The following is a 71,127-nucleotide window of genomic DNA, read 5'->3' as shown; positions in this document are numbered from 1 at the left end:
CTCCAGACACTTACAGAGGAAAGTACAGAGAGGATCACCCTGACCCTGGAACTGCCTATGCAGAGGAAGTGAATGTGCTGATTCAAGATGCCCAAAGGAAAGGCCATGAGGTTTGTAACCAGGCCGGCAGGTCTTATACACCACAATGTAATAAAGCTGTCACTTGCAGGGTCTTGCGTCAGAAACAAAGATCAGTTTCAAAACAAATCTTTTTTTTTAAAAAAATCGAATGAAGTTAGAAGCTTTCATAAACAAATTTTAAAAACGCAGATGCTGGAAATCTGAACAGAAGCTGAAGTAATGTGAATTGCTGCACACCCATCAGCATCTGAAAGAGAAAGATAGGCAAAGGTTTCAGGCTCAGTGAGAAGGGTTAGGTTCGGAGATCGCAAGTTTTTTGCATAGCAACTGTAGTACCGAGAGGGAATCCATTCCCTTAGAAAGAAGAAAAAAAGTTGTATTTTTATAGCACCTTATCTTAAGATGCTTTACAATAATTACTGTCCAGTTTAGTCTTATTTTTTGGTGGACAAATGTGGCAGTTTTGTTGAGCACAGTTAATGTCCCTCAAACTGTCTTGACCTGAATGTTTAGATTATCTGTAGGATTGTTAGCGAGGACATGAGAAGAAACTCCTTTCAACATTTAGGCGAGCATGCTACACCTGAGCCAAGCCCGGTTTATGTTACATTTACAATTCACAATTTTGATCAATTGAATTAGTTTTATTTTTTTAAATTTCAACCAAGAGTGTGTGAATTAGTTTTTATCCTCGATGAAGATGAGAAAAATTGGTTCTGTTTCCACTGGAACAGGGACATTTAACTGGGGATCCAATAGAGTTCTTCAAAATTGTGAAAGGTTTTGAGAGAATAAATAATGAGAGATTATTTCCACTGGTCAGTGAATGGGTAGTAATAGGACACAGCTCAGAATTGTTACTGAAAGACTTATGGTGAAATCAGGATAGGGTTATTGGAATATGAAACACTTTGATACAAATGCCACAAGTATTGAGGCTGAAGTCACAACATTTAAAATGGATGAACGTTTTGATGAGGAAGAATATAAATGATGCAGAATATTGGGCTTAAATGGTTGACTCCAGTGGAGTTGCTGGAACTGGCAGAGGCTGAATGGGTCTCGTGACAGTAATTGATATGATAAGCATCACAATTCGAATAACAGCTTCAAAAAATACATATTACCTGGTTGGTATACACACACTTAAAGCATCATCAATTATTGCTAATTTTTCTGAGAGGTTTTGGTGGGGAACCGCGATGAAGTTACAGGAATGAGGTTCGGCTGTGTTTAAGTAACAGTTACAGTGTGAAGCAAGACACCCTTTTTTCATCATAGACAGTGTAAAAGGAGGAAAACATTCTCTCTATGCTCCTGCTCAGTTCTGTTTACTCATGCACTGAAATGAGGAAGTTCACACTTGGGTGATAGCAGTGTTTAAAGCTGCTGAAAGTTCACAACACACATTGCAATAAGGGAATCCAAGAATTGGAGTTATGACTATGTAGTCCCCTATATGTCCAGTAAACAGTGTTGAAGAATCTTGGGTGTGATGGTCTGTATGTCTGTGAGTTGAGTGCCCTTTGATGCACGTTTTACAATTAGATTTCCAGTTAACCATACACAAGGGTGTATCTATGCTCTTTCTCTTCTACCCCCACCCCACACCTCAAGAGGAGTCACAGAGTGCTTCCCAATCGCAGGCCATGAGTTCTGCTCCATTTCCTGCAGTCCAGCAAGCTTCCTGTCCCACAGTTGCGCCCATTGCCCAAAGAGAAGCCTGGGGGGAAAAATCACACTGCACGTGGGCATGAGCCTGCGCAAGCTCAGTAGAAACTGGCAGGAATTCTACTCAGAAGGAGATCTTCAAGCATTAGCTGGGCCAGCTACCCCTCTGGTCTGTCGTCTTCTGTTCTCAGCCAACTCCCCCACTTACCTCTCAGATTTGGCCAGCTGTCCCCCCATTCTCCCACCCCCTACCCTACCCTCTCTTGATCTAAATTTGCATGGGGTTACTTCAGGGATAAACCTCGGTCCACGCATTGTCATTAAAGTAACGCAAGTCTGCGGCACTCAGGGCATCATCCCCCTATTGTTTGAGACCTTGGTTTGCATCCCAGAACCTTGGGATGTCCTCCCATTGTGAAAGGCGCTATACAAATATAATTTTGCTGTTGTTGTTGCATTATAAATATAATGCACTTCAGTCCAGTAGTTCAGTGACCTAATCCATTTTTCTTTGGTTCTTTACTATTTTGTCCAGAAAATATACAGTCAATTCACTGTACAGTATATTCTGTGAAGCACTTTGGGACGTCTCAATGACGTGATAAAGCGCTATATCAAATGCAAGGATTATTATTATTATTTACTAATGGATAGTTTTTTTCTTTTTTTTCTCCCTTTTTGTTGGATATCTTTGCAGGTAGCCATGACGTTTGCCAAGCAGAGAGAGTAAAGGCAAGTGGCACATGGGTTCAAGTGGCCCATTCTGTTGTGCTGCAGTGTCTTTGAAGCAACAGCTTGCTCAGTTGCTCTCTAAACCATGTCACCAAAGGCCAGAGATGCAGTGGTTTATTTCTCGGAAGACAATGCCATCCATCTACCATGGAACTCTGATATCCAGGGAGGGTTTAGCCAACATTATGCCTTAGAGATTGATACTGTGCAGGTCTGGGCATAGGACTTGTGAGCCCATACAATTCTGCCAGATCAACAAGTGAAATGTATTGAAGTGGATTTTTCTGATCTGTTAAAACCCCTCAGATGTGGGGGTGTTGCTTTTTTGACTTTTTTTAACAAACAAGCTCTCAAAATTGTTAACAGACTTTCCCTTTGTAGCAACTCATGCAACATCGAGTATGGAAAGCTACCTTGGGACTGGTTTAAGAGAAGCGTTGCATCCTTGAAGAAATACTGGAAGAGTTTCGTCTGAAGGCTGGAGTAAAACTATGGATGTGCTACAGGGACACCAGACGACTGTGCTGACCTTGGAGGGTTTAACGATTGTGTCCTCTAGCTTCCAACTCTAACAGCAATGGTTTACTTCCTTAGCACAGTGTTGGCTGGAGATTTGTGGCATTCATGTCGTCTTCTTTTGTATAGATCGCTGCGTTTATTGCTGAATCCATGCAGAGTTGTGGAGGTCAAATAATCCCACCGCCTGGCTACTTCCAGAAAGTGGCACAGTATGTACACAGCCTTATCTAGCTTCTAAGCTGCTTTTGCTAATATCTTCTCTCTGTTTTTACCCCTTTCTGAAGTAAAAGTACATAAAGCTTCTGTAAAGCGCCAATCTGTATTCTGCAAACATTCTGGCGTAAAAGTAGTGAATAATTTAGGAGCAATTCCATGTTTTCAGATTCCTTTGGAAAGATGTTTCTTATTTTCTCCCATTTTCTCTCCAATTTGTGTCCCATATTGCATCCTGGGGTTTGTCAGTGATTCTAGCAAACCTTTGGTTTTGTGTATGCAATGGCGTTTCCCATGCAGAACAAAAACGTTTGCTGGAATTTGTTAGATCATTCTTGGGCTTTGATTCATCTTGGCTTTTTTTCAGCATGCGCTCTATAAACTCAACACCTAGACTTCTCGATGTAAAACCTGCAGTACCCGGACTAGAAGGTTGAGCTAGCGAGTTTTTGCCAGAGCTACTCCTTTCCCACTGCTGGTAGATGGGAAAAACTTTTCCTTCTCTTTCTTCTTCCTTTCTTGCTGAGCTTTGCTCTGTCTCTGCTCAACCTTTCCCTTTGATATTAGGGTGAGTTTGAGAATGCTGCTTCATCAATGGCAAAGTGACTCCTGAGTGCAAAGCTGAGTGTCTGAAGTTCAGTCGCCAGTGCAGAATGAGCTGATCTTAGTCAGTACAAATTGTGATGTGACATTACCCCTCAGTCCTACCATCACAATCCAGTATCCCAGGGTATCTGGAGCTGGGCCATCGACTGGTATTTTACTGCAGGCACTCATGGATTTGACTGCAAAGAAATGAAGCTTTTGTATTTCATATCCAATTTACTTAAAGTGGGAGGGGTCCACAATGGACTTTAGACCATTTGAAATTTGCCTCTAAAGTCCCAAATGAATTGGAGGTCGCCCATATCCTAGTTCCAAATGCTTCTCCCCAACCCCAAAACAATGGGCTCAGAAGCAGATGGCAGCTTTGTGGTAAAATATTCTTCTTGTCTGAAAGCTGATTTGTTTTCAAACAAGTTCAATGTAAGGAGCAAGGGGCAAAAATACATTTGTATGAAAAGTAACTTGCATGTTGTGTGTATTTGTAAATGTCAGTCACCTGCCTTCTCCTGGGACTCTAAATCCCTTGCTTTCTTAGGCTTAAGACTGTTGTCTTAACTTTAAGATTGTGTCAGTTTTTGGAAAATAATTTTAAATTTGGAAGCCAAGTTTCCAGTTGTGGTGTGCTGGTGCGGGGCTTTCCCGCGGTACTGGATGACTGCTTGTGTTTGCAGGTACGTGCATAATGCAGGGGGAGTGTTTATAGCTGACGAAGTCCAGGTCGGCTTCGGACGGGTCGGGAAATCTTTCTGGGCCTTCCAGTTGCAAGGAGAAGACTTTCTACCAGACATTGTCACCATGGGCAAACCTATCGGGAACGGTCACCCCATGTCCTGTGTGGTCACAACCAGGGAGATTGCAGAAGCATTCCAAGCATTGGGCGTGGAATATTTCAACACTGTAAGTCTCTTCGGTTGTGTGGTGAAAGTTCAGGGTAATGTTTTCCCTCATAACATCTAATGTAGCTAAGGGAAAGGAGTGTGTTCGAATTGCATTCAAAGTCATTTGATTATTTTCTCCCTCTTGCCCTGAAGTTGTTGACGTTTGCTGGGTTATGATTTCATGGTTCCCGCAACCCCAATCCAAGTGACCATTGCTTATGTATGATCTGAGACTGAGAGTGTCAGCAGATCAGATTATTTCAACCATTACACGAGAATCACAGCTAAATCTAATTTGGGCACCTTTTCAGTGTCTGATCCCGTTCAGGAAGACAACAAGAGAAATAAAATTTGGCCCTGGGAACCCTGAGCTAGACAGGGCACCAGTCAGCTAAAGTTTCTGTTCCTGGGGGTTTCTGTCCCATCCCCAGTGTCAGAGGAATGGGCAACAATTAGACAAGTTATAGCTCTTCAGCCTTATTAATTTAAATTAATCTTTGCATTTGATATAGGGCCTTATATCGTTGAGATGTCTCAAAGCGCTTCACAGGATATTACTGTAAAATGTATTGACTGTGTATTTTGTCAGCGAAACACAGCAGCCAATTGCTTACAGCAATGTCCCACAAACAATCGTGGATTCAGTGATTACATTTTTTTTGTTTTTTCTGGAGGGTTTATTACCCCTGGAAAGCGATCTGCCAATTGACGAACAACCAAGTTCCTATTTACTGTTAGGTAAATGAAGAAGTGTGGAGTAAAGAAATTTTCGTATGGTTTCGCCCTGCCCGGGAATCGAACCCGGGTCTCTCACTGTCTCAGTGACATCTTATGATCTCTGCTGCAAAAAAGTATGTGTAAACCTTGAGTGAGGAAAGAATTAGGCAATGCAGTGATGCTCCCTGCAATAGAATAAACTGACAACACTCACTGACTTGGCTCATGCATTCCTTGTGACGCAATCTAGACATTCAGTTTGACCCCCTGCTGTCCTTCCTTCCCCACATCCGGTCCGTCACCAGGGCAGCCTTCCTCCAACTCCGACTCATTACCCATCGCCGACCGTACCTTCCCCCAAATGCAGCTGAAACCCTCATGCATGCGTTTGTCGCCTCCCACTTGGATTACTCCAACGCACTCCTCGCTGGTCTCCCCAACTCCAGTATTCAAAAAATCCATCTCATTCAGATCTCTGCCGCCCACATATTGATCCGGACAAAACACCGTATCCACATCTCACCAATACTGGTCAGGCTCCACTGGCTCCCCATCACCGAACGGATCAACTTCAAAATCCTCACACTTGTGTTCAAATCCACTCCCTGGCACCTCACTACCTCTCTGACCTCCTCACTGCCCAATCTACCACCTGGCACCTCCGCTCAACTGGCACCAGCCTGCTGCTTGTCGTTCACGCCCTCAACTCCACCATCGGAGATCGCCCATTCAGCCACTATGCCCCCAAACTCTAGAACACTCTCTTGTTCAATCCCTCCTCCTTGCCCCCTCTCCCCTTTTTCAAGTCCCACCTGAAAACCTTCCTTTTCGACTGTGCTTCCGGCCACCTCCCCCCAGGCTTGGAGCACGCTAAATAAGTGTAAGTTGTTGGTGTTGAAAGAATAGAATGTGTTTAGGAATTCAATTGGGACTCAAAAGTGTTGAATGAAAAGACACCTCCATAAATTCATCTTAAAGGATTTTAATGGTAAAACTAATCAAGTCATCAGACCCAGCTGGTGTCAGTATCCATGGTGAATAAACTCTAGGCTGTTTTTGAGATATTGTTGAGTTGTTTATTTTAAGTTTCTTATTCTGTAGTTTACGATTCAAGTGCCAGTTTGATTTTTTTTAAGCTTAAGTATTTAGGGTGCTAATCTTTCCTTTACATTTCGCAGTTCGGAGGTAACCCAGTCTCATGTGCCATTGGTCTCGCAGTCCTGGATGTCATTGAAAAGGAGGATCTCTGTGGCAATGCCACAAAAGTTGGAAATTACCTGATAAGCTTGCTGAAAAAACAGCAAGCAAAACACCCACTTATTGGGGATATCAGGTAACTGGCACAAGCACAGCTGCTGTATAACTTTTGTTGGGTCAGCAGCCAGGTGACTGACACATGCGGACTTAAGATATCCAAACCAAACTGAGTTCCATGCATCCCACCTACACATGGAAATTCTCATGTATTGGAATGGAATGCACATTCTCTTCCTGGAGGGATGCATCTTGCTTACCTAATTCTGGAGAGTATTAGGCACAGGCTGGCAAGAGCCAAGGCTTGGAGACCCCAGAGTATGTGTTGGGGTAATGCTGGTATCTAACCAGCTAAAACTACATAGCTTGCCATTGAAAGAACTGTGTGGCAAGCTTTCCTGCTGGTTCCCCAGCTAGAACCTTGGTTTGCAGGGTTAACGGGCGATGAATGAATGGGAAGATTCCCTGTCACTGGTCTGCCCTTCCAAGTCTTACGATGGACCAAGCTGGCTGTGCTGTCATCAGCAGTGCCCTGAAGTACTGCAGGTCCCGCCTGGCTCAGGACACGGACTAATGAGACCACAGAGGGCTGGCTCGATTCTGACATTTCATTGTAAATGTCACCTTGGAGCCAATTCAGCTCTAAGGAGAACCCGCTTACCCCCACCTCCCACCCCCCTCCTCCCCGGAATGGTCATTTGACCATTTGATTATTTGACATCTGACAAGTGCACGTTTGAGTCCTCACTAGGTGGATGACTTATTAAAACTAGTACATTGGTAAAGAATAAAGAACTGGCATTGTATCAATGCTAATGACTCAGAGTGTAAGTGTCAATGTCAAGTTGTTCTTTAAACATGTGTAAGTTATTGTCATTAAGCTACAGTGTTTTTGCAGTCCATTGTTGCTAATTTTAAGACCTACCTTTTCAATCGTCCTTTCCTCCAAAGTTCTCTCCTGTACTCACTTTATCAACTCTCTCCCCCCACCACTCCCTGGCTAAGGCTCCCAGTCAGCTGAGTGAACTTCCTATATGAAAGGCACTATATAAATATAATTGTTGTTGCCGTTGTAATTATTGTAATTACAAGATTTGTTTGGATGAAGGTCCTCCATCTCATCTGATCTCAACCTACCGTGCTCTAAACACAGCATCAAGCTGTTTTGTAAATTAATTCTGACCTCAACCACCCTTCCTGGTAACGCGTTCCAGTCATTAATTACCCTCTGGGTAAAGAAAAAAAATTCTGTCCTGAAATTGCCCTGTGTGACTTTAAACCTGTGTCCTTTGCCATGTTAAAGTGTTCTGTGAATGTAAAGTTTAGTCGCTCCCATTGAAATGTTTCCTGATGCACTGAATATTTCCTTTGCACAGAGGTATGGGCTTGTTTATTGGAGTTGACCTAGTTAAAGATCTCAAGAAGAGGACACCAGCAACTGCTGAGGCACAGCACATCATTTACAGGTAAAGTCTCACTTTATACTGGTGTTTCTTGCTGTGATTTTTTCCAAACATTATGTTGAATAATCACAAAATAATCCACGTATTAAAACTAACAATGATGAATTAGTGATTAAATCCATGGGTGAGGCTCTGAGCCGTAAATTAAATACCCCAGGAGCCAGGCTGCCAAGGTTCTGGGAGTTACTTCCTCAGACAGTGACTCACAACCGCACACAAATAATACTATAAAAGCTATTGGGTAGTCAACATGACAAACCCACATCCGGACTTTGAAGTCACATAGTCTAGGGCAGGCTGACACCCCAGCGCACTGTTGGAGGTGCCATCCTTCAGATGAGATGTAAGAGCAACTCAGCCTGGAACTTTGAATTCACAGTCTAGGCCAGTGCTTACCAAACTATGATTCGCTGACCACCTCCGCCCCTCCTACCCCCCCATACATTCACACTGGTCTAGGTAAACCCTTGAAGTCCTTGCTCGATCAGTCAGTAGTGTGTTTCTAGGTTTCTCTGGATTTAATATTTCTTATTTATGGCATAAATCAAGAAATATTCAATTAAGAAAATGTAGTTTGTTGGCCGTCCATAAGGATTGGCCACCCTGGTCTAGCTGACCCTCCCAACGCAGGGACGAGGGGAGATGTATTGTCGGAGGTGCAGTGTTTCGAATGAGATGCAAAACCAAGGACCCGACTGCTAGTCAGGTGGACGTTAAAGATCCCACTGCCCTATTCGAAAAGAAAAATATCGATGTCAACAATTCCCCAAATAAAATTGGTTATTCACTGAGGTTCTCCAAAAGGCTGTCAATGGCAAGCTACGTTGTTTTAGCTGGTTAGGCTCCAACACACACTCTGGAGTCCCCAAGCCTCATTTCTTGCCAACTTGCCCATAGTATTCTCAGGAATTTAGTAAACACAGTGCACCCTGCCAGGGAGTGTTCTCATTCAATTCCAGAGACAGGGACATTTCCATACCTGCTTGACAGTCTTGTTTGGATACTGTTAAGTTGGTCATGGGTTTTCACAAGTATCAGATATCTGGAATGATTTGGAGTGAGCAATCAGGGAGGTGGGTACAGCCAACACCTGATCAGGGAGGTGGGTACAGCCAGGGAAAGAGACAAAGGCAAAATACGAAAAAAGACTATTTTTTAAAGAGTCCCATCCACTGTGCAGTACCGTGAGTTTCCTAATAAAACCTATCTTTTTGCACTTTCTCTCCCCTAGGCTCAAGGAACGAAATGTGCTGCTCAGTGCAGACGGCCCCAATCGGAACGTTCTGAAGTTCAAGCCACCAATGTGTTTTACTATAGAGGACGCCACGTTTGTGGTGGACAAAATAGATGAGATCCTCACAGGTATATTACTACTGCACAGTGAGAAAATGTAATATTTACCTGGTGTCTCCTGCTCGGTTCCCGTCAACGCCTTCTCACGTCAGTCACTGACTGCATCGATCTACACAGATGCTCACTCCACCTCAGTGTCATGTTTGACCTCCTACTATTCTTCAAACCCTAGATCCAGGCTTTCAGTAGCTGACCTTTCCCTTGTATCCGCAAAATTGCCCACATCTGCTGCTACCTCACCCCCACAGTGCTGAGCCCACTGCCCATATTTTCATCACCTCCAGCCTTGATTGCTCTAAAGCCCTGCTCGCCAGACTCCCCAACTCCTCTGTACACATGCTTCAGATCATCTGGAATTCTCAACCTCAAGCCCATCACCACGATCCTCTCTCAGCTCCACTGGCTCCCCAGACACCAGTCTGCTCCTGGCCCTCCATCAGTGGAAGAGCTTTCAGCCTTTCTGCCTTTCTCTCTGGAACTGTATCCCAGAGTCCCACCACCTTTAAAATGTACCCTAAAATGACAGCAACAAGTTGCATTTATACAACCAATTTCTTTGACACGTAATGTTTCGCTACATTACCCTCTCCCACCTCCCCCCCAACACACCCCTGCTGTGTTGCTGTGCTAGTCTGACGCACTGGTGATAGTAACTCTTTGGAGGCTTTCATATTACAGCACAGATTGAAGCCAGGCAGCGATACCAGCCCAACAAGCTTATGTTGGATCAAGCTCCTCCACTGGAGCTATTGACTCAAATCTGAATACCTAGTGCCTATTTAAATTGGTTGCCACTCCAATTCCCCTTTAAACGCTGCTGTGGTCCTACCTTTAACTGCAACTTGTGGCAAAGCATTCCATGTGCCAGTCACTCTCTTATAAGTGAGGTCTAAACTACTATGAGAAAAAAGCCTATCGTAAAGATTTAGTGAAAAAATCTGTTGTTAGCGATTCAGCAGAAAATAGTAACTAGTGAATCTGTTTAGGACCATGTTTATTAGAGTTCTGATCTACTTGTGCAATCTGACTTGTTCTTGTGAGATTCAAAGACTCAAGCCAAAGAGGCCAAATCTAATTCTGTGGGTGGAAACCTATGATTGATGGAAATTTGCAACCTTTTTACTTGTGTTGCGTGTTTCCAGATCTTGAGAAAGCCACTAGAAGCACCATTCCAAATAAAGAGCCCAGATCAGTGGAAAACGGAGGAGTCAGTGTGAGCAAAAGAAAGGCAAGTATAGTCTTGTGTGAGAACAAGAAAATATTTTGATTTGCATATCAGCTGGGAACTCAATGGCCAGGATAAAATTATAAATTGTTCACCGAAGTGAAAGGATCAGCTTGGTTCAGTTGTTGGTCGCACTCTTATCTCTCGGTCAGAAGGTTGTGGATCCACATTTGAGCTCATATTCCAGGGCTAACAGTAACAGGGCTAACACTGTCGTGTCTGAGAATGCTGCATTGTTGGAGGTGTTATCCTTTTAATGAGATGTTAAACCAAGGTCCTGTTCATTTGAGCATTAAGGAACCCATAGCACTATTTGAAAAGAGAAGAGAGCTTCTCCCAAGCCAGCAATCATTCAGATAAATTGATCATTCACTTCACAACTCCTTTTTGGGACATTGCTGTGCTCTAATTGACTGCCCTGCTTGCCTACAGTAGACCATAGGATGATAGCTTGTCTAAAAGTGCATGATGCAGATGCTATTAAAAGCCTTGGAGATGTTTTAAGACAATGACAAATTACCAGTATTCCAGACAAAGTAACTTAAGGCAATAAGATCATCACAGAAACAGCTTGAACTTTCAATACATAAATGAACAGAACTAACACGCATACCTATTTCAGTGGCTTGACTGCAGATTTCAAACAAACTTTAAAATTTAAAACCATGTTAAGCCGGTGCTCATTACTTCCTCCTTCATTTATTTGAATAGATTCCTCATGGTGGTGCAGTGGAGTTGAGCAATGGCTGTACAAACGGCTTACAAAGTGAAGACCGCCCCGATAGAAACAGCAGCCATTTCAGCAGAACAGCCTGTGGGCAGCAACAGAACTCCTGCCACACTGCCGTGTCCTGCAAAAGGATTAGGACATAAAGACTGCTAAATTGAATGGGATTCCTTTCTTAAAAGGGGCTGTTTCACAAAAAAATTCAACTTTGCCACTGTTAATGGTGGGCAAGGAAGAAGTATTAGCCACGTGCTAGCAATGGTGAAGGGAACTTTTGCTATTAATCATCACCTCAGCCCAACCCTTCCCCCATCCCGACACAAAGCCCTGAGCTGGAGTTTCAGTTCCTTGCACAGTACAACATAGCCCTTTTCCCACCCCACACAAGGCTCTTAGCCAGTGTTTCTGGACCTGCACTGTGCTATCTAGTGGTGCACAGCTGTCCATTTGAGGCATCTTATCCCACTCCTCTCCATCGCACATAACTAACATTATTGTACAAACGCATTGGTGAAAGCTCTTTTCCACTGCAGTTTTTGAGGGCACTGGCCTGCTTCACGTCCCCCGCCCTGCCTGTCCCACCATCGGTGGTTGGGGCTTCACCTTTCCTGCCCCCACCCTTTGGAATTCCATCCCGGATTCCCTTCACTAACTTCCTTCAAGTTTGTCTCAGCATCTTCCTTTTTGACTACAGCTTAAGTCATCTTTCTCCACTCCAATCCCCTTGCCCCTCCCCTCCCAAAACTGACCCCCCATCTTGGGTACAAAACTCGACTATCCAGCTCCTTGGGACATCCTCCTAATGTAAAAGGCTATATAAATGCAATTTGTTGTTATTATTTGTTTGCCCACAAAACGTAGTCACTCAATGCAGTGAAGTGCTTTGGGAAGTCTTGAAAGGCGTTGAACCTTTCATGTAAGGATGTGAAAATGTATGGATTATTAAGGAATATGAGGTAACATAAGAGGTAACTGGACAACCATTTACACTCTCTTCTGGCCTCACTCCCCCACCTCCCCGCGGTGGTGTTAGTGAACAGTCAAGTCAGCTGGACCCTATGCACATTAACAATTGTCAGCATTAGTGTTAAATGTCTCAACTACCTCCTTTAGGATTACTGTAACATCAACTATTAAGATATTGCTGCAGGATGTGGTTTATTCCCTTAACTGTGGGAAATCTAGTCAGAGAAACTTGAAATAATTCAGTTTGTAGAGTGTGGTTTAATTCCAGAGTACTGTACTGTCTTATTGTAATTCAGAACAAAAAGTGCTACACATGAAATAATTTTACATACAGATTGAACTGTTCACCTCAATTCAGATTAGTAGTTTCTCATTGTACTTTTATTTCCGTCTGTTCATTCTTGATGGAAATAACATTTGTTTTCAACTTGGTGTATATTTTCTTGACATGGTGCTATACTATGGTAAAAAATACTTGTAAATTCTTTTCTTTCATCATTTGTACATATAAGCAATAAAACATGAACTTTAAGTTCAGTGACTGGTTACATTCACAGATCTCCCAAAATATCAGCCCTTTCTCTCATCGCACTTCAACTTCAAGAAACAAGTATAAGTTACAGGTAGCGTTAACATCCCATGTGGGAAAAGTTGCAGGTTGGGTTAACCATGTGCAAATGTTACAGGTTGTGTTAACCATTTGCAAACATAGGTAATGAGAGAAATAAAGCTGACCTTAATTGTATGGTGAACAACCAGTGAGCCTGTAATCCTTTTATTGGCTAACTTCATAATTACAGGTATCTGTAATTGCCTCTTTACACATACATTTGCACAACTTGCAAATTAGACTCCAATGTGTCCATTGTACTCGCATGTATCAACTAGATCACCCGATTTTAACTGATCCTATTGTCATGATGGTGCCAGACTCTGAACAATATACATTACATAACTCGAGCCTTTGGCATTTTTGGAACAATTCATTCATACCCTAGCATACAACAAAACAACAACAAAATTACATTTGTAGAGCGCCTTTCACGTCGGGAGGACATCGCAAAGCGCTGGACAGAGTTAGGAACCCAAGCTGAGAATCAGGATGGGAGAGGGCGGGGGGGAATCAGGAAGATCGAAAGCACGGTCGAAGAGGAGGGTCTTGAGGTGGGTCTTGAAGATGGCGAGGGAGGGGGTGAGATGGAGGGACTGCGGGATGGAGTTCCAAAGGGTGAGTACAGAGTGGTAGAAGGCCCGCCTGCCAATAGTGAAGCAGGCTGGAGCCTGCTGAGCGGAGGGAGTGAACAGGGTGGTAAGGGGTTAGGAGGTCGGAGAGGTAGGAGGGAGCAAGACCATGGAGGGCTTTGAAGGTGAGGACCAGGATCTTGAGCTTATCCTCTGTGTGATGGGACGCCAGTGGATTTGGGTAAATCTGGGGGGATAGGGTCGCGGAGCCCAGTGCAGGAGAGGACACGGGCTGCAGACTTCTGGATGATCTGCAGCCTGTGGAGGGAGGAGTTGGTGAGGCCGACAAGCAGTGAGTTTGCATAGTCCAGCCTCGATGTTATGAATGCGTGTATGAGGGTTTCGGTGGCCTGTGGTGTGAGACAGTGTTGGAGCCGGGCAACGTTGCAGAGGTGGGGGAAGGCAGAGCGGATCATGGCGCAGATGTGGGGTAGAAAGGATAGTGAGGGTCAATAAAGACCCCAAGGTTCCAGACTGGCTTAGTAAGGTGAAGTGTGTATCCACGGATGATGATGCTGTCAGCGCCTAAGGTGAGGAGGCGCAGACGTGAGTCAGTCAGTAGAGTCTCGGTCTTGTTGACGTTCAATTGAAGAAAGTTAGCTCGCATCCAGAACTTGATGTCTGACAGACAGGAATTTCAGAATTGAGCCAGATCTCTGTGGTGGTTTCAGTCGTCCGGTTCCTGAGCCAGGCACGTCCACAGTATTCCAGGCACTGCTGATGACAGTACAGCAAGCCTGGTTCATTAGCAGGACTTGGAAGAGCAGACAGTCACTGGGGGCAGGGAGTCATCATATTTAGCTCCTGTTAACCCTGCAAGCCAAAGCCCTAACGTGGAGGATGGTCCTAGCTGGACAAGCAATGGGAAAGTTTGCCAGGCAGTGCTATGAATGGCAAGCTGTGCAGTTTTAGCTGGTTAGACTTCTGGGGTCCCCAAACACTGGCTATTGTCAACCTGCGCCTAATAATTTTCAGAATTAGGTAAGCAGGATATGTCCTTCCAGGGAGAGGGTTGGCATTCCATTCCAACAATCTATCTGGAATTTCCATGGAATTCTGTTTGGTTTGGATATTCTTAAGTTTGGTGATGGGTTTCCGCATGTGTCAGACACCCGACTGAGCAAAAAAAAAAGTTTTAATATCACAGCAAACAGCAATTAACTCTGATTGAACTTCCTCATAGATACCTCACCTATCTGCCCGACCAGAGGAAGGTCAGGGAAATCATTGTGTCCTCCCTGACTGAAACTCTGATTAATGTACTCCTGGCTTCAGGGCTAAGCTCCAGCAATTAATACTTAATCTTATCAATATTCTCTCTTTATTGTGTCTTTCATGCTTCTGTTTGGTGTCAGGGAATAGAGTCTGAGAGGGAAGAGTTCTCAAAACAAGAGAATGTGAGAAAAACAGTGGGGTAAGCAGTCTGCAGGCAGGGAGTGCTGAGTCAGTCTGCTCTGGGAACTGAGACCTCTCCGAGGGTAGCAATCATGTGGAGCCGAAATATCATCACCTCTACCTAGAACTCATGCCAGTCTCTGTATGAAAGATGCTCTGTAAAATCTACCATATGTGTTCTGTTAATTCGGTTAATGTTGATAATGTAATGTAGTGTAATAATGTAGTGTTAATATTGTCCATGCAGGTGCCCGAGCTGAGTAAGACAGTCGGGTAGAACTTGCCCAAACCCAAGGACGGTTTTGTGACAGAAGCTTGAAGCTTTAACTTATCTTTCAAACTGTTGAGAATTTCCAGAATTGTTCAGGTCTGTGATGTTTCTCCCCCTTCAATCATCTCCTCTCTTCTCCTAAAGGTGCTACCTTTGCCCAGGTTGCTGCTCTGCAATGGAGGATTAGTGAGCAGCTGTATCCCTCCAGAGACAGAAGGCATACTCCATTACAGACAGATGGAAATTGTATCCCAGCACTACATTGAGGTATCAGCCTGGAGGTGCTGTGAGTTGAAAGTCCTGACACCAGGGAGATGTATTTAATGTCTCATGCTGCTTGTTTGTTCCATGTGCCTTTCACTCTTTTAATAATATGTTTATTTTTCTCACCACCCACTTCATTTATGTTCTTTTGCAGTGTTCAATGACCAACCAACCAAGCAGGACCTGTGAATTTCTGGTCCACTGGAATTGTCGTACTTTGAAATGGTTTGACGATGTGATAGAGGTCTATATCAAATCCGAGTATTATTATTAAAATCTCTCTCCACCTCCCTCAAAGCGAAGTACTCTGTTCCTGTGCAACATCACTGAGTTCCGCCTTGTTGTTGGAACAGGTGTCATGTACCCAGTAACCTCAGATGAGTCAAAAATATCTGATCCTATCATGATACAAACTCACGCCTCTCAGGGCTGAACAGTGTTACTTTGCAAAACACCCTGAATCCATCTCCAAGGTAATTTGATCCTTAGAGTCAGCAGATGGCAACAGCTGAGGTATCTATGATATGTGATAACATCACTAAGTCTAAGAGATAAAGAGCAGCAGCTTACAGTCAGATACGATTACCATTCCTTCCATCAGCTGGAAATACAATAGTGACAACTTGGCTCATGTGACAGCTTGTGTGACCTTGACTAACAACCAGCAAAGCAATTCGCCCAAGATCAATGCAGTAGCTCATCATTCATGTGTTTGGATGAATAATATGATACTTTGTTTGAAAAAAAAGTCACTGCCAATAAATGGATGTCTTCCCATTTCAGACATCCATCATCGATTCCCAGGTAAGAAACAGTACAGCTAGTGGTAGAGTGAAGCTCCCTCTACTCTGCCCCCAGCAAACCAGGACGGATGTCTTCCAAGTCTAGATTTATTCCATTTATGAGGCATTTTCGAACATCCATAATTTGGCAAATTCCTGAATTCAGTCTTTACTTTGAGAGTGCATTTCTGTTTTTAAGAATTAGACAAATTCTGGATGCACTGAAATGCTTCACAACTAGAGTATATCTAGACCCTGGTGGAATTTCTCTGCAAAATTGCTTGTGTTGCAATTTCTGAACAGAGGTCTTTATACAATACTATAAAATTAACACTTACATTGGGATGATGTCTTAAAGAACTTGACAATGTTGGCTGGACTTCCAAGGTACTAAGCTTCGTGAGCCGATCATCCCCATCCTCACCCGGCTTCACTGGCTCCGTATCCCCCAGAGGAATTGAGTTCAAGAACCTCATTCTCACCTTTAAAGCCCTCCATGGTCTTGCTTCTCATTACCTCTGAGACCTATTAAAACTTCACCAACCTGTCTGTCCCCTCCACTTTATAGACACTGGTCTGCTCCACGTCCCCCGCCTTGCCTGCTCCATTAACGGCGGTCAGTCCTTCAGCCTTTCCGCTCCCATCTCTGGAACTCCATCCTGGAGCCCCTCCACCTTGCCCCCTCCATTGCCTCCTTCAAGGCCTATCTCAAGACCTTCCTTTTCAATCATTCCTTAGGTCATATTCCGTCCTCCACCCCCACTTTCCCTTTAACTCTCTCTGATCCCAACCCACAGCTCGGGTGCAAAGCCCTCATTGTCCAGTACCTTGGAACGTCCTCCCGACATGAAAGGCAGTAGATAAATGCAATTTTTTGTTGTTGTACGTTGATGTCTAAAATATTCTCCAGGACGTTTACCACCTAGAGATGCCTGTAATGCAAACAGTGTTTGCTCCAAAAAACCCTGTAATTGTACTGATAGGACAAATGGCTTGCCAGGTCTGAAACCCTTGTGCTGGACTACATCAATATGGTGAGCTTCACTGAGAACATGGAGGTGGAGTGGGTTTGGCGTAATTCATTTACTTCCTAGAGCTGCACAACACTGAGGTAGCCCAGCACAAGGGCTTCAGAGATGGCAGGGCGTTTTTCCTATCAATATGTGCCTGATTTTGATTTTCAGTGACAGATGTAGGAAGATTTCATTACCACTGCATAGAGTAAATTAAAATGATTTCACTTCTTACCATTGCAAGATTCCTGCTTTCAGCCAGTAATCCCTTCCTGCCAATCCAATGCCACTGACAATTCCCCATATGGCATGTGGAGGCATATGACCTCAGATTGGTCTTCTTTTATTCTTGTTGTATCTTTTGGGGTGAAGTTGGGAGACGAAAAATGAAGAACAGATTCAAATAGCAGCTTCAGGCTTTCCCACTCAAACCAACAAACAGCAGTCGCAACCGCAAGACAAGAAACAGTAACTCTTTGCTAAGAACGTCATGAATTTGGCATCAGCAAGAAAGGACTGATACATGTTACTGTTCAAATAAAAAAAACGTTCCTTTGAAACCAGTGAATAAAAACTTGAGATGAAAAATGCAGAATTTCATAAGATAATTATTTAGAATTTTAAGCCAATTTTCCATAGTTCGTAATAAGAACTGGCTTTCAAATCAAGACTGAATTTAAGGGTATTCCAAAATTCTGCAGAATCTTAGATTTTAAAGAATGATCTTTAAGACTATGATCATAAGAGGTTTTGAGCCTCAGATCTCATCCAGGCTGCTGTTGGGAGATGTATAATTGGCCTCAGCATTCATGAGTGTCGAGGGACAGCAATTGATTACAATTTACATTTATCAGTAAATTCAGTCAGTAAGGCCCAGAGTTTGCCCCATGAGGACACCTTCTCTCTCTTTCTGAATGCAATTCATTCAATGAATTCAATGAATGCAATTCATTCAATGAAAAAATGAACTCTTTCAAGGGTAAGTCACTACTCAAAGCATTATCCATTAATAAAAGCGAGCACTAACAGGAAACATTTATCCACAATATGTTAGCTAATGTGTACGTTTGTGTGTATATTTAATCAAGGAGTTAGTCAAAATACTGTAAGCAAATCATGCGTTCTTATTCGAAGCACTAACCTGAAGTCACTTATTGGGAACATATAATGAGTAAAGCAACTATTGAAATGGTTAAACTGCAGGGGTTGAATGCAGTAATTTGAGAAAATCCAGAGCAAGAAGCAGTGAGTGAGAAGCCTTCTTACCCCAAACTCATGCACAACAATGTGCTAATTCATGCACTCTCCTGGGCGAGGTAAATAGTACTTATTAACAAAGAACCTGACTTTCTGTGAACTCTTCTATGTTAATCTTCTGTTAATCTTTTTCCTGGAATTCCTGGGACTGGGTAGAATCAATTGGGATGTTTCAAAGGAAGATTATGGGATTATGCGATATGGTTTAAAGTGGGAAAATATCCTATGATTGATGGTCTGATTGGCTGGCTCCTGTTCCTACATTCCTACTCACGTACTTTATAAAGCATGGAAAGTTTACAGCACAGAAGGAGGCCGTTCAGCCCATCATGTCTTTGCTCGTGCTGACTGCTCCACTATATTAATATCATAAAAACACTTAATGATCCTTTCATGTTATCTGATGCAAGCCCATGTTTATATGCACTTCATAACACAAAATGCCTGGATTTCTTGACTCCATCAAGTTTGACTGAATTGTTTTTGGAGTCAGAATAGCTGTTCCCTCCAGAATGAGTCAAGACTGAAAACTGAAAGCAATGTGATGCTGCAGATTGCTGATGTCCTTAGTGTGATTGACAAGCTTTGCCTCTACCCTCTTTGAACAGGTTACACTGCCAGGTGAGATGCATTTGTATCCTTAAGTGAAAAGATACTGCCTGAAGAAACAGGTGGAGTGCAATGTTGGAAGGAAATCTCAGGGTGAAAAGCAGCGTAACATATCAAGGTTAAAATGAGTGTCACCCTTGCACTCCACCATCTCTCCTCAGCATCTCTCTCCACTGTCACTCCCACCATTGCCATCACCATCCCTAACTTCAAACGACATGTGTGAAAATCAGTCTAAGAGAAAAATAATTGTCTTCTTTTAGTAACCCTCAATCTATACCTTCTTATTGCTGATCTGGTATGATGTGCTTAAAACAATGACCTGTATAGTGTTAAGTATGAAAGAGAGAGAAAGTGCAGTGTAAGCCTCCTTTGTTTGCATGTGTTCAGTTTATTGTAGAGAGAAAGTTAAGAAAAAATAGCAGTACTATTCCATTGAACCTGGTTCAAGGTTAATAACCATCCAGTTCTGGTGAATCATGTAACCTGCTCCTGTTTGCTTATTTGGTTCAGCTAACAGACATGAAGCTGGAATAACCATGAGGTTATTTTGTAACATAACCCACAGGGTCACCAAGAGCAGTCTCGGCAGCCTGGTGTCCACTCACACATAGCTCACTTGCAATTGGAGAGTGGGTGTTGGTGTTCAGACATCTCAGGAAGAATTGGGGTACAGACCGAAATCCAGCAAAGCTCAATGATCGATGGGAGGTTTACAGCCCTCTTTAAATGCGATTGAGAAACTAGTCAGAGCTATTTCTTTGGATGCACTGATACAGCATTACAGGAGGACACTGGGTCAGGGTTGTAAAAAGGCAATTTCAGGACAGACAATCATCACAAGAAGCATAGCAACAACTTGCATTTATATAGTGCCTTCACACGGGTATCGTCTCAGAGCACTTAATAGTGGCATTGCTTGATGCCGAGCCAGAAAGGAAGGGGTGGTGATCAAAGGCACGGGCAAAGAGGAAAGTCTTCAAGTGTGATTTGAAAATGGGCTTGATCTGCGGAGCAGGGTATGTGCCTGTTGATTGGAGAGAGTGGACAGGTTGGTAGGGTTTAAGAAGGTCACAGAATGTGGTTGTTATGAAAGTATGGATAGGGTCTTGTTGGCCTGAGGGGAAAGATAGTGGCAGAGGCGGACAATGTTGAGGAGTTGGGGAAAGCTGAACAGTTCAGAGCAGGGATATAAAAGACAGTTGAAAGTTGAGCAAGACACTGAGGTTCCCCGCTGGTTCTGTGAGATGGAGTGTGCCTCCACGTTGATTGATTCAAACTCAGCATAGATTGAATCTTTGGCTTTCTTAGTTATCAAGGCTAAATTACACATCAGATAACGTGACCCAGTGTGGATGTCTACTAGTGCACTTGCACAGTGAGCTGTTATGGAGAATACAAAGACAAGCAGGAACAGTCTCTTCCCCCACTGGTGCCCTTCCACCATCATTATTGTATCAACATCCTCCCACAAAGCGAGCCAGAGAAGACGAAATTGGAAAATGTGAGATACTGTGGCACCTGTTTATTTGGTATCACACTGATACTGAGACAAGCAGACCCAGCTTTCATCCCTGCCCAGTTCTGAGTTTGTTAGATGGACAATAATAAAGTGCCTCATTTTAGGCCTCAGCACCTCTGAACTAAGGAATTGGAGGAGAGGAATCAGTCAGTATTCCTGTTACCAATTGCTACCTCATGACTTGTGAAAGTGCATGTGGGTGTAGATATTGGAACAGGACATTAAAGGGAAAGGGAGAGCGAGCACCAGCACAGAGAATGGATTGAATGGCCTCCTTCTATCTTGTAAAGTTATCATTCTGTGATTCCATGATTGCAATATGGGATTTAAAAATAAATCTAAAATTGAAAATGTAGGTATCATTTTAGATCTCATGTACGTAATATGTGGAGTTCAATCCCTCACTAATAAGGCTGTCTGCATTGTAGGACGTGATGTCCCTATAGCCCATTACAAATGGCTCACATGTGACAAGTGAGGTACCGGAGGTCTGATGGTGCCGATGAGGGGAGGGATAAGGAGGGAGAGAATAAAGTGAAGCAGCAAAGAAAAACTCACAAGGAAGCAACAAATGAAGCAAGAAAATAAGAAAAATAAGCTGTTGAAAATATTTTTAGTTGAACACACTGAGCAATTTAGTGATTTACTGCAGCCTCGGTGGAAAAAGTAAGCAACGGCTGATGCTGCTTTTAATCCACTGTGACAAATCACCAGTCTAACTGATTTTACAATTTCCAGGAGGCCACATTATTTATAGCAACATCTTTGCGGATAATGTAATGCAAACCTGGTAGGCTTAAATCCTCCTCAAGTCGCACACTAAACAATCCTGTTTGAATTTTAGAAAGTTTCAATTTCATAAAGAGTTGACGCCAAATGTGGTAAAACAGAGTCTGGAGTGGGATGTTACAAGGCTAGTAAGACACCCGAGGGATTGAGGTGTTGACTTAAATCAGTGGAGCCAGGCTCATGATATCTACTGCCTTGGAATGACTGTATAAAAATAACACTGAACGGGCAAGGGAATTGGATGAGCGAAGGTAGCTGAAGTGGGGGAAGTGAGCACCAGCACAGACAATGGATTGAGTGGCCTCCTGCGCTGTAAACACTTTATCATTTTATGATTCTATAAACGCAATATAGGTTTTTAAAAACAATCTAAGCTTTGAATTGAAGGTATAATTTTAGATCATACCTACAGCATATATATCATTTTAGATCATATTGTGTCTATGTGTGTATATTATGTGTGGAGTTCAATCCATAACTAATAAGGATGTAAGGGCCAGTATGTCTGTTTCCATAAAAAGTCATTCAGTGTTGCTATGCACTGTATTCAGCCTATGTCTTATGATCTATCTTAAAGTCTGCTTATGTTCAGGGAAGCCAAATGAGTCTGTGTAGCATCAGTAATCGCAACAACTACAGTATTCTTTTTCAATGCCCCTTTTCAGCTCTTGGTGCTACGGTCACCTCCTCCCTCTCTCTGGCTCGGTGTCAGGCTCCAGTACTGTTAAATTCTCCGAAATGCTGACCTGGGTGAAGTGCACTGTAATGCAAATTTTGGTTGTTGTTGTTTGGTCTCCCTGTGTTACAAGCTACCTAGCACCTTGAGACCTTATCCTGGATCTCTCAGGGCTGCTCTGAAACAGGTTTTGCCAGAAGCAGGGGGTGAGGTTAGCAATTTCAGGTTTGAACCCCTGCCCTGCTCCAACACACCCATAATTCTGAGTAGTTATTTCATTACGCAGAATGTGATCATTTATTTCTTTTCTTAAAGGATCAGCACATCCAAGGGGAGAAGGAAGGGGAGGAAAGGGAAAAACATCTTCATGTTATTAGGTTTAAGGCGATTATCTTAAAATTTAAGAACCTTTGGCATTTTGGAAAAATCTAAAATTTGGAAGCTGGATTTCCACAGCTGTTAAAAAGACTGCAAATTAAGCCTGCATTTAGAATTAGCCCAAATTACACATGATCCCAAATTGCAAGATAATGGTTTTAGGCCTAAAACCATGAAACATTTTGGGCTTTTTAATTTTAAACACTTTTAAATGTATTTTTAAAACAGTATCTGGCAACCAATCACAATACAATTCAAATTTACATTTGTGGAACCCCTTTCACATTGGGAGGATATCCCCAGGGTGATGGACACTCTAAGGTTTGGACCCGTGCTAAGGGTGGGGAGTAAGGTGGTCGAAAATGCAGTCAAAGAGGAAGATATTGAGGCAGACCTTGAATGAGGTGAGCCTGACCACCAAAGGTGGGGCGGGCAGGGCGGGGAACCAATTCTGATTTGGGTTTGAGGAGAGGGAAAAGCAGATGTGATAAAGAGCTGGAACAATGTAAGTTCTTCCTTCTAACTTTTATCCCCAGATCAAGATGTTTATTGGTGCAATTTGTCGGATCAATAAAGTTTGTCCTTGCACTAAAACATGAGGTCAGGGATCAACAATCTGGACCTTTGGAAAGCCTACTTCCTGGCTTGGGAATGGGAGCTTTATTCTTTCGATGGAATTTTACAGTCGGACACAAAATCAAAAAGCACAAAACATACGTCATACGGGTGCAAGGCTGGGCATGTTTGACATGCTGGAGAGAGTCCATATTGCACAATCTTTCTCCCTTTATCTGATCGAGCTGCAGTTCAGTTCTAGCAAAACCAAACAGCAACTCTTCTATTTCTTTCAAAAATCTTTTCAGACTCTTTTACTCAACGTATTTTATATCTTAGTGCTGTCATGTGCAATACATTGCCAGATTAATTCATTATTGTAGATTACATTTGCATTTCCGATCTATTCCCAGGCCATGGTTCAGTCAAACAAATCTCACGAGCTTAATAAACAAGTACAATCCCTGGCAATATGTATATTCACCTACAGTAGTGATGCTCTTTGAGGCATTTCAATGATGTGATAAGGCACTATAACAAATGAAAGGATTATTATTGTATTAATACAAATTCTAGTACCTTCTGTACCTTCAGAGCCATCACCATCAGGGAAATATTGCAATTGCAAAGTAAAACTGTGGACCACCATGACTCTAAGGGTGTGAAGGTATCACCCTTGGGGTCACTCTTTGCCCTGGGCACCTTGCCTGTGTCCCCTACCCATGGCAGCATAGACAACAACAACAACAAAATTACATTTATAGAGCGCTTTTCATGTCAGGAGGACGTCCCAAGGTCAAGGAGGACGAAGAGACACAGGGAGCTATGGTCACACATGGTCAGGATGTCATTTATGACCTTGACCAGAGCAGTTTCCGTGCTGTGGGCAGCACAGAAACCTGATTGGAGGGATGTGGAGGAAGTGGGAGGAGAGGAAAGAGTGAGACATCTCAAAGTGCTTCACAGTATATAATTATAATAATAATCCTTGCATTTGATGTAGGGCTTTTCACGTCTTCTAGACGTCTCAAAGCGCTTCACAGAATAGATTGTAAAGTGAATTGACTGTCTAAGGTCCTTGAGAATGCCGGTAGCTGGATAGGGATAGCGGGTCAAGGGAAGGTTTCTTCAAGGTGGGGTGATAGTGGCTGTTTTGAGGGGGGTATGAACAGTGCCAGATGACAGGGAGAGGTTGATGATGTCGGCGAGTAGTGGGGCAAGGAGGTGGAGCTAAGATTTAAGGAGAGGGGTGGGGATGGGGTCCAGGGAGCAGGTGGTGGGGTTCATGGAGGATATGGTGGTGATGACAGAGTAGGGGGTGACAGGTTTAAAGGTGTGGAAGGAGGAATGGGTAGTGGTCAGAGTGTGGGGGTGGGGTGGGGGGTAGGGAGCAGGTGGAAGTTGGGAGGTCAGTGGCAGCTGAGCAGATTCTCTCGATTTTGGACTCGAGGAAGTCCAGCATTTCCACGCAGTGGGAGTGGGAGTGAAGAATATGCGAGGCATGGTGATATAACGCCTTATCACATCGTTGAGACATCTCTAAGTGCTTCACAGGATATAATTATAATAATAATAATCCTTGCATTTGATGTAGGGCTTTTCACGTCTTCTAGACATCTCAAAGCGCTTCACAGAATAGACTGTAAAGTGAATTGACTGTATATTTGTGGGCGAAATGCGGCAGCCAATTGCGCACAGCAGTGTCCCACAAACAGTCGTGGATTGAAATGACCATTTATTATTGGGTTTTTTTGAGGGGTTATTGTCAGGCATGTGGATTAAGGAAACTTGCCCAAGGTTTCACCCTGCCGGGAATTGAACTCAAGTCTCTTGCTTGCAAAGCGAGTGCTCTAACCACTGAGCTACAGGACTCCACTTCATACTGTAAAGTGGATTGACTGTGTATTTTGTGAGTGAAATGCGTTAGCCAAATACACACAGGAGTGTCCCACAGACAGTCGTGGATTGAGTGACCAAATCTTAACCCCAAAATGTCCGTTGGGAAACTGCTGGAATTTACCGAGAGCAAGTTCCAGAAAACAGGGGTATGGTTGTGATTGTCAGCTATAATAATTGTTTTTTCCCCCAAACCCCGGATTTCAAATCACCGAGTTGGTGCCAGGAGAGATTGCTCTGCAAGAAAAACAGTTATGACTTTGAGTTTTCTTTTGTTGTCAGTGTTTAATTTTCCTTACACTTTTCTCCTCTCCTCTCCAGAAACCCGTGAGTCACACTGCACGAGGTTTAGGCAGCCACCAAACATATCTCATGGTCTCAACCTTAAGACCATAATCATTAAAGTTAGAATAATGCAGAATTCTGGAAAATGTTTACATTCAGTCTATATTTAGAAAGTTTTTTTCTTCCCACAGTTCTTAATCTCTCACAGAAAATGATTGCTTTTATTTTTTCTCTCTTTCACATGTAGACCCCAACACTCAGGAATAATTTTTGCTCTGTAAAATAAATTTGTTTTCTCAAGACAGCAAATTGTAACTGATCCTTTCTAGTGTTCCTCAGAGCAGAGAATCTCAGAGAAATGTTAGGAGTGAGATACACAACCAGCAAAAGTGACAGAGATGAAAAATTTAAGACCATTTCAATACATGTCAGTTTTTTCTGGCACAAATAGATGCAATGTTTCCTTACAAAAAGTCACTACACTTGACAGTAATGAGACTTTCCAATTCGATATGGCACTACACGCAGTAAATGTACATTCTTGCTTTCTGTAATAGAGAGCCCCTAAAGCAGCTGGGAGGCTGCAATTCGCAAAAACAGATATTGGCCCTCAGTCAGGACATTTTGTCACATTTTCAGCACAGAGTTGGTCTCAGTCATGTTTCCAAATTGCAGCATCAGCAGATCCCATCAGCAACACACTGCTTTTCGTTTAACCAGTTTACCATCAAACGCACAAAAAGGTCAATGTACACATGCATACAACATGTGAATGTGGATATTGAGATCACATTCCCAACGATAGTGTCGATTACTCATTCTTTATTTACTAATCAAAAATACAGTTTCAGTGCCTCTGGATTCTTAATTCGCAATAAGTGACTAGTGCTTAATGTATTGGACAGCTCAGCGTTATAACACGATAGTCTGGGTCCGTAAGATCAGACCCCATGTTAAACAAGGGGTAACAGCGCTCTGGGACATCTTTCCAATGTGAAGGGCGCTATATACGAGTTAGGTTATTGTTGTTGTTGCAACAGAAGGGTAACAGAGGTTGGGTTTACTGCTTCCAGTATAGCCTGCACAGGTCAACAGTACATTTACGCTATAAGTGAACCCATGGTGAATCTGAGTCGCGATGCGCTGTATCCTCTGAATCACATGGAGCTGTGGCATAAAACCAGTCTCAGATCGCCATCTTGTGGTGCCTTTGAATTCTAAGGAGATTTCCCTTGGACAACTTCGTCGAACCTAGATTTGTACTGAGCCATGTGTGTGACTCATGAACAGTGTGAGCCACACCAGTCGCAAAATCTTGCTCACATGAGGTCACAACCGCGGAATCTTCGATATGCGTCAAAAACAATGCATTTTTTAAAATCCTTTGCTATCTCTGTCATTTTTGCTGATCGTGCATCTGACTGCTAACCTTTCCCTGAGATTCTCAGCTCTGAGTAGCATAGAAACATAGGAACAGGAGTAGGCGATTCAGCTCTTCAAGCCTGTTCCGCCATTCTATAAGATTATGGCTGATCTGTATCTCAACTCCAATTACCTGCCTGTATCCCTTAATACCCTGACCGAATAAATATCTATCCACCTTAGTCTTGACCATGTGAATGGATCTAACATCCACAGCCTTTTGGGGGAGAGAGTTCTAGATTTCCACTACCCTTTGGGTGAATAACTGCCTCCTAACTTCACTCCTAAACGGCTTAGCTCTAATCTTAAAATTATACCACTTGTTCTGGATTCCCTCACCAGAGGAAATAGTTTCTCTATCCTGGGAAGCATCAGTCACAATGTGCTATCTTGAGAAAACAAATACATTTCAGGCAGCTATTCAGTACAGTATTTCCACACACACAGGGATGACACGAGATTTCAGGGAACTGGGAGCATTGCACCCAGTAACTCTTGTGAACCCTGGCGTGCTTTGCCCGATCATTAAATGCAATTTGATAGGTACACTATTTTTCTCTCTGAGTGACATGCTAAACTGGGAACCTTATGATCTTCCAGTATTACTATCATTCAGTACTGCTGATACAATATTATTCATTTTTTTCCCCGAGTTTCTCCTGGGTTTAATGATTTTTTCTGGTGCTGTGCTACTGTCAGACAGCACCCTGTCTCTTTTTATTACAATTATTTATTGCAAAGGTAAATAAGGGCCAAGGTCATTGTGTTCTCTTCTGGCTGCTGCTATTAGCAATTTTGGCAAAGTTATATCTTAATTGTTTTTCTGAGGAACTTGCATTATAGGGGACTCAATCAACAACAAAAAATCAATTTGTATGGCATCTTTCACATCAGGAACAAACCACACCTGAAACATTATGTTCAGTTTTAATAATAATAATTATTCCTGTATTTGATATAGCATCTATCACATCGTTGAGATGTCTCAAAGCGCTTCACAGGATATACTGTAAAGTGGATTGACGGTGTATTTTTTGGTGAGTGGGGCACAAAAAAAGGCAACTGCTTGCGTTAAAAAATGTCCCTGAGATGATATATTCTTGTGCCCCAGGAGAGGACACAAGCTCTCCTGATTGGCTCCCGCCAGCGCCTCCTCACCTCAGGATCTGGCAGCTTCACTTGTCCTCCATCCCTCTCTGATCCCAATCCACAGCTCGTCCATGCCTTCAGTCATCTTCCCTCCTCTGCCCCTCATATCCTTCACCCCTTTCTGATCCCAACCGGCAGCTCAGGTGCAAATGTCTCATTCTCAAGCACCTTGGGATGTCCTATTGACATGACAGAGTGGGTGTTAGTAGTGGAGGGCATGTTTGTAGCAGAGGGGGTATTTTTAGCAGAAGGGGTGTTTATGGTGAAGTGGGTGGTTGTAGTGGAGGGGGTGTTTGTAGAGGAGGGGGTGTTTGTAGAGGAGGGGGTGTTTGTAGAGGAGGGGGCGTTTGTAGAGGAGGGGGCATTTGTAGAGGAGGGGCGTTTGTAGAGGAGGGGGTTGTTTGTAGAGGAGGGGATGTTTGTAGAGGAGGGGATGTTTGTAGTGAAGTCATTATTGTCGAGTCAATCAAAGTTAGGAACAACCACAAAATAAATCCATTTATATGGCACCTTTCACATCGGGATCAGTTCTCCTTATATTTGGGAAGTCTTTTGAACGTTTTTTAAATACAAGTGTGACACAGAACCTCCCGGCCAAAACATTGTGGATCAAGATTCCTATAAAATCACAGAACATTGCAACATCTTGAAAAATACATTTAAACCTGATACCTACTGATCTACTAAGCTGAGTACTCCTGTGCTGTATTTTGGGTGGCTAGTATGGCTATCCATTTGGCCACTGGGGGCTTAAATAGTGGATAACAAAAACAGAAGTCACTGGGAACACTCAGCAGGTCAGGCAGCATCTATGGAGAAAGGAAAGTGAGTCAATGTTTCGGGGCCACAACCTTTCGTCAGAACTGGGGTATGTTGGGAGGGAGAGGCTTTTAAGGACCAACAGAGAGTGGGGAGGCAGGACAAGGAAGACAAAGGAGAAAATGGGGTAGGAGACAGGGGATGATGGGTTAAAGAGGTGTTAATGAAGCGGAACAAAAAAGGGGAGGAAAAAAGAACTTGTAACAAAAAAGGCAGATCAGGGAGAGAAAAGGTGTGTCTGGGGCAAAGATGATGCTTTTTTTTTGTTGCAAGTTCTTTCTCCCCACCACCACCCCTTTTTGTTGACGTTGACTCACTTTCCTTTCTCCATAGATGCTGCCTGACCTGCTGAGTGTTCCCAGCGACTTCTGTGTTTGTTTTCAGATTTCCAGCATCTGCAATATTTTGTATTTTGCTTAAATATTGGACGTTGCTCCATGATGAAACTAAAATGCTCTACCTGGCTATTTTGCTTTCCCCTTTCTACTTACAAATCTGAAGCTGCTACAACTCAATTTATATACATAATGCCTTTCCCATAAAAGAATGGCTCGAAGCACTTTACAAGATTTAAAGATGGTGACGTAGGTATGGTTATAGATACAATTTTAGATACTTCACAAAAATAAATCTTCCCACTTTTTGAAACAGTTCACACCCTGTGTTACACCACCAGGGTTATTAGAGCCACATTTCAGCTCCTGCTTTCCCTTGTATAATTTGGTTTCAATGCAGATGCACTTTGTCTCCATCTTCGACTCCAGGACCACTGTTGTTCTGACGGATTGTCTGTCAGACATTAAGTCTTGGATGAGAGGCAATTTCCTACAGTTGAATGTCGACAAGACAGAGGCTCTCCTAATCGGCTCCGTCAGTGCCTACACACCTCAAGATCTGGCAGCTTCACTTGCCCTCCAACCCTCTCTGATCCCAACTCTCAGCTCGTCTATGCTTTCAGTCATCTTCTCTCCTCTGCCCCTCTTGCCCTTCACCCTTTTCTGATTCCAACCCGCAGCTCAGGTGCAAACCCCTCATTGTCCAGCAACTTGGAATATCCTACTGACTTGACAGATGGGGTGTTTGTAGCAGAGGATGTTTGTCGTGGAGGGGGTGTTTTTGGCGGAAGGTTTGTTTGTGGTGGAGGGTGTGTTTGTACTGGAGGCTTTGTTTGTAAGCGGAGGGGGTGCTTGTAGCGGATTCCATGGAAAAATTGCAGCCGCACTTTTCTATTGGCCCAGGTTAATATGCAGTTGCACTGTGAACCTCTCAATCCAGTCACCCTGCTCATGTCCCATACGGTGGCCAGTTTTCATGCTAAAATGGCCAACTTTGGGGTCATTAGGTTGTTGTCATCAATTCCTGCTTTGTTGCACATGTGCAAAGCAAGAGATGGTGTTGCCAGTCACTTCATTATTTGGAAGTCAGCCATTTTAACCCCTAAAAAAAAAGGCTGACTTTGGTTTATCAGGTCACTGCCAACCTGACTTCCTGTTCTTGCCTTGCTCGTGTGCAGCAAACAGGAAGCAATGGTGGGGTAATCTAATGACCCAGAAGTTATAAATTTTTCTTTTTGGCCAGACAACGCTCAGAGATTGAATCAGCCACCCGCACATGTTCACAGTGAAACCACCATCTCAGACTGGTTGGGCCAAATGGTCTGTTTCTGTGCTGTACAACCTTATGTAAATCATGTCCCACTCTTATTACATGGTGGGAATTTATGGATCCCAAACACAACTCCACTGTGTTTCACTGTTTGTCTAATTGCCTTTTAAAGACTATAATTGACCTGGCTTTCAGTAGTTGTAAAGATTGAATCCTTGTCGGTAATCGTATATGGATCATGCAGATTCAGTTCAGAGGAAGGAAGGAGACCGTGTCCGAGTGGAGTTCACACAGATCAATGTGGTACATGTACACAATTCGATACGTATCATTTTCAACTCTCTCTCATTAAAACTCTTGTACTATTCAAAATATCAGCTCACTGGTCCTATTCACTTATAAAATCTATTGATCATCAATCAGCAACATATTACCAGAATAATGACTTGGTAGCATTTTACAGTGAAGCGGAACCAGCTCACAACAAGTAATGAAGCTATATCACATTTAACTACAAATGATGTAAAAATGTATTTATTGTGTTCCTTTACAAATGGTTCCTGCATCCGGACTTTACAACATAAAACGTTTTGTTAAAACAATTTTTGATTGTTTTCTTTAATGCTGGACACTCTGGCTTGGGCTCCTCTGATTTGACAACTTTTAACCCATCAGGTAACCCCTGAAAAACAGATTCAGATAAGGTTTATTTTAACGAAAAGGCACTTGTACAAATTTCAGCATAGAAGACAGGAATATGGCCTAGTGCCTGTTCTATGATAGCTCACTCACCAGAGTTTTTCCCCATATCCCTTCGCTTTCCCTATTCCATTCTGCTTCTTTGTCGGATCGATTTCAAGATCCTCTCACTCACTTTCAAATCCCTTCATGCCCTGTCACCTCCCTACCTATCTGATCTGCTTACACCCACTCCACATCACGCTGCCTCCACTCAGCTGGTTCTGGCCTTCTGTTTGTACCTCATCCCCTCCGCTTCAGGCTGTGCCTTCAGCCACTACGCCCCGAAACTCTGGAACTCTCTCCCTTATTCCCTCCACTTTGCTTCCTCCCTACCTTCAAATCCTGCCTAAAAACCTTTTTTTTTTTGATCGTGCTTACAGTCACCTCCCCCCTCCCCTGGATCGGTGTCAGACTCCAGAACTGTCAAGTACTTTAGGATGCTACCCCACGTGAACAGCACTATATAAATTCAAGTCGTTGTTCATATTTTAACTATTTGTCTAATTCCTTTACAAATAGTGTAACTGACCTGGCTTCAGTAACTACTTATGATAAAGCATTCCAAATCCTAATCTTTTGTGTAATGGGAGTAAGTACCATCCTTTTTGCGTTTAGAATAAAGAGGCTGAAATTTCCTTTCTTCTGTGCATTGCTACAAGTGCAGACGTGTGGTATATCTGATATAATGGAAGTCTTTTCCCATATACAACAATGTCAGAGAGGAAATAACTTCCAAATCACAGACATATTACAACAGTCGCTTCGTTCTAAAGTTACAGAGCAAATGCTGATGTATAACATTGATGGTCCACAAAATAGACATAGAAGCAGAAACAAGGCAGAGCAATATCATTACTTACGGAAGTTTCATCCTCATGAAGACTCTTGCCATGAAGAAACTGAGTAAGACACTGACAAATCCAATGAAGAGAAGCAAGAAGCGGTTCAGCTTTGGGATGTTAGGGGCATTGGAACGATCCAAGATGATGAACCCGAGACCTCCCATTGTAAACAGGAAACTGGAAGCAAGGCCTTCCATAATGTACTGGCCATTCACTCTGCAAAAGTAGGCAAAGAAGTGATTAACCCAGTTGTCAAAAGCACTTTGAGCATAATTTTGTTTTGGTCAGCCAGATGTCTGACACATGTGGAAACCCATCACAATGGTTAAGAGTAACCAAACCAGAAAAATGCATGTCACCCACATATGGACATTCCCGTGTTTAGAATGGAATGCGCACTCTCTCCCGGAGGGATGCACCCTTCTTACCGAATTCCAGAAGGTGTTAGACACAGGCTAGCAAGAGCTAAGGCTTGGGGAGTGTGCGATGGGGTACTGCTGGAGTTTAACCAGCTAAAACTGCATAGCTTCGATCACAAAACGTATAAGGCGAAAACATCACTGACTGTACAAGATACTACCACAAGTGGTATAGATACAGTCACATATATACACACACTTTTGTCTGTACTGGGACACCTCGCAAAGTAGTATAGGTTATTTGCCCATCACACATTATTACAGTGTGGTATACTCAAACACTCATTTGTGATCACCAGAATTTTGTTTATTAAAAATGAATTACTCTATTCCAATAGGCTTTGCCTCTGTCCGAGCTACACAAAATGTACAACCTACACCAAAACAATCCAATCCAAATGCAAAGTAGCTACTGAAAGACTTGAGTGAATGTACAGCAATTTTAAAATTATACCCCTTGTTCTGGGACTTTCCTCGAGTCATCCATTATCTAGCTTATCAATTCTCTTCACTATTTTAAACACTTCAATATTTAATTTGCAAGTATGCAATTGCACACTACACTTTTAAAACCACCTGCAGAATCAGTCCACAGGCAGACAGGAATCTCAGATATCCCTACACCCATGGGGACCAGATATCTCCCAGCACTTTGAGGCTGAGGATCACCTTAGAACTCAACTCATTTTCACCAGTTATACAAATCAACACAGCATCACACTACTGAATATTGATTAAATTGTTAATCTATTACTACAAATCTCAGGTACTAATCCATCCTTCAGATGAGACATTAAACCAAGGTCCAGTCTCTGTCTCTTCAATTCTAAGGCATTATTCAAAAATGGAAGGGAGTTTCTCAGGGTGTCCTGATTTAACAATCTGCTAATTGAAATTGGTCACACTCCACAACTATTTGTGGAACATTATTGACATTGCTGTAGGGCAATTGACTGTCACATTTGTTTACATTTCGGCAATGCGATAGAGCAGTATCAAAGCAAGGATTGTTAAAAACTATTTACAAAAATCAATATTTAAGATGTATGAAGGAAATAATGGGGGAATAAAGAGTTGAACTAAATTCTACTAAATCTACAGTCAGTACTTGTCTCTCTATTCATACCTGTATGCTAAGAAGGCTACTGGCCTCTGGTGGCCATGTTCATCTGTCATTGATCCCACACTTGGAGGTTCCACAATCACATCGTAAATTATACCTAAGGAAAATAAAAGTCCTTCAAAATACAGTAGCAAACAATGAAGCTCCATTCTTTATTTAGTTTTCATACTATTGCACAAGTTGTTTCCCCAGTAAATCCAAGTAAGAAAAGAGGGGAAACAGTCTACTCCCCAATGTGGGTAGTTATTTCTTAATGGGACACTAAGCCACAAATAAGGAAAGTTCCAGGTTGATTCCTAATCTGCACCAAGTTATCTAATTTCAGCCAATAATTATGCTCAGCATTCCTGATCTTAGAGGGAAGAAAGGGAGAAAGAATGAAGAAATAACCCAGAGTTTTTCCTGCTGATTGATAACGGTCCAGTGATCTTTGCTGGTAAATGTTGGTGCTGAAACCAGAGTCAGCCTTGGCCATGATGCCACGAAGGAGGAGTCCTGTAGCTCAGTGGTTAGAGCACTCGCTTTGCAAGTGAGAGACCTGAGTTCAATTCCAGGCAGAGGGCGAAACCTTGGGCAAGTTTCCTTACTCCACACACCTAATAATAATCCCTCCAAAAAAAAGAAATACAATAATAAATCGGTCATTTTCAATCTACGACTGTTTGTGGGACATTGCTGTGCGCAATTGGCTGCCGCGTTCGCCCACAAATATACAGTCAATTCACTTTACAGTGTGTTCTGTGAAGCGCTTTGGGACGTCCTCCTGACGTGAAAAGCGCTATATCAAATGCAAGGATTATTATTATCATTATGATCAAATGCACGGTCAAAGAGGAGGGTCTTGAGACGGGTCTCAAAGGAGGAAGGGAGGGGGCGAGGTGGAGGGACTGTGGGATGGAGTTCCAGAGTGTGGGGGCAGAGTGGCACAAGGCCCACCCGCCAATGGTGGGGCGGGCGAGAAGTGGGGGGGAACGTGAAGCAGGCCAGAGCCCGCTGAGTGGGCAGGTTGGTAGGGGGTTTGGAGGTCGCAGAGGTAGGGGGGAATGAGGTCATGGAGGGTTTTGAAGGTGAGGACCAGGATCTTGAACTGCATCCTCTGTGTGATGGGAAGCCAATGGAGTTGAGCGAGGATGGGGGTGATAGGGTTACGGAGCCTGGTGCAGGAGAGGTCATGGGCTGCAGAGGTCTGGATGATCTGCAGCCTATGGAGAGAGGATGTGGGGAGGTCAACAAGCAGGGAGTTAGCATAGTCAAGCCTGGATGTTATGAATGCGTGTATGAGGGTTTCGGTGGCCTGAGGTGTGAGATAGTGGTGGAACCGGGAGATGTTGCAGAGGTGCAGGAAGGTAGAGAGTGTCATAGCATTTATGTGGGGTAGAAAGGATAGTTGAAGCTCAAACAAGAAGCCAAGGAGCCAGACTGGCTTAGTAAGGTGGAGTGTGCATCCTTGGATGGTGACGCTGTCAGCGCCTGAAGTGTGGAGGCACTGATGGGAGCCAATCAGGAGAGCCTCGGTCTTGTTGACGTTCAACTGAAGAAAGTTAGCTTTCATCCAGGACTTCAGGACAGCAGTGGTTCTGGAGTCAAGGGTGGAGGCAGAGGGGTACAGTTGGTTGTCATCCGCATACATGTCTGCAGGTGATGTCATCAAGAGGGAGCGTATAGATATCGAAGACGAGGGGACCAAGGACAGAGTCCTGAGGAACGCTGCATAAGACGGTGTGGAGGCTACAGAAGAAACCATTTGTAGAGATGAAGTGAAGACGGTGTGAGAGGTACGATCTGAGCCATTCAATACCAGAACCATGAAGGTTGAGGTGAGAGGAGGTGGAGGATGAGGATAGAGTGGTCAACGAAAGGCAGCAGAGAAGTCACAGAGGACGAGGAGGCAGAGGGAGTCCTGGTCGCAGATGGACAGAATGTGATTTGTCACTTTGACCAGGGCGGTTTTTGTGCGGTGGGCGGCACAGAAACCCGATTGGAGGGGTTTGTGAAGGGAGTGGCGGGAGAGGAAGGAGCAAAGCTGGGAAGCAACAACTCGTTCCTGGACCTTGGAAAGGAAAGGGAGGTTGGAGATGGGGGTTAGTTTGAGAGCAGAAATGGGCCCAGGAAGGGGTTTTTCAGGATAAACCTGAGGCAGCTCTGTGGCCGGGACCCCCACAGGCAGCTCTGTGGCCGGGACCCCCACAGGCAGCTCTGTGGCCGGGACCCCCACAGGCAGCTCTGTGGCCGGGACCCCCACAGGCAGCTCTGTGGCCGGGACCCCCACAGGCAGCTCTGTGGCCGGGACCCCCACAGGCAGCTCTGTGGCCGGGACCCCCACAGGCAGCTCTGTGGCCGGGACCCCCACAGGCAGCTCTGTGGCCGGGACCCCCACAGGCAGCTCTGTGGCCGGGACCCCCACAGGCAGCTCTGTGGCCGGGACCCCCACAGGCAGCTCTGTGGCCGGGATCCCCACAGGCAGCTCTGTGGCCGGGACCCCCACAGGCAGCTCTGTGGCCGGACCCCCACAGGCAGCTCTGTGGCCGGGACCCCCACAGGCAGCTCTGTGGCCGGGACCCCCACAGGCAGCTCTGTGGCAGGGACCCCCACAGGCAGCTCTGTGGCCGGGACACCGGGGGAGGGGCTGTGGCCGGGACCCCGGGGGGAGGGGCTGTGGCCGGGACCCCCACAGGCATCTCTGTGGCCGGGACCCCCACAGGCAGCTCTGTGGCCGGGACCCCGGGGGAGGGGCTGTGGCCGGGACCCCGGGGGGAGGGGCTGTGGCCGGGGCCCCCACAGGCAGCTCTGTGGCTGGGACCCCGGGGGGAGGGGCTGTGGCCGGGACCCCGGGGGGAGGGGCTGTGGCCGGGACCCCCACAGGCAGCTCTGTGGCCGGGACCCCGGGGGGAGGGGCTGTGGCCGGGGGGAGGGGCTGTGGCCGGGACCCCGGGGGGAGGGGCTGTGGCCGGGACCCCGGGGGGAGGGGCTGTGGCCGGGACCCCGGGGGGAGGGGCTGTGGCCGGGACCCCGTGGGAGGGGCTGTGGCCGGGACCCCGGGGGGAGGGGCTGTGGCCGGGACCCCGGGGGAGGGGCTGTGGCCAGGACCCCGGGGGGAGGGGCTGTGGCCGGGACCCCGGGGGGAGGGGCTGTGGCCGGGACCCCGGGGGGAGGGGCTGTGGCCGGGACCCCGGGGGGAGGGGCTGTGGCCGGGACCCCGGGGGGAGGGGCTGTGGCCGGGACCCCGGGGGGAGGGGCTGTGGCCGGGACCCCGGGGGGAGGGGCTGTGGCCGGGACCCCGGGGGGAGGGGCTGTGGCCGGGACCCCGGGGGGAGGGGCTGTGGCCGGGACCCCGGGGGGGGGGCTGTGGCCGGGACCCCGGGGGGAGGGGGAGGTGGGCGGGACCCCGGGGGGAGGGGGAGGTGGGCGGGACCCCGGGGGGAGGGGCTGTGGCCGGGACCCCGGGGGGTGGGCGGGGCTCAGGCTCGGGCTCTGCGGGAGGTCAGGTCGGGGTCGGGAGAGACTCACCGCCGGTGATGAGGAAGTAGGAGACGATGACGAGCGCGTACACGGTCATGGCGGACGGGGTGTGCAGCCATCCCGGCTTCTTCAGCTTCACGTTGGGGCATTCGAGCAGCGCGAAGGGCAGCCCGTACAGCGCCTCCATCACTGCACACGTCACTTCCTTTCCACAAGCCCCGCCCCCTCCCCGAGCCGTGTCGACGCGGCGGCCCCGGCTCCAACTTCCTGTCCGGAGCGACACGTGTGCAGGAAATGACGCAGGCCGGCTCCGCCTCCGATCCTCGCTGAGCTGCGTGGCCGGAAGTGTCTGTGGCCGTGGCATTGCGATGCCTCCTGTAGCTGGTGATACACACACACACACGGGAACACCCCATCACTATGGTTACACCTGCCCCCCCGGAGCATCATGGGTGATCACATGGGTGATCTGTGTGTTGTCCTGTAGATCGCAATACTGAGTCCTGCAGCTCAGTGGTTAGAGCACTCGCTTTGCAAGTGAGAGACCTGAGTTCAATTCCAGGCAGAGGGCGAAACCTTGGGCAAGTTTCCTTACTCCACACAGAGCCTAATAATAATCCCTCCAAAACCAAAAACAATAATAAATTGGTCATTTTCAATCCACGACTGTTTGTGGGACATTGCTGTGCGCAATTGGCTGCCGCGTTCGCCCACAAATATACAGTCAATTCAATTTACAGTGTGTTCTGTGAAGCGCTTTGGGACGTCGAGAAGGATTGTTGCAAGGATTGTTATTGTAATATACTTTATAATATAGTAATAACCTTCCATTTGATACAGAGCCTTATCACGTTTTCCAGACACCTCAAAGCGCTTCACAGACTGTACTGTAAAGTGTGACTGTTTTGCGGGCGAAATATAGTTATATAGACTGATGTAGATTATAGTGTGGGCTATTGTATAGATTATATCATTTATTGTGTAGATTATAGTTTATTGTGTATATTTTATTTTGGTTTATAGATTGTAATACAGTTTATTATATAAATTGTAATATAGTTATTTAGATTATAATAAAGTTCATTATATAGATTGTAAATAAGTTCATTGTGTATATTGTAATATACAGCAGTTTATTTCTAGTTTATTCTAAAGCTTCCTTTAAACATTGTATTCAAATGTAAAGTTTGAACGTGGACCAAACAACACTTAAAGGCACAGAGAGTAAACGTTTAGTTTTGAAACGGATACATCGAAAATAATTGGAAAGCGATCAGCAGATTTGTAAACGCGAGAAATTCTCTTTGCGATTTTAATTAAAAAAAGGGGAAAAAAAAACATTTTCTTCTTCAATGTGTTTCTAAATGTTCCAATTATTAAAGATGACAAGAGCCAGAAACAACTTTCTGAGCACAAACTGTCTAGTGTTGCCACTGGAGGAGCTGAAGACCAGATCACCCTGTTCCAGACTCAGAGTTGGGAACAAGAGAAGAGATCACAGGGAGCAAGGCCGTTATATCAGGACAAGTATCGTAGAAAACTACATTGTTTACGTGTTTACATATTTATATGTTTAGAAAAACAATATGCAAGACAACAAACCGATCCTTGACCACTTTGTATGAACAAGGACCAAGCAAGCACGTTCCAAATGTAAAATAAAATCAGTTGCCGAAATAGGGACAGGCTGAGAATACCAAAGGGCAGTTTAAAATATTACAGGGGAAAAGTCAAATAGTGTATTACACTGCGCACTGCTCCCTTTATTGAGTTTTCCCTCATTTCTCCTGATCAAACAGTAGAAACACCAACACCCAGTAGCAGTATTAATATTAGAATTAGAAAGAGTACAAAAAAGAAAGTGCAGGCGATGTCGGGAGAAATGGTGAATGAGGACAATTAATAAGACTACATCTGTTAGATAAGGAATACAGCAGGAGCTTTAGCCAGGAGATGGGGGTTTAGGTCTTAAAGTTATTGGGCAGAGAGAGCGATGGGACTTGGGTTGACTGGGAAAGATAGGCCAGCGCTGTCTTACTGACATCAGGCTAACTTGCACAATTCAAGCCGGTTGGTTAATGGGCAGAGAATAAACCTCAGTCTTTGGGATTCAAGAAGTCGAAGTGAATGTGGAATTTGTGACAAACTACTGTTTTGAGGCTGATTTTGAGATCAGCAGCTTGTGCTCTCTGTGAGATGCTATAACTGACCTGAGCTGCATCTTATGAATGTGGGTTCCACAGCTGTTACTGGGGATTGTTTCTGGTGTCCAGTGAGGATCAGAGCCACATCCACAACAACTCCCTGACTGCCAGAGCCAGAGGACAGCACTGGGGACACAGCCTCACTGAAGCCATTGGGATCTGCAGGAGACACTGAGGCTACTTTTGACATTTTCTAATGGACGTTATTTCAGTTCAGGTCTCTCAGGTTGTATGCCCATTAGCGGAGAGGGGACCATGTCATCAGTGAGGTGAGGAGTGTGTACCTGTGATCAGTGAGTGGGTCTGTACCTGTGATCAGTGAGTGTGTGTGTAACTATGATTAGTGAGTGTGTGTGTATCTGTGATCAGTGAATTTCTGTGTACCTGTGATCAGTGAGTGGGTGTATAACTGTGATTGTGTGTGTGTACCTGTAATCATTGAGTGTGTATATCTGTGATCAGTGAGTGTGTATATCTGTGATCAGTGAGTGTGTGTACCTGTGATCAATGAGTGTGTATAACTGTGATTGTGTGTGTGTACCTGTGATCAATGAGTGTATATCTGTGATCAATGATGGTGTATATCTGTGATCAGTGAGTGTGTATATCTGTGATCAGTGAGTGTGTATATCTGTGATCAGTGAGTGTGTATATCTGTGATCAGTGAGTGTGTATAACTGTGATTGTGTGTGTGTACCTGTGATCAATGAGTGTATATCTGTGATCAATGATGGTGTATATCTGTGATCAGTGAGTGTGTATATCTGTGATCAGTGAGTGTGTATATCTGTGATCAGTGAGTGTGTATATCTGTGATCAGTGAGTGTGTATATCTGTGATCAGTGAGTGTATATAACTGTGATTGTGTGTGTGTACCTGTGATCAATGAGTGTATATCTGTGATCAGTGAGTGTGTATATCTGTGATCAGTGAGTGTGTATATCTGTGATCAGTGAGTGTGTATATCTGTGATCAGTGAGTGTGTATAACTGTGATTGTGTGTGTGTACCTGTGATCAATGAGTGTATATCTGTGATCAGTGAATGTGTATATCTGTGATCAGTGAGTGTGTATATCTGTGATCAGTGAGTGTGTATAACTGTGATTGTGTGTGTGTACCTGTGATCAATGAGTGTGTATATCTGTGATCAGTGATGGTGTATATCTGTAATCAGTGTGTGTGTATAACTGTGATCAGTGAGTAAGTGTGTACCTGTGATCAGTGAGTGTGTAAAACTGTGATCAGTGAGTGTGTGTATATCTGTGATCAGTGAGTGTGTGTGTACCTGTGATCAATCAGTGTGTATATAAATATTATTTTCTCATACTGGCTGGAGATGGCACTAGAGGCACAGTAGGATGTTTCTGATACAGGAGGATGTCTGAAAGCAGCACAAGGCTCTCCCCCCTTAAGCAGACAACAGACCAGGGTGGAGTTGTGGAGATGGAGTATTACTTATTTATTTGGGGGGGATCATTTGTGGAGTCCTGTAGTTCAGTGGTTAGAGCACTTGCCCCGCAAGTGAGAAGACCTGGGTTCAATTCCCAGGCAAAGGAAAACATTAGGCAAGTTTCCTTACTCTACACATCTCTGTTTACGTTGCAGTAAGTAGGTGCCCAGTTGTTGGCGGATTGCTTTTCCGGGGGTAATAATCCCTTCAAAACAATGATTTTTTTAATTAAATAACAATTTGGTCACTATCCACAACTGTTTATGGGACACTGCTATGCGCAATTCGCTCACAAAATACACAGTCAATTCACTTTACAACAACAACAAAATTACATTTGTATAGCACCTTTCAAGTCAGGAGGACGTCCCAAGACGCTGGACAGTCAGTGTTTCGGACCTGAGCTGGGGGTCGGGATCGGGGAGGGTGGAAGGCAGGGGGGGGAAGCATGGTGATCGAAAGCACGGTCAAAGAGGAAGGTCTTGAGATGGGTCTTGAAGGAGGCAAGGGAGGGGCGAGGTGGAGGGACTGCAGGATGGAGTTCCAGAAGGTGGGGCAGAGTGGCACAAAGCCCGCCCACCATTGGCGAGGCAGGGGATGTGAAGCAGGCCTGAGCCCGCTCAATAGAGGGAGCGGGCAGGATGTTAAAGGGTTAGGAAGTCGCAGAAATAGGGAGGAGCAAGACCAGGGAGAGCTTTGAAGGTGAGGGCCAGAATCTTGAACTGTATCCTCTGTGTGATGGGAAGCCAGTGGAGTCAGGCGAGGATAGGGGTGATAGGGTCACGGAGCCTGGTGCGGGAGCGGACACGAGCTGCAGAGTTCTGAATGATCTGCAAATTATGGAGCGAGCAGTTGGGGAGGCCAACAAGCAAGGAGTTTGCATAGTCAAGCCTCGATGTTATGAATGCGTGTATGAGGGTTTCGGTGACCTGCGGTGTGAGACAGTGGTGGAGACGGGCGATGGCACGGATGTGGGGTACAAAGGATAGTTGAGGGTCAAACAAGATACCAAGGTTCCGGATTGGCTTAGAAAGGTGGAGTGTGCAACCGTGGACGGAGATGCTGTCAGCGCCTGAAGTGTGGAGGCGCTGACGGGAGCCATTCAGGAGATCCTCAGTCTTGTTGACGTTCAACTGAAGAAATTTAGCTTTCATCCAGGACTTCATGTCTGACAGACATTCTGTTTACAGAATGTTCTGTGAAGCGCTTTGAGATGTCTCGAAGATGTGATAAGGCGCTCTTATCAAATGTAAGGTTCACAACACAGTACAAATGTAAGGATTATTATTATAATGCAGAACTTTACCACAGGGCATAAAATTGGAGGGTGGGGTAGAATCCACAATGAATTGTCCTGGTTTGTGGATGAGACAGGCTTGACAGTGGCTACTAACTGTTGTTCATGATTAAAGGGAAACAAAGGACCTAATAAACGGACACATCAATTTTTTATTACTATTATCTACTGTGTAAACACAGCAATATTGGTAACATACACAAGCTTCCTGTAATACATTTCACAAACAGGTTGGGAGTTCATTTCCCCATGGCTTAATGGGTAAAAGCGTGGTATAGCACTAAGTCATACGGACACGGAAGATTGTGGGATGAAATCCAGGCCTCTGTATTTAGCTTGAATGCCCAGGATCAAGAGAGAAGTAAGCTAGGACTCCTTCTCAGGGCCACCAACTGGCTGGCCAGTGTTGGATTTGATGCCTCCACAATTGAATTGCCTGTGGACTGTCATGGCAGAAAGAAAGAACTTTCATTTTATAATGCTCTCACCCTGAAATGTCTTGAAGCACTTTACAGTAATAGTTTAAATCTTCATATTTTATAGTCGATTATAGTGACTGATTTTGCAGGCAAACCCAGAAGCCATTTTACACCAGCAAGGCCCCAGGTTGGGATTTGGAACCTATATAATCGAAGATGATGTACCATTTGCAGTGCTGGGGGTTGTTGCATTGACGGAGGTGCTGTCCTTCAGATGAGACGTTAAACCCAGGTCCTGATTGCTTGTCCAGGTGGACATTAAAGATCCCATTCGAAAGGAGAAGGGAGTTACTCCTTTTGTCACAGCCAACAATCCTGCACCACCCCCCCACCCAAATAAAATTGGTCACTCACTTCCTCACTGTTTGTGAGGCATTGCTTTGCACAAACTGGCTGCCACATTCACCCACAAAATAAACACAGTAACACCATTATGCAGATTATCGTGGGAAGCACTTTGAGACGTCTCGACAATGTGATAAGGAGTTATTTTAAAAGCAAGGATTATTACAAACAGCCATGAGATGAATGACCAATTTATCTGGAAAATGTTGGCCCAGGACACCAGGGAAAACTTCTCTTTTCAAACTGTGGGACCTTTAACTCTTGTGAAGGCACACAAGAAGCATTCCCCCCGAGGGCAGCTGGTAGGTCATTGTGTTCCTTTGCGTGGGTCCATGCCTTCAGGAGGGGAGAAATTGGCACCCAAAAAAGATTAAACTTTGTATAATATGCAAATAGTCCAAACTATTTTAGGAGTCTTATCTACCAATGCAGGCCCAATCCTCTGACACATTCAATCTGCTATGCACCTCCTCAGAGTTTCGTTTGCTCTAGCAAAATTGATTTTGTATGCTAGAAAGATTGTCAAGGTAACAATTAACTTGGAACTAACCACTGCTTTTGAAGAGTGACTTTGAGGCATTGTTGTTAAACTCAGGGGTGACCGCTCTCCCAACCACCCGGCACGCTGCTCACTATGGGATCGAAATTCCGTTGGGTCATGGGTTTTGACATCAGTCTTTTAGAAGTTTTTGTACCAAAATCCTTTACAGCAAAACAGAGTGTAGTTTACGGGGTTCAAAAGATCCATATAGATACAATCCTTGCATTTGATCGAGATGTCTCAAAGCGCTTCACAGAATATACTGTAAAGTGAATTGACTGCATATTTTGTTGATGAAACACAGCAGCCAATTGCGCACAGCAGTGTCCCACAAACAGTCCTGGATTGAAGTGAACAATTTTTTTAAAGAAATTATTACCCCCAGAAAAGCCATCCGTCAATTGACTAATAACCGGGTTCCCACTTACTGCTAGGTAAACAGAGGCGTGTGGAGTAAGTAAACTTGCCCAACATTTCACCCTGCCAGGAATCGAACCCAGGTCCGCTCGCTTGCTCCAACCACTGAGCTACAGGACTCCAGTTATTGGGGAAATTACACAATTTCTGAGGGATAGCAAAGCAGCGAGCTCCAAGGTGAGGATGAGGATCTTGAACTCTATCTTCTGGGGGATGGGCGCCAGTGCAACCGGGCGATGATGGGGGTATGGGCATATTGAGCCCGGTGTGGGACACGAACTGTAGAGTTCTAAATGGTCTGCAGCTGATGGAGGAAGGAGTCCGACAAGCAGAGGGTAGGTGGCGTCAATCCTGGCCATGATGAATATGTGTATAAGGGTCTCCGTGCCCAAGGGCAGAGGGAGTGTTGGAGGTGGGCAATGTTACAGAGGTGGGCAAAGTTGAATGGGTCAGAGCACTGTTATGGTGTTTAAAGAATAAGTGGGTGTCGAACAAAACACTGAGGTTCCGCACTGACTCCATGAGATTACTAGTCAATGTCTGAACTGACAGGAGTCAACCAGGCAGGCCTCTGTCTTGTCAACATTCAACTGGAGAAAGTTAGCTCTTATCCAGCAATTGGTGACTGACAGACTCAGTCAGAACAGCAGTGGTCTTGGAATCGAAGGTAGAGCCAGAGAAAGTGTTATCTGCATACTTGTGGAAATTGACTCCATGCCTGAGGATGCCATTGCAAGCAGGAGCATATAGATATTAAAAAGGAGAGTTTATCTCCAATAAACAGACACTAAAAACTGGCAGGAGTTCAGGACATTAGCTGCTGCACAAAGTGTCCAAATTGGCTATTGTGTTTACGCACAAAACACACAGTCGCTGCACCTTACAATATATCCTGTGAAGCACTTTGAGACGTCTTCCTGACATGAAAGGGGCTATGCCAAATATAAGGATTATTATCATTATTATATACAGTATCTGTTTGTATATACAACTACTGATAATGCAACATATTTAAGCACTGGAGAGACAGTGTTGAACAACACAGCATTTGTGCTGCCTTTGTTTGATTGTTCATAATAGCTTCACTGGTGTAAGTGAGACTTTTTACTTTTCAATCTGTAGACATTTGAGAATGAGGAATGTGTAATTCATCCTCTATCTCTTGTTTTATTTGCTTTGTACTTTTATGCAGACGTCCTTACCTTCCTGACCTAATTTTCTCTCCCTCCACCAATTCTAGCCCCACTTTCCCTGCTGAACATGTTGACTTGCTGGGGTTTGTCAGTGACTGCCATCAGCTCCTATACATTCAAGTGTGTGTGACTGGTCAATGCGTGTTCTTAGCTCAGCCCAATGCTGCCTTTACTCAATATTTATCAACAAGTATTTTCACTGGATTTTCCAATGCCCTCCTTGCTCTATTTATCATTATCAGAACCAACCGTATTTCAGAAAGCCTTTATTAAATCCCCTCTTAACAACCCCTGATCCAGGCCTGCACTTCACCATCTGGGAATCGGTCTAGGTGTTCACATCGATTGCTGGCTCCCATTGCTCACTCCCACTGTTAAACAGCAAAAAGCTAGTTAGAACAAGTGAAGGGTTCTTTAATCATGATGTCAATGTGTTTTCCTGGGAATAAGTAGAGCTCCTGTTAGGTTCTGACAGAAACTGTACTTTAGGTGCAAAGTTCAAGTTGTACTGTGTCCTCCAGAGGTTAATCATTTGTCAGACCCAGACTGAATCCTACAGGCGGCACAAATACACAGTACATATGACTGAAGTATCAGCATAGTCAGTCGTTCATCCTCATTATTATCCACATAATTATATTATTCTGAGCCTCTTCTTCATCTGCCAATAACTGAATAATAAAAGAATAATAATATTGAGTGGTGGATATTGCTGGTACAAAATAGCTGCCAGGTCTCTACAAAAACAGTCACTAAACATGACAGTAAGTACATGTGAAGCACTTTGAGACTTTTTGATGTGACAAGACGATGTAAGTTTTTTTCTTTTGTTTGCTTCCCTACAACCCCATGCAAAGAGATCAACCGACTCACTGCAGGAAGCTGTGGATGAAGCACAAGAATAGTCAATGTATTTAAGACATAACTTGATGCATAGATGAGAGAGAGTGGAATAGAGGGAATCAGGTGAGGGGAATAGGAGGGATGGATGCTGGTGTGGGGTGGAAACACCAGCACAGATTAGTCTAGCCAAATGGCCTTTTTCCCATGCTTTAATGTTGTATGTAATTCTATGTTTTATTCCTTTTGCTTCAGGTTTGCCAAGAGTTTGCCGTTGCCCCTTCCCATAAGCTAGGTGAACTTCCGACATCTCACTGGGTATAGCAGCATCTGCAATGGTAGGTGAAGATGATCATGAGGGAATGAGCAAGGAAGCCAGCTGCTGCCTGTCGTGGGGCCGGGTTGGTTTCTGAGGGGCTGGGTCATGATGCACACACAGTATTTACTGCTGCTGTGTAGTAAATACCCGGCAAGTAGGGAGAGCTTCACCGGGCTGAAATGGGGCTGTGATTGACCCACTAACAGGCAATGTCAGGGGTTGCGCATCACTAGACCCAGCAGAGGGAAGTCACCGCACAGCTCACTCTCTACAGTCTCTGGTCTCATCGAGACTCCCCTCGCCTGAGTCAAATATTAACTCGTGGGTTTTCTGTGTCGCACTCAACTTTGAGAGAGAAACAATGGTAAGTTTGCACATTATCGGAAGGCAGACGCGTTTGTTTGACAAAGCGGCTGCCATTGAGTAGAATAAAATATCGACTTTCAATGGAGGGTGTGTATAAGGTAAGCGTGTTGCTCTAGAGAGAAACCTCAGTCCGGGGAGAGACTGAGTCACCAGCTTTGTTAGAGAATAATTGCCATGACAATTCGACATAGGATCCTGATTTTACTTAATAAATGAGAGGTTAACAGATTAGATAGAAACACGAGTAAGAATACTGTAGCCTGAAGTAAGAAATTACAGTGTTTAGCTTTGTTTTGGTGTTTTAATTCTCCTGACGTGGCATGTTGTTTACCTCTGTTTGTCGATCTTGTTTGTGAAACTGTGAACAGTTTACAGGGGGCACTGCTGGTCTTTATTGGAAAGTCTTTGGGAAAAAGGTGAAAAACAAGCAAACTCTGGCAAAGGCCTGACTAAGGCAGCTCTACCTTGTGGCAACTTGTCTTTGCATGATTCACATGAGAGACAAAGTGATGTTCGGCTGTTTATTTCCTCCCTGGCACAGACAGCGCCTCCTCAAAGCTTTGTTTGCTTTTGTAATTTGGACCAAAAAGGCCTATTTTTCAGCTTCCCTATTATCTAAAAAAAATTATCATTTCTTTAAGATTTATTAGACATTGTAATGGTATCACGACTTTTTGGTCACCCTGTATATAAGCCACTGAACCCTGCTGATTCTTCACATGTCAAATTGTTATTTGTTCCATTGTCATTTCAATGCTGCATATACTCAAAGACACTCGGATAAGGATTCCCCTCCTCACAACAGCAACAACAAAATGACATTTGTATAGCGCCTTTCACGTCGGGAGGAAGTCCCAAGGCACTTGACAGACAGAGTTACGGGCCCGAGCTGGGGGTCAGAGTGCGTGAGGGTGGAGGGCATGGGGGGAAGCGGGAAGATCGAAAGCACGGTTGAAGAGGAGGGTCTTGAGACGGGTCTTGAAAGTGGAGAGGGAGGGGGCGAGGTGGAGGGACTGCGGAATGGGGCTCCAGAGGGTGGGGCAGTGTGGCACAAAGTGGCCAATGGTGGGGACATGAAGCAGGCCAGAGCCCGCTGAGCGGAGGGACTGAACAGGATGGTAGGGGGTAAGGAGGTTGCACAGGTAGTGGGGAGCAAGACCATGGAGGGCTTTGAAGGTGAGGACCAGGATCTTGAACTGTATCCTCTGTGTGATGGGAAGCCAGTGGAGTTGGGTGAGGATGGGGGTGATAGGGTCGCAGAGCCTGGTGTGGGAGAGGACACGGTCTGCAAAGTTCTGGATGATCTGTAGCCTGTGCAGGCTGACTCCTCCTTTCCTGAAAACACCACCTTATTGTTCCATCTTCATCGGACACCCTCCCATACCTCAACCAAGTGACCTTTATGTGTGAACCCAGATAGTGAGGGCACAATGTCGCCAAGCCTCATCCTTTGGAGTCCTGTAGCTCAGTGGTTAGAGCACTCGCTTTGCAAGCGAGAGACCTGAGTTCAATTCCAGGCAGAGGGCGAAACCTTGGGCAAGTTTCCTTACTCCACACAGAGCCTAATAATAATCCCTCCAAAACCAAAAACAATAATAAATTGGCCATTTTCGATCTACAACTGTTTGTGGGACATTGCTGTGCGCAATTGGCTGCCGCGTTCGCCCACAAATATACAGTCAATTCACTTTACAGTGTGTTCTGTGAAGCACTTTGGGACGTCCTCCCGACGTGAAAAGCGCTATATCAAATGCAAGGATTATTATTATTATTATCCTCTCCTCACTCAGAATGCATATCCACACTGTTTCCAGCAGGGGTCTCAGGAGAGGGAGAAAGAGCTGGAGCTCTGGTTGATTTTTTTCTCATCTTAATGAACCAGGAGTCTTGAACCCAATACTAGTGACCCTCTTGTGTGTCAGCCTGGCATAGTGGTAGCACACTTGCTGTGAGTCAGAGGGTTGTGGGTTCAAGCCCCACATTGGGACTTGAAATCACAATTAAGATGTCACTGCAATGCAGTGCTGGGGGGTGTTGCATTGTTGGAGGTACCTCCTTCAGATGAGACATTAAACCGAGGTCCCGTTGGTTTAAAGTCTCATACACAGGTTTAACGTATACCCAAAATACACATCTCACAATCTACTTACAGTTAATCCTGTGAAGCTCTTGGAGATGTCATGACAACTTAAACCGTGCTATATCAAATGTAAGGATTAATAATGGCAGCCCTGCCTGAGATCAGCTAACTCAGCATGGACTGGGCATCAAAGCTGGGATCTTTACTGGTTTGTATCCCACCAGGTGGCATATCCGCCCTACCAACAGAGGCTGAACTTTCTGTTTCTACGCCCCTAACCTCTGAAACTCACCCCCTCGACTCCCTGTCTCATCCCCTCTCTGTCTTTAAGTGCCAGCTTAAAAACTACTTTGGTCATGCCTTTGGTCACCTCTTCCATGGCTCTCGTCCCTGCCCTTATTCTACATAAAGAACACTATACAAATGTAATAATAATAATAATAATAATCGTTGTATTTGATATAACGCTTTTCACGTCTTCTCGACATCTCAAAGCGCTTCACAGAATATGCTGTAAAGTGAATTGACTGTATATTTGTGGGCGAAATGCGGCAGCGTCCCACAAACAGTCGTGGATTGAGTGACCAAACTATAATTATTTTGAAGGGATTATTATCCCCGGAAAGCGATCCGCCAATCGACTAACAAGTGAGTTCTTACTTACTACTAGATAAAAGATACTAGATGTAAGTTGTTGTGTTTACCTGCAGAGCCACAGGGAGAGTGGCCAAGGAGGAATTTTAATACATTGGATCTAAACTGCAGATCCGACTCGTTCACAGGGGACGTGAAGCTTGAAGTAAACTGGCATTCCTTAATAAATATTTTGTATTGTTATTATAAATATTTTGAGTTACGAATGGGGAAATTGCATTTCGCCCACAAAACACACAGTCACTCCATTTTACAATATATTCTTTGAGCGTTTTATAATAATAACAATCCTTGCATTTGATATAGCGCTTTTCACGTCGGGAGGACGTCCCAAAGCGCTTCACAGAACACACTGTAAAGTGAATTGACTGTATATTTGTGGGTGAACGCGGCAGCCAATTGTGCACAGCAATGTCCCACAAACAGTCGTAGATTGAAAATGACCAATTTATTATTGTTTTTGGTTTTGGAGGGATTATTATTTGAGATGTTTCCAAACGTGATAAGGCGCTGTATCAAATGCAAGGATTATTATTATTATTAACCTTCAGGTTACTGGAAGTGAATCAGCCAAATCACTTAGACTCGAGAGAATTCCACTCTGGAAACACATTGACTTGAACATATCCATCAATCAGGTTTCTGGACTTAGGGATGATTTTTAAGTTAACTTTTAGTTTATTTTTGTAATAATTTGACTGAGCCTTTCACAACTGCACTGAAAGTGATTCCTTTCTTGGCAGGCGAGTTATGTTGTGGATCCAAACCCAGACAAGTTGTCCGATCTGCAGGATCAAGTCGATGATGTCAGCGGCATCATGAGACAAAACATTGACAAAGTTTTGGAAAGAGGCGAGAAGCTGGATGACCTGATCGTCAAAACTGATGATCTCCAGGCAACGGTGAGGAGATGCTTTTCAACAGCTCATCTGTTTTAGTGAAGTCTTCAAAACTATCTGCCTGCCTAGTATGTGTGTGTGTGTGTGTGTGTGTTCATGGGTGTCCTGAGTGTGACCAAAGCCTCAGAGTGTTGGGGATGTTTTCTGGTTTCCCACTCCTTTTTATGAATACAATAATTTGGTTTTATGTGTGTTCTGTGAGTGCTGTACCAGCGCCATAGATGTGTGCACACAGTTAGTTAGTTGCATGTTTAAATATGTTTGTGTATATACTTGAATATAAATGCTGTCTAATGGTATTAGCTGGTGGAACATTTCAAGAACATCCATCTCAGTCTGCCCAGTGCATCAATCATAGTTTAGACACAGCACAGTTATACAGTCTCCCAGTTCAGGCACAGCGCACCCCTTATTGTACAATGTAACATTTCCATTAGATTGCTTGATTTGTGCTGAATGTTCAGCATCTTTTGCTGCGTAGACACCTTGGATTGAGATGGTCCAATTTGATAGCAAACAGAAAAAAGACTTTCATCTCAATACCCCTGGAATTGAGTGGAATTCAGTCAAGTCAACCAGGCAGGAATCTACAGGTTTTATCCAGTCTGTGCTGAATTGTCTGATATTGGTCAAAGTGTCACTTCAACTGGCCTCAGCACCTTTAGACTGGAGAAAAATGAGAGCAGCACTTTCCTACTGCAATCCAGTTCCTTTGCAGGACATGTACATGATACAGGGTGGCTCAGGATTGGGTCTGACTACCTCCTGCCATGGTCACAAGGCCAGCTGCTGCTGATACTCATAAGTTGTTATAAGAGCCTACAGAAGACAAATTTCAAAGTTAAGACTGAATTTGACAATTTGCCAAACTCTTGAATGCTCTAATACTACATAAATAAGAGTAATGTTAGCCCCAGGTGGAATTGCTCCTCACTAAATGGCTTAGTGCTGTACTAAGAAGTAGCTTTACCCACTGGGAAATCTTAGCCATTTCACCACAGAGATGGCCATTAATTTATAGTGCATGTGCTGGTGCAATCTTTCCCACTGGAACTATCCACTCTAGTCCCATTCCCCTGTTCCTTCCCCATAGCATTTCACATCTTCATTCTTCAACTGATTTTGTCTAACTCCCTGTTAAATGTTGTAATTGACGTGGCTTTCAGGTATGTTGGCGTAGCTGTAAACTATTTTGTAACCAAGGTCATTTGTTTTCAAAGAAAAAAAAATATTGCATTGCTTTCACCTAATTAGTTTTTAAAAATAATTATTGCCGTTGGGAAACTGCAATCCCATTGACATAGGATTTGCAGTTTCCTTTTTTAAAAAAAAAATGTTCTTTACAGCCAATTGTTTGGAAATTCCCTTTCTACCATTAGTAGTGTTTTAAACAATTACATTTCCCGCAGGAATGGTGGCTACAAAATTAGCAGAGCGTAGCATCTCAAGATTATCTTTATCCTGAATGTTTTTTCATCCTGTTTCAGCAATGTTACACTCCTGAGCTTGGCAGTGCCGCTCTAATTGGTTGCTCTAACCCTGTTCTGTGTGCAGTAACACTTGATTATGGAAATTAGATATCAATGTCATATCAGCTGTCGACTTGGCTCAGTTGCCAGCACTCTCTCCTCTGGGTCAGAAGGTTGTGAGTTCCAGCCTCACATTGGAGCTTGAGCTCCTGTGACTTCCTGCGACCCGACAGCCCTGGCTGCTGCATTTGTTCAGCAAACATGCTTCACATTCCCTGCCCGCTCCACCCAACCATCATTGGGCAAGCTTTCAGCCACTCTGCTCCAGTTCTCTGGAATTCCATTCCAGTATCCCTCCACCATTCTCCCTTCCCTCTGCACCTTCAAAATTGCCTTAAGACCAATTCTTCATCTGTTGTTGTTGGTGTTTCTGTCAAAGAGCGTGTCATTCACAGCCTGATTCTGCGATTAGCATGTGTATGACAGCAGCTGACACCACACTTCTCTTCTGTCTCCTGCCTGTAGGAAGTCCCAGCCTCCATTCAACGCCTGACTGTTGTGACCCAGGCCAAGAGTTTATTAGAGTGGCAGATTGAACTTGTTGTAAAATATACTTTTGCCTCAATCATTAAATCCGCAAGTTTCAGGCACACTGCGATTTGACTGTGGAGGTGTCCTAACAAAAATATCCCTTGATAACTTTAAATATCGAACCAAACCTCTCACTTCCCTCAGTCTTCGAAACCAGAACATTCAAAAAGGGATTGAATAAATGAAGAGAGAAAAAATGTAAATGTGTACAGGGAAAGAGCAGAGGACTAGGATTGGAGGAGTTAGCTTCAGTGACTAAGTTGGAACAAGCACAATGGTCTGAATGGCTTCCGTGTGTGTTGCAATTCGATGATTCTATGATTCCCTCACTATTCCCTTCCTCCTACCATCTGCAAACTTCTTAAGCCCAAGGTGGAAATCATCGAACAAATATTTCTTTATTTTGTCTAATCTCCTCTCCTCTTTGTTTCCAATCTTGGTTGGTGTCCTGCTCTGTGAGTATTTCCCCTTCATTCGAGTTTCTCATTAATTTTTTTTGGGGGGGTCTGACACATGTGGACATCCATCACCATACTTAAGGGGATCCAAACCAAACTGAGAATTCCATGGATCCCACCTCACATTCCAGAGGTAGATTGGTGGAATGGAATGCACACTCTCTCCCTGGAGGGATGCATCCTGCTTACCTAATTACAGAACGTATTTTCATTAAAACAACGGACGATGGAAGTAGCCTTGTTCCTTGAAGTCCTGATTCCAAACCACTGCCCTTACATAATATTATGTAACAATCATTTTTTTAAAAAAACTGATCGCTTTTCAGTGGGTGTAGTGGGCAAATAAACCAACTGAGCCATACAGAGCAGAGAGTCAGGGGTTCAAATATGCTGAGATACTGTAGTTACTTGGTTTGTCCCTTCTTTCAAAGCTCTCTGGATTCAAGAGTAATACAGGAAGATTGTCACCCAATAATCAAGAAGGGAGGAAGGGACAAATAGAAAGTAAATATGGTCCGGTGAGTTTAACATCAGTAGTGAGAAAATGACTAGAATCCATCACCAGGGACAGAGTAACTGAGCAGTTGGGTAAGTATGAACTGATCAGGGACAGCCAGTGTGGTTTTTAAAAGGTAGGTCGCTTCTAACTAACTTAATTGAGTTTATTGATAGGAACATTAGAGGAGGTTGTGTGACTCTCACTTACATGTATTTTTAGAAATATGTTCACCTAGTTTTACAACCACGTCAATGTACCTGAAGATAAGTCAATTACAACATTTAGCAGGAAACTAGATATAAAACTTATAGAATGAAGATAATAGAGGATCTGGAATAACAGCAAGGCAATGGGATTTGAGCAGCTAAAAGAAGGGGAGCTGACATCATAGTCATGATGAATTAAACAGCTTCTTTCTGTGCTGAACCTTCTGTCATTGCTCTCCTAATGGCCAGAGGGTAAAGCTTTCTTTACTCTGTCCTAATAAAGTAAATTCTTAGGCCACTCTCTACTGCACTAGGGTGAATCCTTCTACTCTCACATCAGTTGTCCTTATTCTAAACAACTTCAAATAGATATTCAAATCATTTTGCAATTCATATTAGTAACCAAATCTTAATGATTCCATGTGAGCACTTCCCATTATGTTACTGTGTTAACTGAGTATGATATTGACACTGGAATCTCCAGTCACAGATAACCTTGGTCCCAGTCAAAAACGTCAAACCATATCTTTATGAGTAAGAACTTACTTCAGCCTTCGGATAAGATATTAAATCAAGGTTTTGTCTGCGTATTCAGGCATCATCTACATAGCGGATGGGGATCATTGAACAATGAGGCAAGGAGGGGGACTTTCAGGATGTTGACTGAGCAAAGAGGAAATGCAAGTCCCGTGAGAGCGGGAGACAGAAAACATTCGAGAAACAAGCAGAGTGGGGAAATGGTGGACTGAGAGTGTGTGTAGAGAGAGTGAGTGATACAGTATGAGAAAGAAAGTGACGATGTCGGGAGAGAGGAGACTCATTCTCTGAAAAATGTTTCCTGTCAGTTTTGTTTACCTTGGCTGTTTCCTTTACAATGTGTAACATTGGCAGGATCTCCGTATTGGACACCAGACTGCAAAAAGAGCAATGCTATTTCTGTTGTACCTTTTATTGAGTAAGCTAGATGCCAGGCCAAGGCACATAGTACAGGGTAGAAAGTTAAACAGAACAGTAGATGAGATAAATTGTGAAGAAGTCCGAATCTTGAAAGCTTGCAGATTGCAGGAGGGAAGACAAAGCAAAGAGAGGAGATCCACAGTCCTGAGATCTTGGAGAAGAATGAGTTTACGGAGGAAACACTTTGTTTACTTTGATTTCTACAATAATACTACAAAGAGGAAGCCTAGCCTGGCTGCCATTCTGGAGCTTAGCAGGAACAAGGAAGGAGGGTTTCAGAGGGGTAATGTCTATGGGAGTATCATAAAACCATAGAAATTTATAGCACAGAATCTTTTCAAACCCATTTACCTGCCATTTCTGCGCACACCTGTAGTTGTCTCTTTTTAAGGTATCTTGTCTAGTTCCCTCTTGAAGGCCAATATAGTTTTTGCCTCAAACACCGCTCCCAGCCGAGAATGCCATATCTTGGCTACTCTGTGTGAAAAACTTTCAACTATCCTCCCCATTTTCTTGTTTACTACCTATATTAAATTGATGCCCTCTATTTTCTGACTCATTTCCAGTGAAATAATTTCTCCCCACTGACTCTATCTAAAGCCCTCATAATTTTAAAGGCCTCAATCAGATCACCATTCAACTTTTGTTCCAGCGGAAAAAGTCCCAGTTCCTCCATTCATTGGCCAAACCACTTATCCCTGTAAAATGTCCACTGCACCCCTTGATATCTTTTCTAAAGTGGTGTGACCAATACTGGACACAATATTCTAACTAACAATTTATATAAGTTTAGCTTTACCTGTTTGCTTTTATATTCTATACCCCTATTTATAAAACCTAAGATTCCATTTGCTTTTTGACAGCTTTGTCCACCTGCCTTCCCATCTTTAAGGATTTATGCAAATTAATTCCTGCCGAGTCCCTTTCCTCTTCCACTCCTTTTAATACTTTACCAAACAACATATGCTTATTCTTCCTCCCAAAATGTATAATTTTGCATTTGTCCGCATCAGTAAAATAGAGAATGAAATGAGGCTGCTACTTGCAAGAGGTTAGAGATGAAAGAGTCAGGGATCAGGCAGAGCTTTTGTGCAATGCAACAAAACATTTTTATTTTTAAAAATTGCTGGAAGGATATGTTAGAAGACAGCAATTGGGTCATTTGGGGTCTAAAATACAGATTGGGGTATGAGCACATGGGCTAATCATGTTCAAATATTCACAGGTGATTTTTAATATATAATGATTCAATACAGGTTATAGGATCACTTGTAATCATTTTTGTTGTGTTTGAATGTAGCTAGCCTGTGGGCTGTTAGCACAACCCAGTTTAGACTTCATGAAGATACCTGTTTTGAGGTACCATTTCCTTCAGTAGATTTGTCACTATTGTTTTATTTTCTCAACATTGTTTCAAGTTCTTTTAATTGCTTCCATTATAACTGGAGAAAATAGTTTCTCAGGAATTGTAACATGTGAATAAACTGAATGAACATGGGCACAGTGAGATGCTGCAGTTGTCCATTTGTAGGTCATTGTGGTAAGAAAGACCTTTGTGGGTCACTAACAAAGATTGTTTTGCACTCTCTGCCAAATGTCCTTTTCCAATCATTTCCTTTCCTCTTCCTGAACGCATTTTGACTCTTGTCGTTCTACTGGGGGTATAGTTGTATACTTGGGGTTTCATGTGTACCTCATTCAGAGACTGAAAGGCATCAGTCACACCTGACCCATCTTCACACACATGCAGAATGGGATCAATGGAGGCACAAGACCATTTTGTCTTAAAACTTTAATCCACGCAGAATTGTGGAAAATTCTTAAAATCCAGTCATAATTTGGAAGATCTTTTCTGTGGTTGTTAAAAAGAATTAGCTTCCAAATTAAGGCTGCATTAAACAATCTACTGATTGTGTGCAAGAACCCTTAAATGTTTAAGAAAAAAATACTTTTATGGTCTAGTAGGTGGAATTTGGAGGATTTTCCCTTACTTGGGAAATGGTCCAGAGCTGTGATGAAGGGTGGGGAGGGAGACAAAGACCAGGAGGGAGGCTTTCCATACCTCACTGCTCATACCATTGGGTGTTGCCTGCTCATGTGTTTCAGGGAGGTGGGTTTATGCTGTTGCCACTCACTCTGATCCCTATCCTATCTGTTTGCAGGCTGACTCATTTCAGAAAACATCCACCAAGATAGCAAGGAAGATGTGGTGGAAAAACACAAAAATGATGGTCATCATCCTAGTGATTACAGCTATAGTCATCACCCTCATCATTCTCTTTGCTACCGGGGTCATTCCAACCTAGGAGCACACCTACCCCCCAACTGCCCACCTGCTCTTCCCTCAACCTCCATTTTGTTTCAATGGACCAGCTTCTTACCTTTCTTGTACATAATGCAGCTTTTCTGCAATGTATTGATGCTATCCCTTAAAAAGCAAATTTTAATAGTTCAACAATAAAATATTTATATTTGAAATGCACTTTGTTGGAATTCTGCATTATTGATTCAATTTTGCAGGAAGACCAACTCAAATGTAAGGATTATTGTTATTAACTTGTGTTATATCTGACATTTTCATCTCTGCCCCTTCACCCAGACTGGGGATATCTGTTATTTATTGTACAGCTCAACATTCTCTCTCTTCAAGGTGTTAAGATCATGCTACGATATAGAGCTTTAGGGCAGTGGTGCCCCTTTCGGTTAGTCAATAAAATGATCATAGAAATAACATAGATTTAGGCATAAATCAAGAAACATTTGGACCCCACTGCTTTAGGGGCTGTTCAGCCTCCAACGGACAATCAATACTTGAGCACAAAAAATGAAACGAGAAAGGCCATTTCATCTGATCCTGCCTTCACCCACATTCACACCTCTAGCAGGATTGGAAACTGGCAGATTACCCCACTTCTGTTTCAGATTATTGAGATGGGGAGGACAAGTTTGCAGGGTTATGGAGCGAGCAGGGGAGTGGGATTGAGCCAGCAGACACGATGGGCTGAATGGCCTCCTTCTGTGCTGTATAGTTCTGATTCTTTAAAATGCAGTGCTCTAATTGCTGCCCCAGATGTTATCAGAGACTTCAGCACAGACATGGATTTGAACACAGTCACTAAGAGGGAATAACATAATTCAATTACATTTTCTCAGACTTCCCTGCAACACTTGGGTGTCCGCATTACATCACATAATTAAAAATAATAATTGTATTTGATAATAGTGCCTTTTGCATCAGGAGGGCATCCTAAAGTGCTTCACAGGATTTAGGTGAAGTGTGTATTCTGCAGGCTTGCATTTAACACAGCAGTCAATTTGCGCATAGCAATAGCCCACAAACAGAATGACCAATTTTATCTGCAGGATTGTTGGCCAGAACACCAAGGAAAATATACAGATAAACTATTTCCTCTGATGGGGAATCCAGAACAAGGGGGCAGTCTTAAAATTGGAGCTATGCCATTTAGGAGTGAAATTAGGAGACAGTTTTTCACCCAAAGGGTAGTGGGTACCTGGAACGCTCTTCCCCAAAAGACTGAATGGTGTGAACCAAGATTGTGGTGGATAGATTTGTTAGGTCAGGGTGTTAAGGGATAATTGGACTCAAGGTACAGATCAGCCATAATCTTATAGAGTGGCAGAAAATGTTCGAAGGGCCTACTCCTGTTTCTATGTTCTATGCTAGGGCTGTCAGTTAATGTTAATTCATCAGTTTCTTCAATCTTCCTTCAACCAACACTACCACAACTCTAAACATGCAGACTTGTAGAAAGCATTCTAATTACAAAACTGGCCTTTAGACTGAAGCAAGAAATTCAGATACACAGAAAAATAATAATAATCCGTGCATTTGATAAGAGCACCTTTTCACCTCTGAAACATCCCAAATCACTTTTGCAGTATACTGCAAAGTGAATCGACTATATATTTTGTAGGTAAAACACAGCAACCAATTGCGCACACCAGTGACCCACAAACAGTTGGGATTGAGTGACCAAATTATCTCTAAGACATTTTTGTGAAGGATGACCCCCGGAAAAGTGATCCACCAATAGACTAACAATCAAGTTCCTACTTACTGCTGGGTAAACAGGTGGGTAAAGTAAACTTACCCAACACTTCACTCTGCCCAGGAATCAAACCAAGGTTATCTCGCTTGTGAATGCTCTAACCACTAAGCTACAAGACTCCCATGACCAAACTGCATATTGCCATAATAAAATTTGATTATCACCCTAAAATCAAGCAATAGTGTGATTTATGAAATTTCCTTGGGAATAAGTGGAAAATGACAATAGATTTTAAATAAGTACAGCTATGGAGAAATGACCCAGGATTCAGATTTTTTTTGTATGGTCTTATTCCTGTGCTACATTGCAACACTAAACATATATAATTGTCAGTTAAGACTGGAGTTAGAATATATGGTCTAGTATTGTCCACTCCACTCAAACAAAGATGTCAAGGCAAGAGGGTGCAGACTTTCTGGAATACTGGGAATGAGTGATTCAGCCTTTGAACAGAGATCGGAAAAACTGGGATTTCTTTTTGCTGGAGCAAAGTTTGAGGGATGACAGGATAGAGGTGTTTAAAATCATGAGGAGTTTGAGAGTCAATAAGGAGAAATTATTTAATTGGTTGGTGAGTCAGTAACCAGAGGGCATCAATTTATGACAGTCGGTAAACGAGCAAGTGGGACAGTTAGTGGAATTTTTTCCAGAAAAATTATGGAATGCTCTGCTGGAAGCAGTATTTGAGGCAAAATCCAGACTAGTCTTCAAGAGGGAATACCTTAGAAAGAATCAGCTAAAAGAGGAAAGAGGGAAAAGGGCAGGTAAGTGGAACTGAAACGATTGCTCTTGAAGGAGCCAACAGACACAATGGGCTGATTTTCTATGCTCCTACACCCGATCAGTAATTTTAGACATATCACACCGAAGATCTATGTGCAGGTAACATTAGACAGAACAGCACATTGCATTGACATCTTTGCACACTGCATAACAGAAACTAGGTCAGTTTATATAGTAACTGAAATTGTCGATTATTGAAAACTACAGATGCAACATTGCAGGCACTGTCAACAAATTGCATTTTTGTCCTAAATTGGCTTCTCACATTTGAGGCAAGTTCTCAAACAACAATTAACACCAGTATTAGAAACACCCACGTACAACTGAATTGGTGCAGTGAGCCTTTTCTGCCATGTGAGCCCTGTAAATTGTCCACTAGTTTACCTTTTCTGCATTGCTTCCAATGATCTTTTGAACCCAGTTCAAACAAAGCCATTTGAAATAGGTTTCTTTTCAGACAAAGCTCAAGATTTTTGGTTGAGAACAATCCACTGTAAACTTTAGTGCCAGAATTGTTGAAGAATGGGATAGCACATGGCAGTGAAAGGATTACATAGGCAGCAATCCCTGGTACTCCATAACATTTTAAGACAGCTGCAAGCAATAAATTCAACCAAGATTCATTCAAGGTTACATAAAGTCAGTCAGACAGGTGAAAAAACAATTAATACGCTGGAACAGCTTAAAGACCCAAATGGATTGCAGCATACTTTGAGAAGATACCAATAATTTATTTGAAGACGAGCATTGGCTTTCCTGTGGATAAATGCACCATGTGTCTTGCAGTTACACAAACCAAGGTTTGATTCATTGTTAACAAGATGCAAAAGGGCTGCTGACTTCAAATATTAGGCTAAGCATGATCAAAATTAAGAATCAATTGGCAGAGTAAAAAGGACCATGAGCTTCAGTCGTGGGATCACCAGTGGAGGGGACGCAGCAAGAACACACAATGCCATTTTAATTATACAAAAGTTTTATTAAAAAACTTGAACAATCCAATAGGTACATGTACCATATCTAAATGTCATCACAATGAACTGAACATATATGCATCCAATGCAACAATTCATATGGGGGGAAATGTACAAAAAAAGAAAAGCAGTTGGTCACATAGAAAAACACATCTACTGGGGAATAAAATAATAAAAGCAATATTTCTTAAATCCGAACTGAACTTAATTTTTGGAGATGGGATTTGAGGCAGCAGTTCTTGGGAAAAAAATGATACAGAACATAAAAGTTGTAACAAATAAATGCTGCTTTTTAAGAGGCCTAAACACCACTTCCTATGAATCTTCTATCTGGAGTAAAATACTGTTCCTTCACCTAAAAGAAACCAAACAAGAGATTGGATGTTGGGAGTTACAGTCATTCAAAGGATTTAATATAAATTCAAATACACAACACTATATATGAAATACATATTTACATCAATACTCTTAAATACCCACCCATATATACCTAGAGTTTTAAATTGATAGTTAATTCAGACAAAATATTTACAATACTCTTATTTAGTTAAATGCTCAATAACAGTCCATAAGCCAAAATTCCAGAAGCTGCAAAATAGCACCCCAATTACTGCACCATCACAAACAATACATATTTAATAGTAGCCTAATTGTGTTGTGCCAATATAAAAACTATTTAATGAAGTTACATCTTCCTTGTGGAGGAAATGCAATAGCGTAGAAAAAGGTCCATTAACCCTGATCCCACCCCCTGGTATTCTCTGGATTTGGCTCATGGAGTATTTGCAATTACTACACAAGTCTATAAATGGGGAAAGCAAGCATTTAATAAATTTTAGAAATATATTAAGACACTGGAAATGTCCAAAGACAAGCTGTATCCATAGAAGAATGAATTATTCTGTAAGCAGTCGTATTTAACCATTACTGGGGCCTGTAAAAAATACATTAAATTAAATTAATATAATAAGCAAGAAATAAGTGAAGGCAAAGCTTGAAGTATCCATTTTATTTTTAATGCTGATACAGGATGTTGGAAGAGACCATACCAAACGGCAGCATTCGAGAGCGCGAGCGTCTCGTACTCTGTCCGCATTGAGCGGGCCTGTGAGAATCGTGTGGTCAGGGTGACACATGGCCTGCAATGAAGTTCCCGCTGGCGGGTACAAACAAGGTACAATGTCAGTTAGCAGACAATAGTTTTCTTTTTTGTCTTGATGTGTCCTTTATTTGTACCCATTAGCAGTACTTTACCTGTTAAATTTACAAATTTGTTAAAAGGGCAAAAGCCATAAAGCTTTTTACAGCGCCTGCGTTAAAACTTCAAAGTCACTATTTTTTTCTCTAAAAAAGCACTTAAGGGTGCTGTGAAATTTCAAGTATGTAAATTAATTATCAAAATATAGATACAAGTTTTACAAAGTTAAATATATTAAATTATAATTTAAATGAATAGCTAACATACCTGCTTCCAATGGGCTGCAGGGACAAATCTTAGTATGGTTTGTAGCTATTCTGGTGACTTCCACGACGTGGTGCTTTTCCATAACCACTCTGTTGATCTGTAACATTTTTTTTTAGCATTTACACAAGATGCTCAATCATCCATTTCACATGCACCAAAACTGAATTCACATTGTAGCTGGAAAAATTGTTTGGATGTGAAAAAAACCCAACATGTATCCAACTTCCACCCTACGCAGGTTTTAAGATCATTTGAAATTTGACTAACTGGGATTAACTTCCAAATATAAAAGAGCTGCAGCATGGGTTGTGAACCTCAACCTTGTCTTGATTTCAAGCCTGTTCATGTCTGCCTTTAATGGGTTATCTTTGCCAGTTCTCACACAGGCCACTAGGTGGGATCACTGTTCAGATATAGAACACTCCCTCCAAATATGGGGGTAAAGGCCACAGCAGGAACTAGCAGGGCGAGTTCCATCCCACAGGAGCACACATCCTTATCAGCGGATTATAACCGCCAACCCCAGATTGTCCCATCCTTCTGGCAGAAAAAAGCAACATGGCAGGGGAAAAGGCAGGGAGGATGCAGCAGAACAAGATCAAACATGCACTTAGTTCAGCTTTTGCAAGTCATTCCACATTTCTGAGTCTGCAGATTCAGCATTCAAATATGGAATGGCATTTTTAGTTTAAAGATTAGCACATGCATTCTGTATGAATATTTAGAGTACACTTACTGCCATAATCACCATATCCATAGTAGTTATTATAAGCTGGGTAATCATAGCCACCATAACCTCCATACCCCTGGCTGTTATAACCATAGTTATAGCTCCCATAGCCTTGATTCCAGTAGTTATTGTATCCTTGGTTCCAGTTCTGGCTTGGGGCTGAAATTTGTGCAAAAAGGAGTTAGAACCATACAAGAACAAACCCATTCGCAACCTAAATCAATCTAAATGCAAAATATACATACCTCCTGCACTGCCTCCAGCTCCTCCTCTTCCACGACCCCGGCCAGTGTAGCCACCTCTGCTTCCCCCCCACTGCTGCTGCTGATAGACCTCCTTTGACATTGCCACCTTGATCTCACACTGGCAAAAAAAAATATCTATTAGTCCAGTTTCACAACAGTTAATCAGAATAGAACTAAAAAGTTAAAGTAAAATCTACGATTGGAAGTCACCATTTATTACAAATGTCAATATGCCATAAACGGATATCCCAGTAAAGGCTCACACCATAGAGCTTCTCAATGATAAAACAGATTAAAAAGCATTCCAGCACAGGGTTGCACAATTATACCTTGGTTAAAAAGGGCTGGGTTGTAAACATTTTAACTGCATTAAATTTATTTTAAAAATCTAGTGTGCCCCCCCCCACATTAGGAGCAATGCACAAGGAAATGGAATGCATTTAAATGCTTGCTGCAAACATACTTCCTCTTAAGCAAAACTGAGGTCTTAATACAAGTGCTAAACTGGGACAACTTGCATATCTTATATCAGCACACCGACGTGAGCACTACACAGAAACCCACCCTAAAGCCAAAACCCCACTCAATCATCTTCAGATTATGGATTGAAATTAAAAACACACAAGCAATGATCAATATGGTACAACATACTTTGCTGAGTCCAACATTATGGAACTTCTTTTCCAGAATCTTTTTCACCGGCTCCTCCTCTTTGAAGGTTATGAAACAGAATCCTCGCCTTTTATTTGTCTTGTTATCCATAGGAAGTTCTATTGATTCAACCTAAAGGGGGCAATTTATAAAAGTGGTCTTATTTTCCACGCTTCAATGCCTACTTTCCCCAAAATTAGCTTTGTTCCATCACAAGAAACACACGAGGTAGCATTAATTGTCCACCTTTACACTGAAAGTCATCAAAGGATCAAAATAACTTTGTTAGAATTTCTAGTTCAATTACACAGGGTTAAATGTGTAAAGTTGACAAATGTCTGCTAAACTTTGATATACTGGCTTCTAGATCTTCATTTCATTAACCCTCTTGGGCACTGGACAGTCTCAATAAGTGAAAGTATTGGGCGAAGCCTTCAGATTAACCAGGATTGATGTTTTACAACCAGGAAGAATGCTGTACACGGCTACAAATGCAGTTTCAAATTAATACACCACTACAATACTGAGCAGCTACCGTCATTTAGAAGATTATAGCAAACAGGGCACTCAAAAATTGCTTCATTTACTCAATGCAGTGCCAAAAGAGACTGCTAGAAACAGCATTAACACAGTTTGATGTGATTAAGAAATTAACAGTTTAAGGCATGCATATTGTGTACATACTTCTCCAAAAGCTCCAAAGTATTCCCTGATCTTCTCCTCAGCCGTATCTGGTGAAAGGCCTCCCACAAATATCTTCTTTATTGGCTCCCTTTTCATTGCCTTTGCTCTTTTAGGATCAATTACCTTGCCATTTAACTTATGTTCCTTCATTTCCATTACCTGAATAAAATTAAGAAATTAAAAAAATTCAACATCACTTCAGTAAACTGGCACACAAATATGGTTTTATCAAACCATTCTTCTGAATCCAGCTTCGTACCCAAGGTTTTATGATCAAATACCTTATCAACACTTTCAGCCTCTTTAAACAGGACGAATCCAAATCCTCTTGAGCGCCCTGTAATGGGATCCAACTTTAATGTGCAATCTACTACCTCTCCATATTTAGAGAAATAGTCCTTCAGATCTTTCTTTGTGGTATCCCAGCTGAGGCCACCCACAAACATTTTTCTGCAGAAACAGTGAAGTATAAATCAATAGCCAAATCAAAAGTTAAATCGGCCTCATTCAGTAACCAGATCTTTCCCACCCCAAGCATTCAAGTATCAGGAATGCAAGCAAAAACAGTTTTATGGACAAGTGGAAGGCTATTCTTTATACATTGTGATTTAAATTTAACAGATGCAGCATCAAGAGTTTATTTAAAGCATTTAATTGGTTAGATTGTTCTTCTGATGTACAGCCTGTGAACCATTTTTTTTAAATATAAAAAGCCTTGCAGTGTTGTATGAAAAAAAGAGCACCGCAGAACACATTGCAGGAGCCAAGTAGAGTCCTGGATTTAAGTCCTGGATTTAATCACTAATATACACACCAACTGACAAGTTACATTGATATATCTAACTCTATTGCTGTGCCATTGTTGAATAGTGCTTTAATACAGCACCACCCATTAACACATCAAAACACCAAAAGTGAAATGATTGACTATTAATTCTGACTAATATTATCCCAAAACACATCCCCTGCCCCACACAGGAAAGACCAGCTTCAATCTAAAACATCACAATAAAATGGTTTATTTTAATGAAGTATCTAAAAATTATTGGAAGTAATTTAGTTTTACATTTAGCTTCAAAATGTAAATCACTTTAAACTACTAAAAGGGCAGAAAAAAGATGATTTAGATCAGGGCTGCTGCTTTCAAGTTGAAACATACCTCTGACCAGACTTTTGATCAAATTTTCCCTGCCACACAGGTCCCACCCAGCTTCGTAGAACGCTTTGAGGAATCTTTCTGACATCAAAGGCACTATATGTGTACATTTCATTGTAAATCAGTAATGTTATGCACCCGATGTATTTCGTTTAATTTAATGTTTAATTCAAATTTGGATACACACACCACCGACAAATCCACAGAGAACAAAAATCTGGCCAAAAGGACCTTAGAAACTGCATTTAGCCTAGACAGGAACAATAGTTGTGATTATGTAAACCATTTTATTGAAATTAGCTCAACTGTTCCATCAGAGGTTTGTGTTGGGGGGAAAAGACAAAACAAGGTCAAAACAGGAACATTCAGCTCCACCAGTTCTACACAAGCAACCCTGCATTTCCCAAGTATACTAAGCCAGAAAACTGGACTCAAAGTTGAAAATTCTACACATCACATAATACAATTTCCAAGGCCTCGGCCACTCAAAACAGCACCGAATCCAATTTCTCCATAACATTTTCATTGCATACACAATTCCCATCATTTCACAACCACAGGAAATGGGTGCTCTTAGTAATTTTTCAAATGAGTAGTCTCAGAATAAAGTAGCACAGGACGGTCATGGAGGCATGATCGAATCCCAATGACTACACTGTAGAAGGAGTCTCAGTCCACATACAGAGTATTAGTCCAATTTGAGCAGTCAATTTCATTTAAAGAGCACAAATACATGCCACGCAGCTTGCACCTTAAAAAAACTATGCACACATAAGGTACAATATTGAAAATTTCTATGCACTTCACAATCGGCGGGTGCACCCATTTTCTTTAAATATTTTGCAGAACTGATGCAATTATCTTCAGCAATGAAAAGAAGGGCAGGCAGCGTGCAGTAAAATTATTTTGAAAACCCACAATACAAGATGCCAGCATTATACACAACAGTACTGAAGTCGCTTCCTGCACCGAGCGAAACCACAAAAAGCTATGAGGGAATTAAAAAGACGAGGCGTTTAACAAGAATACAAAATTCAAAGGTATTCAACAAGGGATCGTTTTATGATGACCCGACCCCCAAAAACCCAATCGGACTCTCGCTTTTGACTTTGAGTTAAGTTTGCGAGAGACCTGAGACACCATTTCCCATAACCAGGCAGCCCCCGGGTAGCAGTGCACGGCTCACAGAGAAGGCACCGCCGAGAACAACGCTGTGCATATAATGGAAACACTAAACGCCATTTTACTGCCTTTCACACTTGCTGGTGGCAAAGGAGCAACTCGTTGCAAAAGAAAGCACTGCGCTAACGCGGGCAAAAAAAAAAAAAAAGGTTTTAACCCCCAAATGCACATAATCGCGGCATTTTACTTGAACACTGGGACGTGCAAAAATCCAATCGCAATAGTATTAACTCAAGACGGTAACATCTCTAACTCCATTCCCCCCCCCCCCCCTCCCCCGCTCTGCTCCCGCCACTGGCTTCACTGCGCCTCTCTGTCCACTTTCGCATCCGGCGCATCGCACACACAAATGAATACCGACCGCCTTTTGGCGGCATCTTTCAATGGCAACGAAAACCTTCTGACACACACACACACACACACAGACATACAAAAAAAATCCCGGGTTTCTTTTTTTTAAAAAAAAACTCAATCCTGAAAACCGAGCGCGCGGGGAAAACGCAGTGAACGCCTCTTATTCCCTCCACGAAGTTTGGACAATGCGACTGCCTCCACAACCTCCGCGAGGACCGGCAGCACTACCCCGAGGCTCCCCCGCGGCCCCCGACACCACGACAGGGCTGCGGTGAGCGAAAGCGCAGAGACGGCGCAAGTGCAGACAGGGCTCTCAAGGACATGGCAGCGCCCGCCATCCGGGTGCACCGCGACCCCCCGGGCCGGGCGGGGGGGTGGGGGGGCTTCAGGCCCGGCCGGGCTCGCAGTCACTCGTTAAACAGGTGGGTGTGTGGCCGCCCCCCTCCCTCCCGCCCCTCCCTCCCGCCCCCACTGCCCGCTCCCTCGCTCACCCCTCGTCCTCCTCCGTTTTACTGGCGTCGATCTTGGCTCCTTCCGTCTCTATCACCGAAACCGACGACTCTGCGCCCTCGGCGAGCTGCGCGGCCTCCGCCGCAGGGCCGCCGCCGCCTCCTCCTCCTCCTCCTCCTCCGCCGCCGCCGCCTCCTGCTGCAGCGCCACCATTCGCTCCCGACTCGCCGGTCCCGGCCTTCGCCGCCACCGCCGCGTCTTCACCTCCCGCTCCCGCAGCCGGGACCTGCTCCGGCTTCTGCCCGGCCCCCGCTTCCTCCATCCCGGAGGACTGCACCGCCTCCGACATATGCCTCGGGCCTCCGCCTCTGCCGCCGCCGCCGCCCAGGTAGGGGGTGGTGGTGGGGGTGAGAGGGGGTGAGGGGGGAAATCCACGCACCGACTCCCGAGGCAAGAAAAAAAAGATCACACGCACGGCAGACAGCGAACCGGAGCACGCAACGGCCTGGCCTCGGGCCCGCCGGCTCACTGAGGGCGATGAGAAGCTGCCGTGGCCGTTTCCTCCCCGAGTGACCGGTGTTCCCTTTGGCCTCTCTCTCTGTGTGTGTGTGTGTGTGTGTGTGTGTGGAGACAGACTCGCTGCGCTCTCACAGTCCAGTCGGTCGGGCAGCAGCACTGGCCCCGGGGCTGGAGCCGGCAGAGAGCGAGGCGCCGCACGGTCCTCTCTTTAAATAATGGACTCTACACAAAATGGCCGCCGCTCCTCTCCCCGCCCTGCCGATTGCCGGTCACGTGGCGCACGGCCTCCGGCCAATCGGAGGGAGGCGGCGGCGGGAGTGCGGGTGGGGGGGGGGGGGGGGGGGTTGGTGGAGGGAAACGAGGATGCGCTTTCCGCGCTTGCGCCGCCCGACGCCAACGAGAGGCGCGTTTGAACAAGAGGGGCGGTGGTTTGGGAGGGGGGGGGGGGCTTTGTGACGTCGCGCGCTATCCCAAGACGGGTTGGCGAGTCCTCCCACGCCACCGCCACCTCCAGGTCAATTGGCCACTTGTGGGATTTTGCTCCACACACACACTTACTGATCGATGCTTTCTCTGTACACGTTACGTTTTATGGTGAATCTCCTCTTCGAGGTGTGCTCGCAATGTTATGGTTTCTGCAATAAAAATCGAGGATTGTTTGCCCTTAATAATAGGTGCACAGTCGCAGGATCGTGACAGCAATTCTCTGCGTGAATGAAGCTCTTTGGGTGCGTTTTGCAAACGTTTGCATAGAAATCTGCAGCCAGAAACAGGTCTCTCAGCCAAACAAGTCTGCACCAGTGTTTATACTCCACATGAGCCCCCGCCCACCCTTTTGATATTATATAGCCTTGTAATCAAATGCAACAATTATTTATTCAATGTCCAGTATCATATTGCAACACAAATATACAGGTCAGGGTAAGAACCCAGATGTGGAGTCCTGTAGCTCAGTGGTTGTGGAGTCCTGTAGCTCAGTGGTTAGAGCACTCGCTTTGCAAGTGAGAGACCTGAGTTCAATTCCAGGCAGAGGGCGAAACCTTGGGCAAGTTTCCTTACTCCACACAGAGCCTAATAATAATCCCTCCAAAACCCAAAACAATAATAAATTGGTTATTTTCAATCTACGACTGTTTGTGGGACATTGCTGTGCGCAATTGGCTGCAGCGTTCGCCCACAAATATACAGTCAATTCACTTTACAGTGTGTTCTGTGAAGCGCTTTGGGACGTCCTCCCGACGTGAAAAGCGCTATATCAAATGCAAGGATTATTATTATTATTATGATGTCCACAACTTTTCATTTGGGAAGACGCAAGACACACGATTACAACTTTGCCTTTAAAGTCCGAAATTATACAATTTGATTAGGGTTTCTGATTTTTGTTTGTAACCCGCTCCGCCGCCCCCGGTAAATCTTTACGAAACAAAAAAGGAAATCCGTGTTTATCCAATAACGATAAGTTCCAAAAATCATGATAGGAACTGAATGCCTAAATATAATGTCTCTGGCTTGTATTATCGTCTGCCATTTGTAATTAACTGATGTTGTAAACTGTTGAAACAAAGATCATAAGCAACCTAATAGTTGTGTTCAAAATAATTCAGGGTTTGTATAAATTATAACAATGAATCTAAAAGGGTTAATAAATAATAGCTTAGGCACTTTTTAAAAACTGTTATTGTTACTCCTGAATGTTTTCCTTTATTGTTTGTTCTATTTATTAATAATAACTAGCTGTACCTGTTGCAGCTACACTTGTAATCAAAGGATCCAATATGGAATGTAGATTTCAGTATTATTATACTTTATATTAGATTATTATACTTTATTATACATTATATTATTATACCTTATATTCAATTATTATACTTTATATGATAGGAGATTCCCCCAAAATAAAAAAAGTCGACGATTTCTAAAAGGCTTTTTTAATTTAAAAAAAATTAAAACAATATAGAAAATGATGTTTTAAATTTTTAATTGTATCTTATAATATAAATATTATATAGCATGTGTATTATGTAGGCTACTTTGGGGCTAAAAATGTACTTGACTATTTTAATTTATGGCACAAAAAAATCCTCGATTCTGTCCATCTGCGACCAGGGCTCCCTCTGCCTCCTCATCCTCCTCGACCTCTCTGCTGCTTTCGACACCGTCAACCACTTTATCCTCATCCACCACCTCATCTCACCTCAACCTCCACAGCGCTGTCCTTGATTGGTTCAGATCATACCTTTCACACTGCCTGCACTTCATCTCCTCAAGTGGCTTCTCCTCTAGCCCCTGGACTGTCTTGTGCGGCGTTCCTTAGGGCTCTGTCCTTGATCTCCTCCTCTTCAACATCTGTATGCTCCCACTCGGTGACATCATTCGCAGACATGGGGTCAACCTCCACATGTATGCGGATGACACCCAACTCTACCTCTCTGCCTCCACCCTTGACTCCAGGAACACTGCTGTCCTGACAGAATGTCTGTCAGACATCAAGTCCTGGATGAGAGCTAACTTTCGATAGCTGACTGTCAGCAAGACCGAGGCTCTCCTGCTTGGCTCAAGTCAGTGCTTCTTCACCTCAGGCACCGACAGCGTCACCATCCCTGGTTGCATACTCCACCTTACTAAGCCAGTCCAGAACCTTGGCGTCTTGTTTGACCCTCAACTATCCTTTCTACCCCACATCAGCGCCATGACCCGCTCTGTCTTCCCCAACCTCCACAACGTCGCCGGCTCCGACACTGTCTCACATCGCAGGCCACCAAAACCCTCATACACACATTCATAACATCGAGGCTTGACTATGCAAACTCACTGCTTGTCGGCCTCTCCAACTCCTCCCCCCACAGGCTGCAGATCGTCCAGAACTCTGCAGCCCGTGTCCTCTCCCGCACCAGGCTCCGCGACCCCATCACCCCCATCCTTGCCCAGCTCCACTGGCTTCCCATCACACAGAGCATACAGTTAAAGATACTGGTCCTCACCTTCAAAGCCCTCCATGGTCTTGCTCCCCCCTACCTCTCTGACCTCCTAAGCCCCTCCCACCCTGTTCGCTCCCTCGGTTCAGATGGCTTCGGCCTGTTTCACGTTCCCCAACTCGCTGGCCCCACTAAAGGCAGGCGGTCCTTACACCACTCTGCCCCTACCCTCTGGAACTCCATTGCGCAGTCCTTCCACCTCTCCCCCTCCTTCGCCACCTTCAAGACCCATCTCAAGACCCTCCTTTTCGAGCGTGCTTTTGATCTCCCTGCTTTCCCCACTGCCCTCCCACCTCCTCCACCCCGACCCTCAGCTCGGGTCCATAACTGTCTGTCTGTCCAGCGCCTTGGGACGTCCTCCAAACGTGAAAGGCGCTTTACAAATGTAATTTTGTTGTTGTTGACTCGTGGTTAGGAGGACTCCTGTGAAATGAGCTTACTTAGGTCACATGTTGTGTAATTTTCTCTGTGGCTACTTTGTTGCAGAATATATTAGTATAGATGTATCTCTCTAGAAGGGTGTGTGATTTCCTCTGTTGCTACTTTGTTGCAGAAACCATGCATACCTTATCTTTTGGGGCTCAATTAAAGCATTTTTTTAAACATAGCTCATCAGGAGATAGGAGATCCCCGTAAAAAAATATGCCCATGACACTCCCCCAGGCAAGACCTTTCCAATGAGGTATAAATCATGTCTCTATGT

The 71,127-nt window shown here is 43.8% G+C and overlaps 4 protein-coding genes across 7 annotated transcripts in view; 2 read left to right on the top strand and 2 right to left on the bottom strand.

Moving 5' to 3' along the window:
* The window catches only part of etnppl (ethanolamine-phosphate phospho-lyase), a 21,584-nt gene extending 8,647 nt beyond the window's left edge, over positions 1-12,937 (top strand). Inside the window, exons 6-13 of the mRNA XM_007888974.2 lie at positions 1-110; positions 3,130-3,212; positions 4,494-4,719; positions 6,596-6,750; positions 8,048-8,137; positions 9,366-9,496; positions 10,630-10,715; positions 11,424-12,937. The exon at positions 1-110 is cut by the window's left edge and continues 7 nt beyond it. Of these exons, the coding sequence (XP_007887165.1) occupies positions 1-110; positions 3,130-3,212; positions 4,494-4,719; positions 6,596-6,750; positions 8,048-8,137; positions 9,366-9,496; positions 10,630-10,715; positions 11,424-11,585 (1,043 nt within the window). The 3' untranslated portion in view covers positions 11,586-12,937. The remainder of the gene's footprint in view (positions 111-3,129; positions 3,213-4,493; positions 4,720-6,595; positions 6,751-8,047; positions 8,138-9,365; positions 9,497-10,629; positions 10,716-11,423) is intronic.
* Positions 12,938-30,853: 17,916 nt separating this feature from the next.
* Positions 30,854-37,122, bottom strand: ostc (oligosaccharyltransferase complex subunit). Its single transcript, NM_001292473.1, is given in 4 exon segments — positions 30,854-31,016; positions 31,936-32,133; positions 33,463-33,556; positions 36,967-37,122. Coding segments are annotated over 4 exon segments (450 nt in total). The 5' UTR covers positions 37,106-37,122; the 3' UTR covers positions 30,854-30,997.
* Positions 37,123-46,389: 9,267 nt separating this feature from the next.
* si:ch73-234b20.5 (uncharacterized protein LOC449923 homolog) lies at positions 46,390-56,914 on the top strand. Of its 2 annotated transcripts, none has more exons than XM_042342283.1 (3): positions 46,390-46,468; positions 49,848-50,006; positions 52,953-53,199. In XM_042342283.1, exons 1-3 carry the CDS (start codon positions 46,451-46,453, stop codon positions 53,067-53,069), a joined length of 294 nt encoding a protein of 97 aa, XP_042198217.1. In that variant the 5' UTR covers positions 46,390-46,450; the 3' UTR covers positions 53,070-53,199. The 2 variants fall into 2 exon arrangements, with proteins under 2 accessions (XP_042198217.1, XP_007887163.1); XM_007888972.2 differs by lacking the exon at positions 52,953-53,199 and adding an exon at positions 56,346-56,914 and having other exon boundaries at positions 46,396-46,468.
* A 3,080-nt stretch (positions 56,915-59,994) lies between these two features.
* Positions 59,995-67,666, bottom strand: hnrnpd (heterogeneous nuclear ribonucleoprotein D). 3 transcript variants are annotated; one of them, XM_042340584.1, is made up of 9 exons: positions 66,969-67,317; positions 64,945-65,037; positions 64,067-64,235; positions 63,786-63,944; positions 63,102-63,233; positions 62,451-62,568; positions 62,212-62,364; positions 61,476-61,572; positions 61,099-61,166 (listed from the first exon to the last, which is right to left on the bottom strand). In XM_042340584.1, exons 1-8 carry the CDS (start codon positions 67,274-67,276, stop codon positions 61,505-61,507), a joined length of 1,200 nt encoding a protein of 399 aa, XP_042196518.1. In that variant the 5' UTR covers positions 67,277-67,317; the 3' UTR covers positions 61,099-61,166; positions 61,476-61,504. The 3 variants fall into 3 exon arrangements, with proteins under 3 accessions (XP_042196523.1, XP_042196518.1, XP_042196524.1); XM_042340589.1 differs by lacking the exons at positions 61,099-61,166; positions 61,476-61,572 and adding an exon at positions 59,995-60,365 and having other exon boundaries at positions 66,969-67,666; XM_042340590.1 differs by lacking the exon at positions 64,945-65,037 and having other exon boundaries at positions 66,969-67,311.
* Between the last annotated feature and the right edge of the window lie 3,461 nt (positions 67,667-71,127).

Source organism: Callorhinchus milii, unplaced genomic scaffold, assembly GCF_018977255.1.
Source record: "Callorhinchus milii isolate IMCB2004 unplaced genomic scaffold, IMCB_Cmil_1.0 Scaffold1, whole genome shotgun sequence".
In the NCBI taxonomy this organism is placed as follows: Eukaryota; Metazoa; Chordata; class Chondrichthyes; order Chimaeriformes; family Callorhinchidae; genus Callorhinchus; species Callorhinchus milii.
The sequence above is the reverse complement of the archived record's forward strand: the minus strand, read 5'-3'. Positions and strand labels throughout refer to the sequence as shown.

What these genes read in the sequence shown, in the direction of transcription:
- si:ch73-234b20.5 (XM_007888972.2), top strand. An exon ending in CTGATGATCTCCAGGCAACG is followed by an intron (nt 50,007 to 56,345) that starts GTGAGGAGATGC and finishes ATCTGTTTGCAG; the next exon opens with GCTGACTCATTTCAGAAAAC.
- hnrnpd (XM_042340584.1), bottom strand. Translation starts at nt 67,276, where the DNA reads ATGTCGGAGGCGGTGCAGTCCTCCGGGATGGAGGAAGCGGGGGCCGGG. An exon ending in AAAACGGAGGAGGACGAGGG is followed by an intron (nt 65,038 to 66,968) that starts GTGAGCGAGGGA and finishes GTACACATATAG; the next exon opens with TGCCTTTGATGTCAGAAAGA. An exon ending in AGGCTGAAAGTGTTGATAAG is followed by an intron (nt 63,945 to 64,066) that starts GTATTTGATCAT and finishes AATTTTATTCAG; the next exon opens with GTAATGGAAATGAAGGAACA.